Source organism: Ambystoma mexicanum, chromosome 8 (genome assembly GCF_040938575.1).
Source record: "Ambystoma mexicanum isolate Mex_15411 chromosome 8, UKY_AmexF1_1, whole genome shotgun sequence".
In the NCBI taxonomy this organism is placed as follows: Eukaryota; Metazoa; Chordata; class Amphibia; order Caudata; family Ambystomatidae; genus Ambystoma; species Ambystoma mexicanum.
This window is the reverse complement of record NC_090929.1, coordinates 202959697-203031785: the sequence shown is the minus strand read 5'-3', so window position 1 is coordinate 203031785 and position 72089 is coordinate 202959697.

Here is a 72089-nt window from a genome sequence, read left to right as displayed (position 1 = left end):
GTCTTCAGGGAGGACATCAGGGAAGCGATTAAGCGGTACTTTGAGGTGAACACGGGCAGTGTAGATTCGGCTGGTACACTTTGGGAGGCATTCAAGGTCGTGTTGCGGGGTGACGCCATTTCCAAGTCAAGGGGCCTGCAGGGTGGGGTTCTGACAGAGCTAGAGAAGGCAGAGAGACAACTGGAGCGCGAATGCAGCAGGGCAGGAGGGGACGCAGATTTAGTACTCGAGCTGCAGCAGCGGTGCTCGGAGCTTTGGGAGAGGCTCTGTAACCTTAACTACAGAAAATATGTTGAGAGGCAGCATGCGGGTGGAGACAAAACTGGCCGCCTTCTGGCATGGCTATATAAGAGAGAAACCCCCAGGCCCCCGATCAGGATGATAGCTAGAGAGGACGGGGAGGAGGTAGACACCCAAGAAGGAGTTAATGAAGCCTTCTTTGATTATTATAGAGCACTGTATGAGGACAAAGGGGGAGGAAATCAGGCAGAGATCAGAAACACATTGGAAGACATAGAACTACCCAGGATTAGTGATGAAGAGAGGGAGGAGCTGGATACACCTATTACACTGGAGGAACTAGAGGAGGGAGTGAAACGATTGCCCACCTGCAAGACCCCGGGCACAGACGGACTCCCGAGTGAGTTTTATAAAGTGTATAGGGCAGAGATACTCCCCCCAATGCTAGAGATGTTCAACGAATCTTTCGAGAAGGGGCGGTTACCGTAAACGCTCAGAGAAGCGCTGATAGTGCCGCTCCCCAAGCCTAACAAACTGAGACAATGCTGTGGCTCGTATAGGCCGCTGTCGATGCTGAACCAGGACAGCAAGATCCTGACGGCGGTCCTGGCCAATAGGCTACGAAGGGTCATCAGTAAACTGATACACCCGGATCAGACAGGCTATGTCCCCAATAGAAATATAACTCATAATCACAGGCGACTCCACCGGGTGATTGAAGAGGGGAACAGAAGTGATGAAGAGATGGTGGTAGTGTCCCTAGATCCAGTTAAGGCATTTGATTCAGTGAGGTGGCCGTGGTTGCTGGCGGCCCTGGAGGGGTACGGGTTTGGGCCTGGCTACGTGGGGTGGGCGAAACTGCTGTATAGCGAACCACTGGCCAGGGTGCGCACGGGATCAGTGATATCCAAGAGGTGGCGACTCAGTAGAGGCACCAGACATGGATGCCCCTGGTCTCCAATGTTGTACATATTGGCCCTAGAGCCCCTAGCGGTGTACCTCAGATAACAATATGACTTGGTTGGCATCGAGGTGGGGGGAGAGAACCATTTGATATCCCTATATGCTGATGATCTGTTATTGTACCTGAAGTATCTGGAGGAAAACCTCCAGTACATTTTAGAGGTCATGGAAAAGTATGCGGAACTGTCCGGCATAGCGGTTAATCCCGGTAAATCGAGCATGTTTCCACTGGGGAGCTTCGCAGGAGTCCCTCTGGAACGATTGCCGGTGTTGCCCGTGCCTTGGGCAGTTGATTCTTTCCGCTACCTCGGAATTGATATATATCATACTGTGAAGGAAGAACACTTGCACAATACCGAGGTGGCTGTGAAGAAAATCCGTGAGTCTATGCAGTTTTGGGAGAAGCTGCCGCTGGCAATGATGGGCCGGGGGGCGATGCTTAAAATGGTGGTCCTGCCTAGGCTATTGCACTTTTTCAGTAACATACCATACCTGATACCCAGGAAGTTCTTTGTCAAACTTGACAGTGTATGCAGGGACTTCCTGTGGCACGGCATCCGCAACAGGGTGGCCCTATGGAAACTGCAAAATTTCCACGATAGGGGAGGCATCAAGCTGCCGAACTTTGAGGCCTATTATGTGGCCAGCCAATTGCAATACGTGACTAAATGGCTCTCTGATGAGGAAACTCCTGAGTCTAGGCTGGTTGGGCGGGACTGCGCCCCGTTTTACCTAAAAGAGATCGTCTGGGTCCCTAGATCAGACTTGAATGGACGCCCAAGTATGTTGCTGCTGGGGTGGAGAATTTGGCGCAGAGCGTGCCAATTGATAGAGAGCCCGTGCCCGTGTTCCCCTCAGGTGCCACTGGTCGCCTTAACTATGGGGGACAGCCAGCTTAGGAAAATAATCAGGACATACTGGGAATCGGTTGGGCTGGCCACATTGGGAGACATATGGCAGGATGGGGCCATTAGGGAATTTGAAGACCTGGGAGAAGAAACAGTGCTGCACGGGGCCAATATGTTACGTACCTAAGGTTGGTACAGATCATCCGTAAGACTTGGCCGGAGACGGTGCTGGCGGAAGATCCGGACGCACTGATCGGAACGATATATGATATATCAGAGGGCGGACATGAGATCTCTAGATTATATGAGGTGGTGATGACCCGGGTGGGGAAGGACTTGATGGATTTGAGGCTGGACTGGGAAGCGGAGGTGGGGGCGCAGCTGACTGATGGGATGTGGGAACGGGCCATGGGATACCATAAGAAAGTGTCCAGGAATGCTAGATTGCAGCAAATACAGCTATACATTACGCATAGAGCATATATGACCCCGAAGAAAATAGCTAAGTTTGCGAACGCAGGTAGACAAGCATGCCCGAAATGCGATGAAGAAGACGCAGACATGACACATATGTTCTGGTCCTGTCCAGTGATTGAAGGCTTTTGGGGGCAAGTGGCACAGAAATTAGCAGATAAGGGGGTCCTGCTACGCATTGACACGGCCTGGGCCTGCCTCCTGGGAGGGTTCCCCAGACCACGGAACACCAAACATCTCGGGAAACTGAGAGACCTGGCGTATGTACTTGCTAAGAGAAGGATAGCCATGAGTTGGAAGCAATGCCATGGGCCAAGAATAGAGATATGGTGGCGGGACCTGCAGATGTGGGCGGAGGCTGAAACGGTGGTATGGCAGGAAGCGTGTAGCAATTGCGGGGAAGAAGATGTGGGCAACCTAGCGGCTTGGAGGATGTTAATTACGGGACTGTTTGGCACGGAAGTGGACCCTGCTGCTTCGGAAGGAAACGACGCCCAGCCACACCAAGTTTACACAGAACTGTAAGGTTGATAAGCTCTTGGGGGGGGGGTTTGAAGTGCAGTAACATGTGATTAACTGATGTTTACGGTTGTGTTGTATAATGCTGCAAGTTTGGTTTGTATTGTTCTATTTTGAAAATAAAAAAATATTTAAAAAAAAAAAAAGCATGAAGTGCAAAAGCCAGCACGCATTGAGGCAGTGACATTCTGCTCCAACTGAAATGTTCATGTTAGGCACAGCACAAGACTTTCATATTGTACAGAGCAATGGTAACATTTTATGTTTGAATTAGGCATTAGTCTGGTAGCCTACATTCATTTTATTTGGTTTTAGTGACATTAGAATTAGGAAACAAAAGTCAGATTATAGACAAAACATAAAGAAACTTGTTGAGACCGGAGAGAAATATGAGCTCTTTCATGCATTCCATAAAATAAGAATCATGAGGTGCAGGGAGTGCAGGGGAGACCTCTGCGGTACCGTTAAAAGGTGCCAGGTCTAATGCTGGTAATCCAAAACTTGTACAGCCCTCGGCTCCTCTTCAGCTAGGTCTGTGCTTTAAACATTAAATTAATACAAACATACAAATAAGAATAAAAAAATCCTCGGTCAAAAAATGAAGATGGTGTCCACAAGAGGCAATCAGTAGAGTGGACCGACACGGGACACTGCGAGTGAGAATTAAACGATCAATGTAAGGCTATTTGTTGGTTTTCAGAACAAATCCAGTGGATTAAAACATATTTGTCAGTGAAACAGTGCATAGCTCAACATGATGAGCTGGTAATTCATTATTTTTAAAGACACATAGCCATATTGAGAATCTACTTATAGGATAGTAGGAAGATCCCTGTTGAGCTGGTTGCAGTGCTATAGAAACCTATCTCACAATTTTGTTTTTATACTAGTTTGTCTAATGGGCCATTGTGAGTTGCATGGGGCCTCGAGGATCCTGATAACATAATCCAGAGCTTCCCCCTATTCCTATTCTATTGCCCCGATCCCCTTGTGCAAGGGTTATTTAAGATAATATGGAGCCATTGAGTCTGGAAAGGCCCTTGGCAATAATTTAATTTATAGTGGCAATAATTTAATTTACAGCATGTATGATCTCCTGCCCCTTAGCTATAGTTAAGTAATATTTCAGGATATCTGAAAGAGATTGCCATTATGTGAGCTCTGTGGGTTCTAGCTTTAACCTTTGATCATGTCTGCTCTCCAGAGGAATTGCTGGCTTTCAGATCATTGCCCTTTCTGGTTTCTGGGGTATAGAAAAGTGCCTCATCTTTACCTTTTATAATAGGATTATCTTTTCCTGGGGAAATACTTGTATACTTGTGGAACAGCCCACGTACACGGGCCGGAGTGTTAATAGAGGCATTGTGGAGGCGTGATATGCTGAAAATAATTGTATTTACAGAAAGCGCTATGTGGAAAACACAATAATTTATTTTATTGGAGAAATAGCGCTTAATCAAATACATTTCTGTTTATATGTTTTTTTATGTATTTATTTTCTTTGTGTATGCAACTTGAAGTATGCTTTTAAAGCAGTATCCCTGTCTTGGGCTTTTTCTGCAGCTTATTGTATATTAGATGAATTTGAAGTGTTTTATTTGTATGTGTAAGGCAACATCTCCCTCTAGTGGTGAGAAAATGTAAAGCGGGCAGTCTCTTCTGTGCAACTTGAAGTCTTGCTATGCGTAAAGCAATAGCTCCCTTTAGCGGTGGCAACAAGCGAAGCGGGCACATGACGGCTTCTGACAAACATACATCTGGCCTTTAATTATATAGTATGATAAGTAGAACTGGTTGCTTCACAGGATTGCTTGCTTGTTTTTTTATGTAATTGTTTGCAATGATTCAAACTGACCCAATTGGTGGCACCGTAGGATGCTTTCTGGATGTGGAAATATAGGTTTTACAAAGTGAGAATCTATCTAAGACTCAACAGAGCGCTCCATATAGGGTGTTCCCAGGGCCATGGGGGTAGCAGTGGACCTGTGATTGCTAGGGGAGCAGGGAAGTGGGGGTGCTCTAGAGGATGAGAATTTGGGTTGAGAAGAGCAATCAGCGACTTTGAAAAGAAGGATCTTTAAGAAATTCCTTAAGTGTAGGATGAGGAAGCCAGTGTTATCCGCGTTGCTAATTTATTTTAGAGACAGGGTGTATAGCAACAAGAATCTTGTTTCCTGATTTTCTCCCTGTTGTATGTCTTTGTTTCCAGCCTGGCTTTGTTGTTGCTTGCGTTAGCGCACTGGCTCCTTGAGACAGTGACATTTTTAGCCAGATTGAACAGTCTTCTGGTTGTGACTGTATGGCTCGTTGTAGGCGATGCTTGCTTGAGGGAGTAGCCAGTGATGCTTGTTGAGAATCGGGGTAATGTGGTCGAATTTGCTTTCTCTTGTGACGAGGCATGATGTTTTTTGATGAGTGATGGTGGCATTCAGGGGGGTCGGGGACTCTTGCGAGTAGGGCATTGCCACTGTCCATGTGGCTGAGGATAAGGGCTTGGACAACTGTTTTGAAACTCAGGAAAGGGATGAAAGGCACAACTTTGTGCAATAGTGCAAACCGGTAATCAGCCTCTCGGATCTTCTTGGCAATGTGTCTTTTAAGCATGTGGACACTGTCAATTGTATAGCTGAGTGATTTGGCACTGCATGGGAGTTGAGACAATGTTGCCTTGATGCTGTGATGTGAAGCCAATATAGATGTCTGAAGCGAACTCTCTCATCATCAGTGCTTTCCATAGATAGTCAACACATTCTTGGTAATAGCAAAACCCCACCTAAAAAGTGGTTCAACATCTATTGTGGTTTGGTCACTTTGAAAGACTTTGTGATGTTTTGAAGGAGCTTTTCTTTGGTTCTTCATGCCATGTAGTAAGCAAGGGAACATACTCCAAGTAGTCAATGTACTGTCCATCTTGTGGACCACATATTGTTGTAGCTCTTGTGTTTCCTATAGAGTTGCTGCAGCTGGAGCAAATAGCGACCTATTTTCTGCCTTTGATAGAGCTGGAGACAGTCCTTTGGTCCAGCAATTGTATATAATATTCATCACTGTGGAATAACTTTCAGCTTGCCCAGGCAAATTGCCAAATACCGTGTGCCTGAGTTTTTTTTAAGGCTTTCATCGAGAAGGTTCTCTCTAGTTGTGTTTGATTATGGCCTTTGTGCTGGACCAGAACAGGCACATCGGCAGGGTGAGCCATTCAGCTCACTTCACGACAAATGACATTTCTTTTTTTATTATTTTTTTATTGTAAATTGGTTTACACAGGACAAACCTTACACAATTACTGTACATAGCATTTACATTTTTCACATAAAGTATGAAAAAGATCACGTAAACAATTACATTTAAATTTTAATCACTATACAATTCCATCCACATTTAGTTAATTTTTAAAATCGATAGTGTAAAACGAATAGCTGCCAAGGGGACATTTCATCTTTCTCTCCCTATTGGTTGACCCGTTCTTGGCAGGTTCAACCTATCACATTGTGTCTGGTGGCAGGACTTATTTTAACTGCACGTGCCATTGCTGCGGTCCAAGCTCATAGTTCACCTTCTCTGCAGTGAAATAGTGCTTCTAAAGTTACTCACAGAATTGGTAGATGCAGCTTGATGGTCTTTTTGTACATATTTCAAGGTCGGCTCTGAGAATGTTTCTGGTGCCTTTTGCACACCAAATCAAAAGCTTTATTTTGGATCTTGAAGACCCCATAAGAGCAGTTATAAAAGTAATATTTACAAATAGATGTACAGAATCAAAGCAAAATACAACGCACCATGAATACACTTAAGATATAAAAGAATTGTATACACGACAGATGGGCTTAGAATATAAAAGCAAATCTCTTATGAGACAGGAAAATACTCCATTCTAACATAATATGGAGTTTCAAGGTCAGGCATTGATAAAAGATTAAACTAAGCTAAATTACATTGTACATAGCCTTTTCTATGAGGAAATGTTTTAGAAAATGTTGGTCTTGGTCTATGGTACAAAGAACTAAAAAAGCAAAATAGATAATCGACTCCATTAACAATTGGAAGCAGACACAAAACATGACTGCACCCTCCTTATGAGCCCAGTTAATTGTCCATGCTTGTATGGGAAAGTAAATCAATCACAGCTGGTCTAAGAGAGAACTTTTTTTGATGATTAATTGCATTGAAGTACAGATTTATGCTCAATACAGGAGCAAATAGAAAATACAATGTTATTGGGGATGTTAGGTGGTTCGACGGTGTGAAAGCCGGCTTTGAGGTGCTACAGATGAGGGCCATAGCAGGTTTTGTGTGCATCAAGTCACAGTCACAATGGTCAAAGTGGGGGACTGGCGTTGAGTTGGTTTAAAACGGGTACTCAGTGCGGGTCGAAGCCGGCGGTTGAACGATGCAGTTTGCATGGCTCACCATGGTAGGTTCGAAGGTCAAGTCGGTTCAAAATGTTGGTAGTCGCTCTGTGTCGAGGTCTGGTTGTTCGAAGCTGTGATGCTGATGGTACAATGCAATGTCATTCACAGCAGCAAGCTGATTGTTTGAGCGGAACAGGTGACGTGCTCTGCTTGGTATAGTGCAGCAGTTCGCCGGTTCAAATGTGTGACAGCAGTGATTCAAAGGTGAATGAGCGCCAAAGGCAGCACCAGTGGGTCCCGTTGGTTTGAAGGTGTCGAATGTGGTTCAAAGATAGCTTGAATTGGTTCAAACAGAGAAAACTGGGATAATGGCTGTTCTGGATCTCTGGATGCTGCCAGTCCCTCTGCAGTGGGCTCCAGGGTCAAGTCCTTCTCAATCTTTGCTCTCTCAGCCTAGGGAGGATTTCTAGCAGAGCGTTAGGCCTTGGTCTTCACCGATTTCTCCCCTAACTTGCCCTGGGAGAGATAAGGAAGCAGAGTCTGCCTCTGCTTTAGAGCAATCCTCATTCCCCAAATGTGTGAGAGCTTTGAAAAGATCTACTCTCAAAAACAAGTGGTCAAAATTATTTCTTTGTTAACTCCTTGAATGTCCAAAAGTGAATTGAAGAAGGAGTGGAAGACCTCCTCTTTTATAGGCAAATGTTACATGGCATTGGAGGAAAGCAAGCCTGCTTTAAGGGGGCCCAATACCTGTCCTTGTTACTAGGGGCCCTTTCTCGTTCTGTTGTCATTCCCAGTGTGCCTTTTTTCACAGGAAGTGGGGGTTGAGGGAAGACAGGAAGTAGAGAAAAGACCACAGTCCAGTAAGATGGAGGAACCCTTCCTCAGACCCACTGGGCTTTCCCAGACTGTCTTAACTCCACCCCTTTCTCAGCTTCAAAGGCCCTCTGGTGTTCAGTCCTCTAGTGTGAGGCAGGTTTTTGCTTTTAAGCCAGGCTCTCAGGGTATCTGCAGCTGGCCCATCCTGAACCTGGCAAGGGAGGTGTTATATTCCCTCCGGAGCGTTTATAGAGGTATGCATCCTGCCCTTTGTCTCAGTCACTAGAATGCAGACATGCAGGTGCCCGAAATCCACAAAAGCTCCCAGAAGTCTCTGAAGTCACTGGGATGACACTGGCATGCTACACATCAGATGTAGCTTTAAAAATGTGAACTACTTACCACCATACCCAGATAGGTATGGTTAATATTTCAAGATTATCCAGTCACCAGGGGGGGTAGTTTATCATAATTATGATGGTATTGGAACAGAGGTGTAGACTTAAATGCAACCACTACACTGCAGTGGCTTGGCTGTCACAGCAGCTGTCAAACAGGGCACCTGTGACCTCTAAACCTGCACTGTGCCTCGCAAAAGCAAGAGCTGCAGATCAGCATACTTATGAAGTAGAGCACAGGTGTACATTATGCTTTTGGCACATAGGTTAATGAAAGTGGGTCTGCTTATGAGACCACCCTTTCTGAGATGGATTTCCTGCATCATTTGATATTTAATAAAAATATAAAAAGCTGGGGGTTTTACACCCTTGCCAGATGGCAATCCTTCACAAGAATGACTCTTCTCGTTCCTCTCTTGCCAACTTAAACTTGTTTAGCAGCCTCTTCTTGCATTCCAACATAGCTGCTTTGGTCATAGATGCTGGATCTTCTCACCAAGATATATTGCAAATCAAACGCCCATCACGTAGAGGGTGATTCATTTTACCTTGGCTTTTGAGATGTCAGGGGGTTATTCGACTGTTCCAGTCCCCGATTGTCTTAATCAGCCAATGATTTCTTTTGTGTTTGCCTAATTTCTGTAGATGAGGCCTATCAACTGGTAAGCATAGATGAATGATTACACATCTGCCGATGTTAGGAGTTGACTCTTTGATTGTTCTCAGGTATTTCGTCTTAAACACTATCTAATCTGTTGATCGTATGTCAAGATTACACCCAAATAGGATATCAAGATTGTGCAGCTAGGCTGCAGGGAAACTTTTAATGGCAATCACCAATGGAGGCTTACACCCTCCTTGAGCTAAATACAGGTATCTCAGAATGCATGGTCATCACCTCCATCTTATTGGGACGTGGTGTTAGCCCGTTTGTCATCATCCAGATGTGGGCTTCAGTCTACACGTTGTCAGGGATTCAAGGGCATCTCAGGGATGCCTTGGAATTAAACATACATCTGGATGCCATGCGGATGGCATTACAAATCATGCATCCAATTAGTATTTCCCAGTGGTCCGACATAAACATTGAACAACATTAGGGAGAAGGCCAATTCCAGCAGCATCTAATAAGGGATCGGACTCATTGGCAGGAATAATGACCTCATGCTCCTTTGTTTGGTACTGCCCTGCAGAAATAAGATACCCTAGTCAAGAATGGCTGCCTCCAGTTGTTACCAGGTCCTGGAGGAGAGTTAATGACCCAATGAGTTGTCAAAGGCCTTTGATGGGCCCTGGATGATACAGAGTGTTTTACAGCTGGCCATCTGTGAATTATGCACAGCAGGTTTTAGGGTCTAATCCCTTCCATGGTCGTCCTAAAGCAAGAACGCCAGACACTGAAGGAGCCAGACTCTTCAAGGCAATTCTTTTACATCCAGGGAAAGACTCCCCCTCCAAAATGTACCAGAAATGGAGATATTGTTGATTGGTCGATACTCAGTGAAAACATCAATTTCAAGACCGGTCTTTTTCACGGTGGCTGAACCATGTCCTTTTCTCTGGTGCCATGAATACAAGGTCAAAAGGGAAATATTGAACTCTCCGGCAACCAGGGTTTCAGTGTTTCAAAAGTGTCTCTACAAAGCCCTGGTAAACATGGGTTGTATTTTAGGTGCTCCAATGCATGCCAGTAGTCAAATTGAGGAGTTCAGTTATTGAGAGTGGACTAAAGTTTTCCAAGTAAAAGGTTAATTTGAGTTTATGGCTTCGGTTCAAGGTTAACACTAAGATAATGCAGACACGGACACAATCAATCTTCTTTTACAGAGAAAAACAGCAATGCTTCTTAAAGCATCCTCAGACATTCAGACAGAGTACCGCTACTGGATATGCGCTCTGCATTAATCACGTTGTGTGCCACCCTGAATAATTCCATGATATGATATGATTTGAGAAGTCATTTATAATGCGCCTGTAAACAAGTGTTTCTAGGCGCGACAAGACAAGGAAGGGAATACAGAAGGACAAAACAATGATCTTACTAGGACTTGTGTCATTCAGATCAAGCAAGTGCGGGGAGGGGAGTGGTGGGGGAGAAGTGCCAGTGAGGATCGGGGGAGGGGAGAGTGCAAAGGAACTCTTAAGTGCAGAGAATCAGGGGACTGTAGGGTACAGATACAGTCCCTAAGTGGTTGGGAGGCCCAGAGATAGTGCAAGGGCAACTGCTTATGCAGGATCCTGGTCCCGTAAGTTTAGTGGGTGGCCAGGTAAGTAGTATACGCAGCAGACAGGGACATCAGCAAGGGAGAGAGAAAGCTGAAGCAAAAAGGACGGTCTTGAATTGCTTCCAGAACCTTATGTGGTCCTGATCAAGTTTGGCAGGGAGGCTGTCACAGAGGGAGGTCCCAACTGAGGACAGAGATCTACCCCCACTCTCTGCCTGGAGAAGCGTCTGACCCTCAGAGAGTTGGCGGTCAATGCGTGGAGGGCTCGAGAAGGAAGATGCTTACAGGGAAGGAAGATGCTTATGGAGAAAAAGTTGGATGTAGTGTGGTCCATGGCCCCAGAAAGCCTTGTGGACGATGCAGAGGGTCTTGAACCAGTGGAGAGGTTTCAGGGTTGGAGAGATACGATCCCTGGGCTTGAGGCTAAGGACAAGTCATGCAGTCCTGTTCTGGATTAGTTGTAAGTGTGGAAGAATAGAGGCAGGCAGATTTAGAAAGAGCCTGTTGCAGTACTGCAGCCTAGAGAGAACCAGGGCTCTGGAGACAGTGAGCCTCTGGGGGAAAGTGAGAAAATGAAGAATACCTCTGAGGAGGTGCAGCTGATAGTGTGACTTCTTAGAGACATCAGAGATGTGACGAGAGAAAGAGAGGGTGGAGTAGAAGATGACAGCAAGGTTCTTAGCCTCAGGAAAGTGCAGGTAGAGGGGCCAGGGTGGGTGGCCAGAGTGAGACAGGGAAGGCGGGAACAGGTGTCCCAATGAGGAGGATCTCATTCTTACTGGCATTAAAGCAGAGATCGTTGGAGGCACACCGTTCCTGAATTGCTGACAGATAGGTCTGAGAGAAGGAGCAGAAGAGGCTGAGGGGAGCTTGAAGGAGAGCTAGGTGTCATCTGCACAACACTGAAAGTTAAAACATAAAGTAGAGATACGGCAGGGCAGAGGTGCCAGGTAGTGGTTAAAGAGCCAGGGAGCGAGGCTAGACCCCTGGAGGACACCACTTGTAGAGAGAAAGATAGAAGAGAGGAAAGACTCATAGGATGATCTTTCAAGGTCTCAGGTCCCCCGGCATCATAAGATCTCTCCACCCTTACTGGTCACTTGTTGAAAAAGTCACACCAGCTGTGGACCATTTACACACTTTCTGCACTACTCGCACTCAAAGTATTTGTGTGTACGTTTATTGCACAGAGAGGTGCACCAAGACAATTCCCTACACTTTTGCGAATACCCAGCAAATGTATTCACCTCTTGCCCAACCCCTCCCTGGCACTCCCCCGTAAGACATTCACTTAGGCAGACAGGATGGTAAATAGCATGTGTGCAATATATACAAACGTGCACAGGCTGGTACCGACACATCGGAAATACAGCTTTAGTGATTTACGCATTCACAATGTATTCTAGGTGTAAATGGAGCTAATGCTCGATAAAAGCTTTGTATGTGAATGGAGGATAGCACAGGGGCAACGCGCAACACCACGCAGAGCAACAGAGGTTCGAATCTCGGACCTGCGCTTAAAACCCAAACGCAGGTGTTAGGAGCATTATAAAAAAAAAAACATTCAAATAAGTGAGAAAATATGTGTGGGGCCTATATAAGGAGAACGTATTGCACTGCCACCACCGTTTACTCTAAAGTCTAAAAAAAAAGTATGCTGCCCATTGATCCAGTATAACACATTTGGGATTAATGGCCTGGACCAGGGCAATGTCTATTGTTGCATAACTGGGTCAGCATTGATGCTGAGAGGTTCATCCTAGGTAGGTTATCCCACAGAGAGCGACAGGGCTCCTGATAGAAAAAGAAGAAAAATGAGAACCGCTTCTGCATTTTGAAGGACTCGATGCCCTTTATAGACCCTGAACCAGGAGAGAAAGCGGCAGTTTTAATGATTTATTAGCCCAAGATATCAGAGTCAGCCTCCTTCTTGCAGATGAAGATCATGAATATGCAAATTGTGACATTTATAACAAAGTGCTGCTCTTTATGAAAGTGCGCAGGAATGCATTTGCTTACATCTGTATGGAATGCAAGGCTCACGCGGGAAGAAGGAGGCGCCTATGTGCCGCACAGGCACATTGCAGCGGGACCCCCGGCCTTCCAAGCTGCAGCAGCAGCAGCAGCCTGGGGAATGCAGCTATAATGGTCCAGGTGCGAAAGGAGAAAAAGCCATTGCACTGTCTATTGCAGGGAGATCTCAGATCAAGAAGTGGTGTATTATTTAGAACTTTGCTTGGAGCTAGTATCTATCAATTTAGGAAGGATGTCCTGCGAAGTGTGGTTACATACTTCTGAGTCATGTGATCACAGACACATCACTGTACATCCATCTGCTCCAAATGCTGAAACTGTGAGTCTGACTCATGTATAATGTGAAATTCTCTACCCTTTTCAAACTGTGTTTGTATCCAGGAGGGAATGATTCTCCTGGCCCTGTGACACCTATTGGTAGTTTTAGTATGGTAGCAATTATGGAACAACACCAACATATTTCGGGAGTACGAGTGGCTCATTTTTTATTTGAGACTGTCATTAAGCCTTTACAATTGTGGTGCACATGGCAGAGTGCCAAGGAGATGGCTTCACTAAGCACGGGCACATGCTATGCGATGTGTATCCTTCAGCTTGCAAAGTAGTGCATTGCAAATGGCTACCCACAGCAAATCATTCCATGGAGGTCATTCTCCCCAATGTGAGAGGAAGCAGTGGCACCCTACAGCGCAATGAGTGTATGTGCTTTGACATTATGAAGGCAATGTTTCACTTCCCGCCCCAGCTTCAATATATATGGCCAACGGCGACAACAGTGGAACCATGATGAATTCCTTGTTTTTGGTTTAACTGAGGAAGATTTGGGATGGGAGAAGATGGCTCCCTTCGCCTAACCTAACAGCAAAGAAGTGGTTCTATAGATTACGGTTTCCTGTAGTGTGGCTACCTAAGACTTCTTAAAACAAAAAAGAGTTGGCTCATGTACTGGATAAGGCTCCCTAAACACACGATAAGTAAATGTTTGTTTATATGATGGAGACGACTCACATTAGTAGATGCGTTCCTCTGATGCAGGGAGCAGTCTTTCAAATAAAAGGCATGGTGACCATATCCAAGAAAGGAACTTTATCTTATAGTGCAGCAAGTGGGCTGACAATATCTTCGCATTCACATCTTGGTCTTGTATAATTGTATGTGCGCTGTGTGTTACAGCAGTGTTGCAGGGAGAAACTCTGGTGGATTTGCCTACAGTCTGTCTACACTTTCAACTTGTCTCGTTTGAGCTTGTCTTTAAAACCTTACACCGGCGCGGCGTGCTCTGTGTGTACAGCAGTGTTGCAGGGAGAAACTGGTGGATTTGCCTACAGTCTGTCTACATTTCCAACTTGCCTCATTTGAACTTGCCTTTAAAACCTTACACCGGTGCGGAGCGCGCGGTGTGCGCTGTGTGTTACTGTGTTACAGCGGACAGTAGGAAGTCACTATCAACCCCACGAGGATACAACAGTGAGTTTCATTACATTTTACTGCCGAATTATCTTGCACTATATAAAATGGTGAACTCCATGTCTGCCTAGAACTCTGCATAGACCTTTTACAGCTTTCAGGTCAACGTGTATAATACAGGCAGGGGACTGCAGGCATTGAGCCTTTGACACTCCCTGTGAAAAAGTGGATTTCTACCGACACCCACTGAGCTGTCTTAAGGAGGTTACATCAAATGCTCATCTACCCACACCAGTCAAAGTTACGACCAAGAGTGGTCAAGCATTAATAAAATAAATAAACATGAGGTCTCTCTCCCGCCCTAATCAGCACACAAGCACTATGAATTGCTTTTAAGTAATTAACAAAGGTGCTGCAAAGGCGTCAGTGAAACCAACAGGAAGTGTGAGGCCGTTATCTTCTGCTACCTGCTGTTACCCGTATCTGGGACCTGCATATGGCGGCACATACGGTTTTAAGGAGTTAGGTGAGCCAGGGTACCCCCAGGAACATGCAGAGTAACACAAGATTGTTTACCGGGGAGGGAGCAGTCTTGCAAATGGGTAAGATTAACTCAGGGAGTTGCGTGTCACACCAAGAGGATGCGATTGTTGCCCACAACTGGCACAGCCACGAATTAATGTGTTTCATAGAAAGAAAGCAGAGCTGATTTTGGATCATTCCTTGCTGCCTATTATCCATTGAAATCGTCTAAGGAACAACAAAGGCTCCCCAAAGGGTTATCCAATAAGAGACCAAATGATTACTGACTTTTTCAAAATATCTCTATCAAGTACTGAAGCAAGAACCGGGGTAGGGTTGAAAGGAATGGCAGAAGTCAATCACTCTCATATGAACGATTTGCGTATGATTGACTTTGCAAATTCAGTAGCACGCAAGATGGGTCAAGCTCCTGCATTTGAGAGTGTGATAAGTGTGTTGCAGAAATTATGCGCCACTTCGGTATTTGGCTCTTCCACAGACCTGACAAATATATTGGACAAGTCCACAAGTAACCACTTCCATTGGGGACAAAAATCAGCATTCGCTCAAAGAACATCCAAAGCTGCACCATATATTGCTGGAAGCAGATGAACACATCCAATTAACTTCTACAATTTCAGCATTAAATATGATGCTAAGTTCTTTTGTGGCCCTGTATGACAAGGTGTGTGAGGAAGTAAAGGGACACTCAAATTATCGGGACGCTATTGTACGGAAATTGGACATTATGGGAGAATTGATGTGTCCGGTACAGGCAGTAACACCTCCAATGCCTCTGGGTCTGGCGCAACATTCACAAGAACCCATTACTATCGATTCATCAGAGGATGAAGCAAGGCACAGGGTCAAGGTCCTGGGCAATTCATGAGGGCAATTTAGAAAAAACATTTTTTGAATCCGTAACACAATCAGAAATAAAGGACTCCATGGGCGGAACAGAAAATGACATCAAGAGCGCCCAACAAAAAGGTTTATGTTTCATTTGTAAGGCAAAAAGAAACCAAAGAATCAAAAGCATGTACTGTGGAACAGGGCATCCTCATGGAGGTTCCTGCGTAACCTGCTGATTGGGGATCAATTTCTTGGATCTTCGTGCAAAACAAAGCACAAAACAATGACGTAGGTAGATGGGAATGACCAATTGAGGGAGGGTATAGGCTGTTTGACTGGTCCATATGTCAAAGAGGTTAAAAAAACTCGTAAGGTAAATGCCACTCAAATAGGGCCAGTACAAGGAAACGTGACCAAAAGATATATCATTGTTCAATCGGACATGGTATTCACACCCAGCACGAAGATTAAAATGCCCATTAGTGACCAATTCAGTGGAAAACCATTCGACCAAAGAGGAGTAATCCAGATGATAGTACCATACAGAGGGGCCGAGAGGGAGGGGAGGGCCAAATGGGTGGCTCCGCGGGTCCGGTGACCCCTGCCCGCCTGACCTTGGGTACGGTCAATGAACCAATGGAAATATCAGGAGGCGGCTTAGTTACAGAGTCATTAGGAAGTATGGAAACAAAGAAAAGAGAAGAGCCGAACACAAGTTTAAGACCAGAGGAAGGCACAGCCAATCCCACAGTAACATCCTCAAAATCCAAAGCCAATGTTGACTTGGATGATTTGCTGGGCAAACTCTATTGGCCTGGGCGGCATGGAGGTGTGGTGAGCAATGCCCCTAACATGGAGAAACACTGGCACGAGAATATGGCATGGTCAACTATGAAAGAAAAATTGACCAGTAGGACAAATGGCTCCATTCAAGTAAATACAGGGCCCCAAACGATCGTTTGGTGTGGTCCCTGGGGCGCAGTTAGCATGCAATACATGAGGACTCCATTGTCCGATCAAGTAGAATGGAGAAGCGACAATGAAAAATTATCTTTGGAGGCCAATGGGCCCTTATCAAGTTACTTCCAGACTTCTAGAACCTTTCGAAAGTCCTTCAGGCATGTTGTAGAGTGCTCTATGTTTGGAGAGGAGGAGGGAGCAATGATGATCATCACCTTTCCTACATGCAGCAGGAGAACTGTACCCATAGTCGACAATGCACTCAACCTACTCCATATATGCAGTTAGATGACAAAAAGTTCTCATGTCTTGTACTCTGGACTATTGGGTAAATGCTTATCTAAACAGACTGAATGTATTGACTTTTTTCTCCTATATTCCAACATTAAGAACAATTTCCTCTCGGGTATAGAGAGGATCCATTTCTCAAGTTACTTACAATCCAATATATGTGTCATTTATTTTCTTTCCTGCATGGTCATGAGATTGGTATTAGCAGAAAGTGTGAAATTGAATGCTTTAGGATTTAAGCTTGAGAGAATGGCTGTGTCGAAATCCCCTATGACTGCGACGAACATGGAACATGGGAAATGCACTGAAAGATGAGTAAAGGTTGGCCCAAGGATTTGTGTGGAGAGGGTGAACAGGTTTTCTGCCCTGATTTCGTTGAAAGGGTGTTTTGCAGGGTACATGGTCAGTGTTGTGAGGCTGATACCACTGCACCAACAGAGTGAAATAGGTGACGTAATCAATGGAGTAGGGCCCACTATAACAGGGTTACAACTCGCCTCATGTAATTCCTGAGGCTTTGTTCATTTGAAAGGGAATACAGAGGCATGGGAACGACTGTTAGCAAATATGTGCATATTTCTTCAAGAAACCTGGTTGACTCTGAGTCCAGTGTTGGATGGTTACAAGATGTTTTTTCAGGGAGCAAAGGTTGGCAAATTGGGCAGGCCCTCAGGTGGATTAATAGCTGAAATCCGCACAGGTCAGGGATTGTCGGTAGAGCCCATACCTAATATGCTCTTTGGGATTCTGGGGTTGAACGGAAGAGCAAAAACCCACACATAACAATACTTCTATTGAACATATATTGGCACAGAGGGGTGTTAGATGTGGATATTTTCCTGGGTCACATTGAAGAGTGTATAATGGCATGGAAGGAGTTAAACGAGGGAGGATTAGTATTCGCGGTGAGGGACTTTAATGCAGATTGTCCGGATTCCTTTCATGGGAGGATGTATGCAATGTAACTCTTGATTCGGTTCCCCTCCTTTTTAAGTCTCTTTCAAGGCTTAAATGGACGGCTTCCATGATGACGTTGGGCATGAATATGATTAATCATATAAATGGAGATTCAGGAAAGGCCAATGTACACAAAGAGGAAACAGCAATTCAGTACTCGACTATGTTTTCGTGAACAGTGTGCTATTTGATGTTTGTGCTGAATTTACAGTCATACAGAATAATTGGAGTGACAACAGTATATAGTCTTTGCGAAATTTGATATATACTATACATGTGCGGGTCACAGTACCCTAAAATATCTTACTGTAAACAATGGTGAGAATAGACTGAAATGGGCAATGGGTAATGTGACTAATTTAATCAAGACCTGTCATGTATGAGGCTAGTTACCTCCTACGAAATGAAAAGGGACTGCTTTGGAGTGCAACATATTCAGAAACCTTAGTCAAATGTCTGGATAAAATATCCACCTACAGGCCTAAACAGGGGAAGGAAGAAAAAACCACCCATGCCCACAAATTTAATGAGGACTTGGTTCTAATGAGACAGGAACTGAGAAAGGGTATGAGACACGTAGAGACTAGTTCAGCTGACCAAGTTGAGAAAAATAGCAAAGTATGGGTCCTGAAATAAAAGCACAAACATTTCTGTAAATATCATAGAGTGATTATTTTACAGGGTGATGCTGAGCATACGCTCAGAATTTTGATGAAAAAAGAAAAAGATACTCCTTTTGGGCTACTGTTAACGCTCTGGATCAATGTCAGACACCTGGTCAGCTGAATGCGAGAATGTGTGGGTTAAATACTTCGAATCCTTGTGTCCTTTGAATTCTGCTCAGTCGGAAGATTTAAAGTACGAACAAACGTTAACAGTTCTCTTTGAGTACAATCTGGAAGTGGACCCTGACTCAATTAGTATGCTGATAAGGAAGACAAAGGCCTCTGTGGGGCTCCCGGAACAAGGGATCCCACAAATGACCTCCTCAAGAGCAACCCAAATACATGGTCAGTGGTTCTTTCTTTTTTGTACTCTAGTATAATGGAAAGCGGCGTGTTTCCAGAGTCATGGAAGTCATCTTATATAGCACCTATTTACAAAAAGGGAGATAAACAGGACACAAGAAATTAAAGGCCCATCTCTCTGTTGAATATAGAGAATAACATCTTTGCAGCCCTCATATTACAGCATCTTCAGGAATGGGCTGCTGCAACGGGAAGATTGGAAAGATTTCAGACGGGGTTAACCTTCAGAAATGAATCCCAGCTTTGAATAATTCTGAACGAGTCCCAGTTGGAGCATGTGAAAGGGGCTTGTAGCATCTGTGGATGCTCCCGTTTCACTTTATGAATCATTTAGGGGGACGGCTGCAGGTGAGTGTAAGGCGTGGGTAAACTACCAAATACTCCACAGTTATAGAATGCTAGTATAACAAATACATTCACACTGTGCACAAATGAGTAAAGTCCATGCATTATAATTTAATCAACTGCAGATCAGCCTGACACGTGTTTCGAACTGACGCTCTTGTTCCAAGGCTGTATGCTCTTGGTGCCGAGATATATCACAAATAGCGTTTGCCGATAAGATAGCACTTGTTGGGTAGCTAACTATATAGTTCCGCAGTTCTGTAGTTGCGTCCATCCATTTACACTAACAGTGTGGAAGTCACTGAAAGGCATGACAAGCACTATTAGTTGATATATTTCATGACTAAGAGCATACAAACCTCTTTGGGATATTTTGACCCACTCAGCTGTGCTATGCTACATCACTTTGCTGCATTGGTGCAAGAAACAGCAAAATGACGCCCTGACTCCTGTGTGTGCCAAGATCTCTAAACTGCATTTTGTAACAACCAGAAAATGGCTGCACCACCCTGCCACACATATTTCTGGTGGGGTGGAACAGAGTACTCACTGCAGGAATGTGCCAGTGTGCTCTGCAACATTTAACATGGAGTGAAGTGAAGGAGGCAGCTTTTTTTGCTGAAAACCCAAAATGCCTCTTGAAAATGACATCTTTCAACCTTAAAAGTGCTGCTTGGCGCTAAATTCATTAATTTCCCATGCACCACTGTGATTAAAAAGGCCCTGCAATGCCCAGGATCATTCATTGGGTTTCAGAGGAACAACAGGGCCTCATTTGAATGACAGCCCCTGTCAAGTGTATCCTTGAAAAATCAACAAGGGGCTTTGTTTTCATTTTACACGGGTAACGCATCTATTTTCTTTGCAACAGTATCAAGAATCAGCTGTCCAGAGAAAGAATCTAAATAGATGCCTGTAACTGTATCCATGCTGCAAAACAACTCGAGCACTCAAGAAAAGAACTATAGCTGCAGAAAGTGTATATTTACCGAATTTAAAGAAATAGTAAAATGTGCTTTTCCTGAGTGAAGGGGGAAAATCACCTATTTAAAGTGTATTGTTGTGTAAAGGCTTGATTACTTAGAAATGTAAAAGGATTTGTTATTGGTAGGCATACACCTATAAACTGTTTTAGTTCCATAGGTTTAAAGTCAACATTTAAAAGGAGAAAATCAAAGCTAAAACCCAGGCAGAGTTGGCAAACTATATTTTTTTAAAAATTGTTCAGCCAGTTGCTAGCCCTGAGAAAGGGTGATACCTCATAAACCTCTGGCATAGGAAAGGCTAATTGCTAACATGGAGGCTTTGAATACCCAGGAAAAAAGGACTTCCCAAGTCGCATCAGACATTCGTCTTTGCTCCAGGCTGGAACAAACCAGGCTGAGACTCTCACCTGTCAAGTGTGAGGGGCAGTAAACTTCAATCAAGAGAGAGACCCTTCATCCTGCTTCAAAGGAATTGACATTTGCTTGCAGTGGAAGAAAGGAAAAAAAAAGTATCAAGTGACATCTGGTTTTAAAAAGCCTATTTTGTAACTGATCTTCAAGACATTTAACTTTGCAGCAAGATTGAGGAAAAATATGAAAAGTTTGTAGTTTTATATCTAATTGTATGCCCTTTCTTTGAAAACTTGGTAGGACTCATTACTGCATAAGGAACAGAAGTTGTAAAGAATACCAGATTGTGGGGAAAGTATTTATATTGTGAGCATAACATTTTGTACACACATCCCAGGGGTAAATGCACATCTGTGTACAAAGTTGGGAAATTTTAGGCCAAATCTTTCATGGTTAAAATTGCCAAAATATAGCAGAAAGGCAAAAGCAGGTCCAACAGACTTGGGGGTTGAATTGAAATGTGACCCACAAAATTTGTAACCTGTGTATATGATTTTCTCAGAGGTTATGACTTTATAAATATGTATTTGTGGTAAAATTAGATTTTGGTTCCAGTAGCTGGGGGAGGTTTCTAGTCATTGTAAAAATCCTCCCATAAACATGACATCCCTTTCTGTGATCCAATCAGCGAAGAGCAAGGCAGAAACTATGCTCTGGGCCAATCCTAGCATTATTGGTGTGGGTAAGCCTGCCTCTGCCATATACTGTAGTGATGTCATTTGGCATGATAAATAAGGGAACCTGGCAACACACAACACACACTGATTCCTGACTTTCTTCTTGATTTCCTGTGTGGCACCCTGTTCCTGATTTCTTCATCCTGCTTGATTTTTATTCCAGATTGTCATTGCAAAGCCAAGGCCTATACATTGCTGACCCTTTTCAGCTAGGCCTCAAATTCTAAAATCCCAAAAACCCAAGGGAAGCATCCTGATCCAGTCTGGCTTGCTACTACTAGATGCATGCTTGCAAACTTGCCATCCCACTGATCCCCAGTCTCCAGTAACTAGAAGGGCCAGTCCAAAGCAGTCTGGTGACCAGAACAGCACAGATGATCCTGTCCCACCAGATTTGCCCAGCTGTCCTTGGTTAGACCCGATCCGTGTGATGACCAGATGTTACGCTCACCTGGCTGCCACAGAGGCGTCGATCGGAACTGGACAGCTGCGGTCTCCACCAATGTGACGCGTAGGGCCGAGATGACGGACTGGACTGGCCCACCTAGCTTCGTTTGCTTGGCCCGTAGGAATATTCTTCTGCAAATGGAGAAAGGGAATTAACCAGTTGAGTTGAGCGTAAATCCCCCCACCCCTGCCTTTCTCCCCACAGATCGCCTTTGATGTCCCCTCTTATAGTCTCACCTGATGATTTGAAAAGATGAGCTCTCCATCCTGCATTGAGCGCAGGGGTGCGTTGATAACCAGTTGCTTCACTGGCTCGAAGGAATCAGTGAGTTCCAGAACAATATTGACTCAGAGATTCCCGGCAAGACGCCGTAAGTATAAAGTTCGTAAGAGTTCAAATTCCTGACTTTCACTCTTGTCCGATTCCTTGCAGGTTGCAGCTTGACCCTAATGAAGAGTTCCTCGTGGCAACCGGTAGTATTCTGGTAAGGATTTGTATTTTCCAACACAGTTCGATAAATAAAGTCAATATGTAACCTGTTGCTTTCTCCCTTATTCTAGGAGCTCCACACTCGAGGCGGGCGTGGCAGAAGGCTGGATGCAGACTTGCAGGCATGGTGAGCATTACGCTGCTGGATGCAGAATAACGCAAAGCGTGTGCTGCTCTTCGGGCGTGGTTTAAATAGCACCAAAGTAATCCCAGGTAAGTATTCCTCCCCAGCCCCGCCCAAGTAAAAAATAGTCCCTAAGTAAAGTAGTCCCTTCCAAGCCTCTTTTGGCTTCGAGCTCTTGCAGCATGGTCTGCATCAGGTAGGTTTGCAGCATGGTCTGCATCAGGTAAGTTTTAATCTATGAGCCTGGCGCCTGTGGCGCCAGGACTGACTCTCCATATGAGCCTGGCACCATAGGCACCAGGACTGGACCCAAATAGCCCCTAGCAGGGGTTGTTGGGCTTGCTTAGGATAACTTGATGCCTGCTTCCGGGGTTGCTGGATGTGGTCTGGGTCCCCGGGGGTAGGCATCATGACACCAGAATCCTTGATGGTCTAAAATCCTAAATTAAAGTGGACTGTAAGTATTCATAGGAATCATAGAAAACCATAGCATACCTTGCCTTGTCTCATCCCAATCTCTAAACCATCCTATCCTTACCTTAATAACTTGTAACATTGTCAGAATCCTTATTGCAATCCTGTTTTGATTTATCTTGCTAAGCGCCATTTCTTTAGTCATTTTTACTTGTGTAAATCTTAAACGATCAATCCTACTTCGAGTTCTGTGCTGTGGATCTGGTGTTGAAGTCATGAATCAACTCTAGAGCTTACTGTGTCCCTCCTTGGTATTCTGGCGGCATGCTCTAGCATAGAGTAAAACTATAGTAACATTTTCTTGTCCAAAAGTGAGTTTCTTTTCTGTTTTCACTACCTGATTTTTCTAAAAATGCCTCTCATTCAATCTTGCATATCTCCTTCAGTTTAATAGCTAGAGACTTAATTTCAACTCTGGATTATACCTAAAACCTATAGCTACATCCCAACCCAAAAACCGTTTGGTTAATTTGAGGCAGGAATCCACAATTTTGCAAAGTTTTACATGTGTGATTTTTATTCTAAATTATTTTCAACCTTCCATTCAGATTCAAAGTGTTTACTTTTGCTCAAACTATAGCTCATGATTCTTAGGGGCTGATTCATGGAATTTGTGCACCGAAAAAAACGTGGATTTGTGTGCCATTCTGCCCACAAATCCCTGTTTAACAAATGGGGATTTGTGTGTAGAATGGTGCACAAATCCCTGTTTTTCCACGCACAAATTCCATGAATCAGCCCCTTCGTATCTTTCCAATGTTGCTCCCATAGAGATTTGTTTCGATTTAAGGATTGTTGCACACATTAATTATTTTACCAAGCCATTTCCGAATGTCATTTTAAAGTGTGAGCGTTACAATATGTTTTTCTCTCTTGTTTGGGGAGGGAAGGCTGGATTCAAATTCTGTTTTATATTCCTTATTCCTGATTACCTGCTGCTTCCTTATATCTAGTTAGAATTGTTTATTTTTGGGTTGAGGAATATTGCAGGGGGAAATCCTAACTTAAGTGTTATCTTTCTAAACAAGCCAAACGTGTTATTTTCTATGATGTCTTATATTTTGTGTTGCTAAAGAGTGAATTTAAGTGCCTTACATACCTTCTTATCTGTTACTGTCACCACATGGGTGATTGCTGCTCCCTATTAAAACTATATGTTGATTTGAATTTTAAATAAATAAATAAATATTACCGTTACCAACCAACCTGATTCCTGGTCCATCGTGACATGGGGTATTTGAGAAGGGGTATGATATGAGTGGTATATCACTCAAAATATTGAACCTATAGATATAATAAAATAAGCATTCCAGATGTGCGCTGCATACTATGCTGAGACCAGGGGGTATCGCCTGATTGAAATACTTAACACCTCAGAAGAAGAGCGTCAGCTCGAAACACTTGTCAGGCTGATCTGCAATTGATTAAATTATATGCAACTAATGCATGGACTTTACTCATTTGTGTGCAGTGTGAATGTATGTGTTGTACTAGAATGTGAAGGAGGCCTGTGTTCTCCATGGGATGGTTAAATCTGTTAGTAGGGAGAGATTTGAGCTGGTGGCCGCGTAGTGTCATTACTGCCAATAAACCTCTCTTCAACACGACCATGCCTATGAGTGATCCCATTACCAAGCAAATGTTAAAATGATTCAAAATGTACAGCACAAAGATATGGCACTATGAAATCAATTAAATATAAAATTAATTAAAATAAACGGGCAGGCTTAGCATGTTAGTATCAGTACAGGTATCATTAGAGACCTGCATCCTAATCCTTCTTCTTCATAGTCTTTCCTCATAGTCCTTCACCCTAGTCCTTCTCATTTATCATATTTGTTCATCCTATGCTGTTCCCTTCATTCTCATAGTCCTTTGTCCTAGTTTTTCTCCTCGTCATAGGTCTTTTTCATAGACCAACATCATTTTCTGTTTTCATAGTCTGTGTCATAGTCATTCTCATGATCTTTCCTTCTAGTACTTCTCTTTCATCATAGTCCTTCTTCTTTGATTTCATCCTTCATCCTATACCTTCTCCTTCATAATAGTCCTACATCACAGTCCTTCCTCGTTATCATAGTTGTTCATTCTAGTGCTTCTTCTCCGTACTCATAGTCACATCGTCCTTCATAATTATCCTTCATCAGAGTCCATCACCTTCGTTATCATCCTTTATTTATAATTATAATTGTTCTTTTATATAGCTTAATACCGCACAGGATCAGTTTTCAAACCCGTGTTGCGCTACATTGTCTTGCTCCCAAGACAAACGTGTTGCCCTTGAGCTATCCTTCCTTCTCTGAGCTATCCTTCCTATTCTTCATCATAACCCTTTGTCATAGTCTTTCTACTTAATCAAAGTCCTTCTCCCTAGTTCATTTTCATAATATGTCTTTGTCCTAGTCCTACACCTTCATCATAGTCATTCATCATCTGAATATTTGAAAGAAGTCCTCATTCATCATACTCCTTCATCATAATCCTTCATTTCAGCCCTTCTCCTTCATCATAGACATTTTGATGGTCTTTCTTTCTCTTCCTCCTCCTTTTTCTTAGTCCATCGTTGTCGTTCTCCCTCATCCTAGTCCTTACCCTTCTTTTTTGTCCTTGTCTTTTCCCCTTTATCTAAGCCCTTCTTCTTTATTTAGTCCTTCTCCTTTACCCTTCATCATAGTACTTTGCCCATCATATATTCCATCATCCTTCAACCCAGCCCTCCTGACTTGCCCTGGCTCCTATTAATATTAGTTATTGGTCCTATTCCTTCTTCTTCATAACAGTCCTTCATCATAGTGCTATGTCCAAGTCCTTCTAATTTGTCATAGTCCTTCATTAAAGTCTTGCTCATTTATCATATCCCTTTGTCCTAGTCCTGTTTCAAATTGATGTTCTCCCTAGCCTTTCTCGTTTCGCATTGTGCTTCATCCTTATCCCTCTTCTTTATCATAGTCCTTTGTCATTGTCCTTCATCATAGCCATTCTCCTTCATCAATGATTTTTGTCCTAACCCTTCTCCTTCATTATAGGCCTTCATCATAGTCCTTTGACATTGTCTGTCATCATAGTCCTTCCCCTTAATCATAACTCTTTTTCGTTGCTTCTCCTAATACATGATCCTCATCATCTTCTTTTGTTCTAGAACTTCTGTTATAATCCTTCATCATTGTCCTAGTTTGTCATTGTCCTTCATCATAGTCCTTCTCCATTGACATAGTCCTTCTTCATAGTCCAACTCCTTCATCCTTGTCCTTCATTCTCCTTAGACATAGTTCTTCTTCCTAGCCCATCATCACAGTCCATGATCCTGGTCCTTGGACCTCGTACTAGTCCTTAGTCTCTTTCTGTATCCTTAGTCCATCACCTGAGTCCTTCTACCTATCCCTTCTCCCTGTCCTTCATTATCCCAGTCCTTTTCTTGACCCACGTCCTTGATCCTCCACCCATAATTTTTATCCTAATCCTTCTCCTTTGTCCTTGTCATTTTTTTTTTCATCCTATATCTTCGTCCAGGGCCTTCTACTCACGCAAGTCCTATTCCTACATCCTTGTCAGAGTATCTCTCTGGCACAGACCCTGTAATTCACAGCAATAGTTGTCCTCTCTCTGACATAATTTATAGTCCTGGTGAACTGGGCCTCTAGGTGTTGTAGGAAGGTATGATATCACAAGTATTGACACTGACACAATGGATACAATTTGTAAAATCATTATTGAAAATGTTGGGATTCAAGAAAGTCCTACTTTGCCCTATTACTAAGATGGGAGTAGTCTCGACCATCAAACAATAAATAAAACAGTCCTAGTGGAGTCAGTCAAATGAAAATGGACTATGCTAGCAAAACCTAATGCCTGCCCTATCTCTTGTGCAAAAAGTGTAAAAAGGAGAAATGTATGCAAAAGAAAAAATCAGTGTTCAAATGATAATGTGGCTGAACAAGTTCTCCTCCCCAAGTTAGACCACACGGAGTACGGCAATCCTTGCAGGCAGGATGACACACTCTGGCTCAGCTTCCAACAAAATATACAGTTCAAATCCATGGATCGAAGCCCACCTAGCCTTCCACTTCCTCTGACTTCCAAAATAGTGTTTTAATCAAAACGTTCACAAAGATCCCCCTATGTTGGGCTCAGACCTCTCACGATACAGTTCTTGTAGGTCCTCCTCTGTCAGGCTTAGACCTCTCAACATCAAGTTAAACACAAAGTTGCCAGGGGGCTCCCTTCCCCAAAGTTATGATATGATAGGTTATTTATAACGCACTTAATACCCAGAGGTTTTTAAGCGCGGACCTGGGGATCGAACCTGTGTTGCTTTGTGTCATCTTGCTTCCAAGGTGAGCATGTTGCCCCTGAGCTACCCTCCTGAGACAATTATACTACTATACTTCAAGTACAGACCACCGCAGGACCACTTCAACTTAAAGTTCACTGTTTTGCTTTCACTCTTCTTGCTTTAAACAAAATACCATTCACAGAGACTTTCGAGAGGGCTCCTTCCTTTCACCGGACCACTCCGTTACTCATTATCGGATCTTTCATCTGCATTTCACTTTAAAGTTCATTCACAGGTCTGCCTTTCTTTACGTCTCATCCACACGTGTGCACCTTTCACTTGTGATATAATGTTGCTACTTCATTCGCTTTAACACACATTGGTCTCTCATGTGGCTTGCCAACTCACCGGCTATGTGCGCTTCTTACTTGGTTTGCTATTTTCCATTTACGAGTCAAGGTTAGAACCACAGGCTTACCCTCGTCTTCCCAACTCTGCCGTTCACCCGGGATGGTCACTGGCGTCCTTGAAACACAATGCAATCTTCACTTTTGGGATCTGGCCTTCTCCACGTATCGTTTGCGGTCTGTCTGTGGCAACACCATCCAGTAGAGAAGCCATTGGGGTTTTCGGCCTTCTGCTCTCGTCCCGTGGTCCGTTGCTCTGCTCAAGTAGGTGTGCCTTCATCTCAGAAGTTCTGCTCATACTCGTGTTTCGCCTTGCTCAGAGTGTGTCATTAGGTGTTGTCTTTCATTCATGTTAGGAGAGCTAACTGGTATCATGTGTATGCCCTTGGTGTAAAGTGTCTGAATTTGCCTGGCCCGATTAATGGGACATGTCCAGTGTGATGTGAAAGAGTTAGTCTGGTTACTCTCAGTCACCCTCTCCTTTGGCCCAGTGTTTGTGTGAAAAGGGGGTAAGTTGGATTCTTGGAGTATCCTAAAAAATAAGATGGGTTGGATGAACATAAAAGGGGGGAACACCGTGTGTCACCATCGGCTGTCTCACCCCCACTCCCTGAAGACCCCTCACCCAGGTGATCCTGCCGCACTGGGACACCCCCAGGAACTTGATAAGGATTTTAAAGATGTAACACACTTCAGATTAGGACTCTTTCTACTGGCCAGGGATGCAGCGCACAATTAAAATGATTTTAAGTTTATTACCTTCAGATTCAATTTTTGAGAAAGCAGCCAACCTATCTCACACCCCCCTCAACGTACACCCCATGTCGCAATGGTCCATGAACCAGGCCGTTGTGTAATAATAAAATATTTATATAATATAGGACAGCAATCACCAGTGATAATTACACAGTAAAATGATAGGATACACTTATTTTAACCTTCTACCATAAAACATACAATGCACGATTGAATGAAAGCAAGATTACTTCTTGAATAGTGCTTTTAAATGGCACCACAGTTAGCCATTCTCCCTGCAACACTCCATCAAACCCGTGTTAACCAAATTTTGTGTGGGTGGAGAGGAATAGCAAGGAGTCAGGTATGCTAGGTAACAATCAGCATGAAAATCTGACCTACCACTCCTGAATGGGAGGCCCAAATCGGATTAAGCTCCCTTGAAAAATTAACCAAATGCACTCGGAATTACTGAATGGTGATTTCACATGTGCGGTTGAATGGATCAGACAAGAATTGGTGTGGCTGTACTATAAAGGGGAGAAAACTTACAAGCTACAAGGCAATGTACTAACAACGTGCATACAGTTTAGAAAATTGACTTTGGAAGGAAAAAACAGTCCAGCAAGAATCACACATGGCGAAATTGCAATTGCTCCATTTAACGGGTTTAAAAAAGGAAACAACTTCAGAAATGGGCTAACAGACAGAATCCGAAATCGGTTTTGCTGATGAAGGACAAAGGCACATCATAACAGGTATGATACTACATTGAAAGGGTGACTCTGGATGGGGATAGTATGGGATTCGTTGTAGGAAAAGTAATTCAGTTTTTATAATGAAAGCAGTTACACGGGCAAAATCTGTTTTAAGCGGGAAATGACAAGTACTACAGAGACTATTTTTTAGTGCCTAGATTATTAAAGAAGGACACTGCCCGCGAGAAGGTTAATTTACAATCTTAACCCATTCATGCTGTGTACCTCGTTATATAGGAATTAAATAATTTATTCCAAATAGTACTAAGGATTTATACAACGGGCTGCAATGATTTGGAAAGAATTGCGCTAACACATGAAGACTAAATCAGATTTTTCTAAGGACAGGATACACAGAGGATTCTGACAATTTAAGAATTTACTGCGGTATTTCTAGGATTTCTATGGGATTGGACATAATACAAGGTAACAAAGCAATGGATGCAGCTTGTTGGTTACTGGGGAAGGGTGATATTCACAAAGAAATCTTGAATGGGGTAGTTGGATAGCTAGCCGGGTCTCTGGACAACAGGACAGGGGTCTGGTCATTGCGCATCGACGGCTCTCCTCTAGGCACTCAGCAAGGCATCCGGGGTCTGGTCTCCGTACAGTGGGGTGCATCAGCTGGGCAAAGCAGGTCTGGTCACTGGATAATCCCAAAACGAGGTTGGCAGCCTGTCCCCCTTTTCCCCTGAATTATTGGGATTTGTATAGGGTGTAGTTCTGGATGGTGGTTTTGCCTGGATAGGAGGTACTGCATGGATCTGGATCAGCTACCCCTGGCCTGGCACTGGGATCTGGAATCTTGCAGAGTGAATGTGGAATGTCTGGATCTCTGGATGTTGTGGGTTGGATTTTTTTTAATGCCCTGACTTTTGAATGTATCCTCCTTATATAGGCCAGATGATGTCAGAGGATTTTTACTATGTGGGCAGAACTAAGCTAGACCTACCTCTAAGAAGGGTTAGGTCAGGCTTTAAATGTCACTGCCTCCCTGTAAGCAGATTGGACTGAAGGATGTGACTCAGTTTTAGTGTGGGTGTTTTATGAGGTGCTTTGTTATACCACAGTTACTTTTGCCAAAACCAGTTGTGAAACAAAACCCTTATATTTATCAACGTCACCCATATCAAAATTAGATAGTCAAACACCATATGTCACATGGAGCATACTATTCCAAACCCCAAGTTTGTACAATGCTGTTTAGTCCTTCTGACAATATTTCGTAATTTCTATGGCATATATTTCCCCTAAAAATCTACAAATGGGTACACAGAAGCTTATCAATGTCAGACGCAATTAAGTTTCATAACTGTACCATGTATGCTTCCCCAGGAAATGTCACTTAAATGCCGTTTGCGTCCCCCCACATGCTAGAAAGATCCACATCGTCTTATTTTCTTGGTGCAAAAATTACATTCAAGCTGTTAAAATGTTACATTACTGCTTCTGTAGATTACTGAAATAAATGTCTTTGTATGAGATGTCTTTTCAATCATATGGGGTGGCTTTGTTCCCAAAAGTGGGCAGTCTTCCCAACCCCCCAACCAAATGTCATTCTATGGTTAGCTTTGCCCAGAGGTTGGTATGACTCCCCTTTGATCCTAGGAAGTTGAAGCTGAGGAGAGGTGTCAAAGGAATCCACACTTCAGTGACAGGGCTTTCCATTGTCCAATGCTGCAGCAATGCCACTCAGTCTGATGAAGGCACCACTTCCTACTCCTCTGGGCCTTTCATGTGGTAAAGGAACTCCCTTTCCCATGGGGATGACACATTAGAAGGGCCTGCATTGCAAGAACTGGTTTGACAGCAATATCTGGGCCTAGACAGATGTTGAAGTTCTTTTTGTGTGGAAAAATAAACTACACAGAGTACAATTTACCTACATTTTGCAGATTTTCTTCCCCACATATATAGTTTTGTTTCTGGGCATGTTACAGTATTATTTTCATTTAGCGTGTACAATATCAACTCACCGCTTCGCAGAGCAGTGCAACACAAGTTCATTTTACTTTCCCTGGTCATTTACAAATGCGGTTTTCCTCGCATCTTCAATCTGAATATTTCCATAGCTCAGGTCAATTTCTCATACACAGGGATCTGTTTAAGAAAAGGGTTCTTTGAAACTGACATAAGCAAAGCGTGAGAGAGCTTCTTGTGAAGAGATTTGCCTGTGTTAATTTGTTGCAAAAGTAAACACTTGCTGTACCGTCTGAAACAAATTTCGCTGTTCTTTCACAGATTAAACTTGACACAAAATGCCTTTCAGGGAGGAATGGCCCTCCTTTGATGGTGTTCATCCTGAAGATAGATGGGATGGATGTGTTTTACTGGAACCAAACTGTGTAATGTTGAAAAGATGGAAATAACACCAGTGCAAAGTCATTTTAAACACAGAACATTTTCTCATTCAGTTGGAAGTCTTGAGCTGGCAGCATAGCAGCGCTGAGCCAGGCTGCCTTTGAATTCTTTTCTTTGGTGCACATGCAAACAATAAATGCAGCCTTTCCCAGGGTGTTCTAGGTTCCATCCCGCCCCATATGTGCTCAGCAGAGCCAGCACAGCCATTATTTTGCAACTGCTAAAACACAGTTTGATGGTGCAGGAGAGTTCTGCTGGGCTGGTAGATGTACCTCACAGAATCCCCCCTGCTTTCCCAGGACTTCTTGTCAAGGGAGAGTAGCACAAAGTGGGGTTCATTGGGTGGAGTACTTCTTTCATGAGGGAACATTACGCCAAGATCCTCCCTTCGTCTTTTGTTAGAGAGTGTGGAGCCATGCCCCCTTTCCTTCCTTCCTTTTCCAGTTCCCCGGGGAGGTCCTCATCGGTCTAAGAGGGAATGGAATTAGTACTCTAATAGGAGATAGATAAAAACAGGTTTTAAAATCTTTCGCTGATTGTCTTCCCGGAAGGTTGACATCAGTGGAACAAGGCATACATGTATACTTATCAGAGATCTTTGAATACTATCAGAAAACAAATAACGTAACAATACAAAGACATGATTGAACTTCCACACAATAGTTTCATTAGATATTTTTGCAATCACACTCAAGAAACATACTCCCTGTTAGATAGATATGCCTATGGACCTACCTATTCCTTTTTGCTTTTTCTTTCTCTTTTTCTCATTCTCCAGATGTCTCCTCTATTTGCCTTTCCTTTGGCTTCTCAATCAGCTGCAAAGTGTGTCTGGGGGGACAACTTTTTAACTGATTATTGTGGACCCATTTCTCTTCTGACAGCTCTCCTTTAGGGATGCGGATTCTGTAAGCGGCAGGTAAAATGTTGTCTGCAATTTCAAAGGGACCGCGCCAGGAGGGGAAACATTTCAGCTCCTTAGTCTGGTTCCTCTGAAAATTGTACAAGTAGACCCTGTCTCCTACTTGGTATTCCTTTTTGGTTGTTTTTAAATCATGTTGAGTTTTCATCCCCTCTGCCGATTTCTCCACATTCCGCTGAGCGTACGCAAAAGCATGCTGAAGGTGTTTTCTTAAATTCTCACCATATTCATGTGTTGTGGAGGCGTTTATCAGTGTCTGCTCGTGTGTTCTATAGTGCAGATGCTGAGGTAACCCCATCCTTTGTCCAGTCATTAGCTCAAATGGAGACATTTTGGTCACAGAAGATGGTATAGATCTGATGGCCATCAGGACAAGCGGTAATCGGATGTCCCGACGTGGCCCAGAACCTGCCACCATTTTTTTTAGAATGCTCACAAAGGTTTTATTGTACCTCTCAACTCCCCCACTAGAGGACTGCCCATATGCAATATGAAGTTTCCTTTTCACCCCAAGTATCTCCCACATCTTTGTCATCACTTCACTGGTGAAGTGACCTTCTTGGTCTGACTCAATCCTTTGGGGAAGGCCAAAATGCGAGAAGATGTGGTTGATCACCAGGGCAGCTGCTGTTTCTGCCTTGCAATTCGGGGCCGGGGGACATTCAAACCATTTGGTGCACAAGCACGTTCCTGTTAACATGTACTTGTTCCGCCTTGAGGAGTGAATCTACTTGTAAATCTGACCAAGGCAGTGTCATCCCCCTCTTCTGGAGGGGAGCTTGGTGTGTGAGTGAACTTGGCTGAAATGTTGCATAGACAAGACACCTCTTCAAGTATTGGTTGATGTCCTGCCCCATGTGTGGCCAGTAAGCAACCACCTGCAAGATTTCTAGAGTAGTATGAAACCCTTGATGACTGGCTGTGGCCCTGTCATGGGCCTGACTTAGCATCAGGCTTCAGAATGCAGTAGGTTCCACCCACTGGTCACATCCAGAGATGTATCTCCTTACCAACAGACCTTCTTGCATTCAGATCATTTTGGGACACTTCATCAACACTCTGAGGTCCTCCTTCCCAATGTAATCGATTTCCGGCAACGGAAAGTTCTCAGGGTCCTCAATGTGTTGGTCAAATTTCCCAATAACCGGATCCCCTTTTTGTGCCGTGATTAAATCAACATCTGGGGTCTCCTTACTCCACTGGGAAGTTGAGAGTTCATGTGAGCATTTGTCTGGGACCTGGTGACAGCAGTGACCTGGATTTCCCCCAACAGGGACTCGATTTCAAGGAGATCCCCCTGGATGGCTCCGGCTTTGGCCAACTGATCAGCCAGGTCGTTTCCAGTTTTGTCTGGCCTCTATATTCTGAAATGACCCTTAATCTTTTTCCAATAGATTGTCATCCCATTAGAGGTGACCAGTTCATCAATATTTTGTATGAGCTTGCCATGTTTAAGTGGTTTGTTACACAGAATGCCTCTGGTTCTCCAATTCATCAGGTGCTCCACAAACCCGTTCCATACATAATCTGAATCAGTGATTAGGACCAGTTCGTGGAGTCAGTGTTGCACGACAGTGAGGATGGCCTGATGAACTGTCATCAACTCTGCTACCTGACTACTGCATCATTCACCCAGGCATTCCCAATGCTGGCCACCAGTTCCTTTTCCCCATTGTTGTCAACATGGTAGGAGCACCTGTCCACATAAACTGTGGGCATCGCCTCGCACTTGTCTTCCTCATAGACTTTGTGCAGGGAATTCAGGTACACCTCCATCTTGACTTGAGTTTTGAGACTCTGGCACAATCATGCAAGTCAGCCAGACTTTGCGCGAGGGGACCCTTCTTGTTTTGGCCATATCTGACCTCCACAGGAAAGCTTTGCACGGACAGAATCCAGGAGGTAATTCTGGAATTACTTACATTTCCTGCCCGGATTCAGTCACTTTGGAGGTATTACAAAGACTGGTGTGGGGTCTCCACTATGATGTGCACCCCCTGGATGAACAGGCGGTAATTTTTCAATGCCCACACCGTTGCCAGGAGTGCCTTCTCACAATTGTTGCATTTTTCTTCCACAGAGGATAAAGTATTGCTTGCATAGGAGATGACTTTATTGACCTTGTCATGCTTTTGGTACAATACTGCTGTCAAGCATGAATTCGAGAACCCTGTCTCCAAGAAGAACTTGTTTTTGACACCAACCTACTCACTGTACCCAGGGTAAAAAAAGCAAGAGCAGGGGGTGCCAGTTTCCCCTACCTTGCGGCCCTACACTGGAATGCCCTCCCCACTGCCCTGCAAGCTGAACCTTCACTGACCACCTTCCACAAAACCTTGAAAACCACCCTATTTGCTTGATTCTCTACTGTCTCTCATGTACACCCGCCATATGTATACCTGACCTGTGTACGCCTCTATGCATATTATGTGTTACGCCTATGTACCCAATCTGTAACTTCTGCATAATGTAACTAAGTTGTCTGCAAGTAACAGCGCCACAATGCCCTTGGGCTGCCTGCGCGCTATACAAATGTAAAAAATAAAAAAATAATTAAAAAATATAACTTTGCCTTCTGGAATGACAGTTTTGCTCCGGCAACCCTCAACTGGGTCAGAACATAGCTGATTTCCACTATGTGTTCCTCCACAGTTGAGCTTTTGATCAGGACATCATCCACATAGGGCAGGTTACACCTCTCACCCAAGTCGGGCATGGCCTTGTATAGGAAGATGTTGAATTTGTTGCCAGAGTTTATGTATCCGAAGAGAGTCCGGGTCCTGCGCCCAAAGATAAAGGCCAGCTTGTACTGGTCCTCCATTCTGACGGGCACAATCCAGTATCCATTTGTCAGGTCAATGGCGGTGTACAACTTTGACCCCTGGATCTCAGTCAGCCCTTGGTCAATGTAGGAAAGAGGCCATCTGGACACATGGACCTGTTTGTTCAGCTTCGTAAGGTCTGCACAGCGTCTCCATTGGCCATTTGGTTTTCAAATTCCCAGCACCGGTTTATTAAAGGTGCTGTGGACTGGATTAATTATCCCACGGGACTGTAGGTTTTTGATAATTTCTGTCAGGAATTCCATAGACGCGAGAGGCAAGCGATATTGCTTCATGAATACAGGAGTCATCCAAGGGTGAGCAGGAATTGAGATAGTATGTATCTCAGTGCGACCACAGTCGTACAAGTCCACAGCAAAGATATCTTGGAAATCTAAGAACACCTGTTTCAACTTTTGCTTTTGTTCCTCAGTTTCACAGGCATCAGCGTGGTTGACCTGCTCTTCAACCATCTGCCTGAAGCCTGGAAAGACTTCGGGTTTTGCGATCTCAGTGGCCTCCTCCAGCAGTGTGGAGAGGTCTCTGGTTATGGTGTTGACCTGGACAGAGGGTTCAGGTAGGGGAGGCTGTCATTGTGGACCATTGTGGACCTGGAAGATCACTTCTGGTGTCACAAGTCACCTCTTTCCCCGGTTAGGGCAGGAAGAGAACAACAGGAATTTCCCCCCTTGCTGGATGAAGATCCAATATGGGGGTATGTCATTGTCATTGTTATAGCAGTCTTTGGGAATTGGTTCCATCAGTTAATTTCCTAAATCCATGCAAAAATACTGATCATCAACCGCCATTCCAATAATGGTGCCTGCGCCCAGAATGATACTCCTAAGGTCGCTGGTATCCAACACTATTGGTATGGTACGGTATTCTACATTGACCAATGGTGTTGGGTTTAATCCCAACCCCTGTTGTTGAAGATGGGCATTGAGGTTTACATATGTGTCTGGATTTTGCAGTTTCTGTCCTCCTTTAATTTTTAATTCAAGTGGGGATTGTCGGGTCCATCTGGGATGGTGACCTCCTCTCCAGTTTGAACTTCAACCACATACGGCATCAATTGAGCTGACTGAAATGCCTTTTCAGAATCATCAAAGCTCATTGGATTGCCCCCCAGGTTGGGACCAGGCCTTGTAATTTATAAGGTCCAAATTGATTGCAAACCGATTGAGTATGTCACTGCCTAAATAGAATGCAGCAGTGACATCTCGCATGACCCAACAATTGTGCTCTATGCTTTTGTCACCTATGGAAATTCTGAGCATACACCTGGTAGGCAGGAGATGTTTGGAATTGGGAGTTTCCAGGCCCATTTCCCACTTATCAATTAATTTAAATATGGGAATGGTTGGATCTTTTGGGAGCTTCCTGAACATGGCTTCGACATGAAGCTCTTTCCGTTGTTCATGCACACTCTGGCGAGAACAGGCTCCTTCCCCTCATTTAACTGAATACGGAGGAACAGCTGTTCTTTAATTTTCTGAATGTCAGCTAATTTTGAGCTGGCTTTTCATCACTTTTGACTATAGGATTTGGATTTCCAGATTGGGAATTGGTATAATATTTCAAAGTATTTCCTTGCAGTATGGAATGCCACTTGAAACTGGAAGGAAGGTTCATTTTCAGGAATGGAGAGGAGTTCCCATCACCAGTTTGTTGTCCTACAGCAATTACTGTGATGACAGGTATTTGATTTTTTTGGAAATTAAACTCAATTTGATCAGATTTATATTCAACCATGTGGCATGTGCCATTTAAACTGACATGGTTGACACTTTGTTTTCATTTTATTGGCTGGTTAATCTGAGTCCAGAGGACCTTATTTAGACAGACTATCAGGGGCGACAACCTGAGCAGGATGTCATTCCCTAATCGACATGGGGTCAACTCTGGAGTCACGACTATGACAGGGTGCTTCACCTTATGTCGCCCAATTTTAATTTAAAGATCTGAAGTCCTCTCGACAGGAATTTCATTCCTGTCAAAGTTCTGGAGTTGTCCAGGAAGAGGGCTGAGAGGGATCTGGTGTCTCTCCCCCTTTCCTGAATTTAGCTGCTCAAATGCCGTTTTGGACAAAAGATTAGCTTTGGAGCCAGTGTCCACCAGTGCTTAAAATGCACATTTCCCTTGCACTCAGACGGGGGCTTAGAATTTACCTTCTTTCTCCTCCAATGGGCGATGGTAATGGGCATTTTGGGCAAGCTGGGCTGTCAATTTCTTTTGGACTCTGACACTGTGGAGTTTTGGACAGTTTTCTGTGCCGGAGTCTGGGAATCTGTAACACAAATTTGGCATCCTGAAATATATGGGATTTTCAAAATACCCTTTTTCCCTTATCTCTGTGCTGCCCCCTTTTTCCTGGTGGCAGTCACTAGAACCAGTTTGTGGGGAGGATCCCACAATCAATATTTTGTTCTCTGGATGGCAATTCTGGTGTTCAGGGATGAGTGATTCTGAATCAGTCCCCACACCTACCCAGTCTGAATTCTGGTTTCTTGGGACCCATTTTTCTTTGGGAGAAATTCCCCCGTCCCAGAAGGAGAAGATTTTATTCCTAGAATGCTCAAAGTATTCTTCCCCTTCATACTGGAGGACACTGACCTCCTCCAGAAAATGCATCTTTTTGATTTCTTTGTGTTTGTGTCTCCTACCCACTCTCTGTTCCCTGGGTTGCAGATTTTCGGGGGCAAGAGATTCCGGTTCTGGGGTGTCGAAGGGCTTTTCACGGTTGAGGAAGGAAGCTTCCTCTAGGGCTTTGCACCCCCCTTCCTCCTGTGCTTCCTCCTATGGAACAGGTGGGTTGTTGGGGTTCTCTCCCCGTCATTGTTCCAGTTCTAGGTTCTGAGCCACCATGCTCATCTGAGGGTTCTCAACATGCGACTCAGATCCTGAGTGAGGTTCTGGACCTGGCGCTCCAGTTGGGACACCCGCTCCAGGTGGTACGGGGGTCTTTGCTCCAACCTAGATGTTTCTCGGGAAGGGTTACTATCCCTTCTCCCGGGCTACCCTGGGTACTGGAGATTCCCTTGGTAACCCTCCACCCTTGGCTTCCCATCTCCCGGATTGGGCGGAATGGACTCCTGAAATGGGGAGAGAATGGAAGGTTGTCCTGCAGGTTGGGATTTGGAAGATACTGGGTAAGAAACTTAACCCAGGATTTGGAGGATTACTGACCTCCTGAGGGACGTTGGGAGGGATGTTTCCTGGGGCAGTACTCACCTGGTTGGACCCCCTCCTTCAGCCGGCAGAGTCCATACATACCCCAAGATTGGTCGATTGCCCTTATGCACAGTTAGAGGTCACATTGGTGGGTTACCCACCTGACTACCACCTGCTGCTGATTGATCAGAAGGCCTTCTTTACATCTGATTTGGCTGGTTTTAAGAAGGTGTATTTTTAGGCCTCCCATTTTGAGGTCCAAAATGGGTGCAGCCTTCACCTCTGTCACCTTAGCAGCAGCGGGGGTGTTGGTTGGTTTGGGGTTTTTTGTTTGGTTTTTGATTTCTGCAGGTTTTTGGACCTGCTCTATTATCCAGTCCAGGGTCCTATGGTCATGAAAATTCCTTACCAGCTGGGTCATTATATATTTCGGGAGCGCATGAAAATAGTTGCTTATAAATTCTCTACTATTTGTGCTCACCCGCCTGGTAGTTTGCGCAAAGGCATGTTTTAGCTCCTGCACAAATTCTCTTGGGGCCTGATCCTCTACGCACTGCAGATTGTAGACTTTGTGAAGCTCTTGGGGGTTTCTGTGGGCAGAAAAATGCTTCATGATGGACCACCTTGAATGGTTCTGGTCTTCCAGCCCCTCAAAGAAGCTGGAATACTCCAGAGAGAATGTGAATTTGGCATAGTCTTGGCAGTCTGGCTATTTTTGATGTGAAAATAGTCCATAATCTGTTCATATAGCTTCAGGTACTCCAAGATAGAATTTATTTTGCATTTTTGTGATATAGGGTCATGAAGTTCCTAATGGCCTTAATCTGCCTTAATTTCACCAGAGCTCTCTATTGTTTATTTCCCTTCTTTTGCTGCTTCACCTGTGTCCATTCAACCTCAGACTCAGAGCTGCTACTCTTTGAGGTCCCCTCATTATCTTCTAGGCACTCTCTGATTCTTTCAGCTTATGAGTTGCTCTCAGAATGGTGGGGCCCAGTTCCTTCTCCCCTGTTGTACCTCGGGCTCTTTGAGTCACTCCCCTTGGACCCCCTCTTTCTCACAGGAGAGTGGTCTTCTGACTCCTCCCTACTTCCAGGGTTGGTGGAGAATCCCTCACACTGCCCTGATTGGGTGGAGGTTTTTAGAATGTTCTTTTGGGGCCTCAATTCACACTCTTTTTGTTCTGCAAAGCGAACCAAATGGTCCCTTTGCAGATGATGCTTCTGCAGGTCTAGCTCCCTGATTCTCTCCTGATGGGAGCTTTGGTTGTTAGATATATATCGGCCCTAACATTTTGGAATCTGTACAGGGATGCCCGTCCATCAATCTCTGGACCTACTAGAGTCTGACGGCCCTATGATTCCCGGTTCATTCGAGCCGGTGAACATGAGGTTAGCAGTACCAGGTGTATACAAGGGGGTAAATGGCTTGGATGCCCCTAGTACAGAGGGCATCACACTGTGGTCAGAGGTGGCCCTGTCCCTCTCTACTTTTCCGGGTCCCTCAAGTTGAGATTCAGCCTAACATACTCTTTTTCTAACAGCTCAAGTTTCTCCCTCTCAGTCCCTCTTTCCTGACAATAGGATAAGGCCTGAGCCTTTTGCTCTGCTATCAGGGATTGACATACCTCTATTACCTGCTCTTGAGCTGCCACCTGGTTCTGGAGTCCACTGTTCTCATCACAGAGGGCCTCATTTTCTTTTTGTGCTGCCTGTATGGCTGGGAACACTGAGACAGTTTTTGTTGCAGAAGATTAATCTCCTGATTTTGCACATGTTTAGTTTGGGGTTTCTCTTCTAGAGCATCTTCTACTCGTCTTGTGTGCCCCAATAATTGTTCATGTTCTACTTTTAGTTTGTTCAGTTCCTGGAGGTCTAACTCTCTTTTCTGTAGGTCTGTTTTTGTTACGTTCACCTAGTCTCTGTGGAGGCGTTGGGGAACAGTTGCAGCCCTTCCTGAACTTGAATCACCCCCTTCAGGCCTCTCCCTCAGTAGAAAAGCTGTGAGCGGTGGTCCGTGGTGATACTGCTCCTGCGTGGGGATAAGAGTGTGTGAGTGTGCCAATCTGCGATTGTTGTACCTCCCGAACCCTTCTCCCCAAGTACGGTTTCTGTGAGCATACGCCGGCCCATAAAGCTCACCTGTGAATTATGGAAGATAATCTCTCCATCCTGCTGCTTCTGGCAGGGGCGTGTCGAATGGGATCTAGTTCCATCACTTATCCCTGATAAGGATTAGTCCATTCCAGCTGCGACTATACTTCTCCTTATGATTGGTAAGTCTTTCTTGAGCTCTTGTGATTCTGTTAGTTCTGTTTAATGTCTTTATATGTTACTCCTATTTATGCCCGCAATAATATCTCTCTTCTGTTTTCTTCCCTTAGATGGAAATGCGGCCTCAATGCAGCTGTGAGACGCGAGGCGCGCCTGGATAGAAGATGGATGCTACCGCAATGTTCGACAGCAGGTAAGTGATGGTTTAAGGAAAAGCACGAAGTATGGTGAAGCGCAACCTTAAACTTTCTGATTTTTAGATGTCTAACCTTACCTTCTGTTTTTCCTTGCAGGCGCTTCTGTCGACGATGGAGCGTGCCATGCTGCGGTGCCAAGATGAAGATTTTGGCCTTACAGAAAGTGTAAAGATGAATATGCGGTTTGCCGAAGAGATGCACAGGTAAGAACAGCTTCCCCCAGTTGGTAAGTATGCTGGCAGGAAGCAGGATGTCCAGGAAGCAGGATCTTCAAAAGTAAGTCTGACCTCAGGCGACGGTGAGCGTTACGCTGCTTGAAAGAGCAGAATAACATGAAGCGTTTGTCTTGAGGATCGGGGCAGCTTATATAGCTGTGATTGTGGGCATGCCCATTAGGGCCGGCTTACCAGCCACACCCTGCCACTCCTAGAGAGTGAGCACGTGCAAAGGCAATCCAAAGGCAGCCACAAGAATGGACTTGGGGATGCTTAATGGATGGAATGTTCAAGGTTAATGCACCTGAAGTGATATAGCCATAATAAAAGCTTTCTGGTGTTAAATGGATGTTCTTCTTTACTTTTGTTCATGTGCCTGGCGACAAAAGCGGCAGCACAGTGTCCACGCAGGTCTCCTGTGTATGCGACCCCTGCGTGCCTGTGCCCCTGACTTCATCACCATGACAGTTTTTAAGTTGCACACTTTCTGAAATAGTGTCAGAAGCTGAAGTTACCTCCCCCTGTATCTCCTCACCTGAGTCCTTAGAGAAGCTCTTCGAACCAGACATCTTCCTCCTTCTCCTTCTATCTTTCTTGGTTTCTTCTTCCTTGTTCTTAGTCTTTGAAACCTTCTTCCCTTTGCGTTCGAAGAGATAGGGACTGCTCCACTCGAGGCCACCCTGACTGTGAATTGTACAAGCAGCCAGGGGACTCCAGGGGAGCCAGTCCCTTACAACAGGAAAAAAGCCTATTGAGGCAGAAAAAACCCTGGTAAGTCGAAGATCCGGTTGCAGATTGAAGCCGGAAGTGGAAGAGGCTGATTGTCTGACGGCGCTGTGGACCCGGTTGGCAGTCCAATGGAAGAGTGCAAACATCTGCAGTGAACCTGTGGAAGGAGCTGAAGTCTCTTCAGGTGAGTGAGAAAAGGGAAGAAAAATAGCCTGAAATCCTACGGGGGAAGTTAGGAGCCTGTATACCAGAGAAGCTCCTACAGATTATCAAGGAGGAAAAAGGCCAGACGGGAAACTGAAGAAAGGCAGATTCTGTAGAAAAGAGCAAGAGTGGAAGGGATAGACGTAGGGCAGCGAGCGAGTGGGAGTGAGCGAGTAAAGGAAGGGTAAGACGAGCCGGAGGAGACTGAAGAGAGGTAATGAAATGGAACAAGAGGAGACAGAGAGATAGAGAGGGAGCAAGCAGAGAAAAAGGTACTGAAATGGTACAATACTGGAGAGAGGAGGGGAGAGACACTACGCAAGAGAGGGAAAGAGAAAGGAACTATCCAAACCAGGTAGAAGGGCAAGAAGAAATATAGTACAGAACCGAAATACAAGCTCAAAAGTAAAGATTACCGACACCGGAACTGCGCCTACAGAAGGCAAAGCTGGAGAGCGGAAACACACCGGAGAAGGCTACAACAGGAGGAGGAATAACGGGGCAAACAAAGGTGGAAAATATCCAAGGAATACACACGAGAGCGGCACAGCGACGCGGTTCAAAGTTTAAGAAAACAAACAAAGTGTGTTGCAACACGCTAGGGGCGTGGCCTCCGTAAAAAGGACCCGCAGTCAGAAAGACTTGTGCGGAAGACTAACTCAAGAACGACCTAAGAGAGCCTCTATCTTTATATAGCTTCCATGGCCATATCATGACACATAGGGCATCTTTTTCCTGACGCAGGGTCCCCCTCTGTTCAGCCAGGTCATCCCACTGTTGTTTGATAGCCCTTAATGTCTGGCGTTCTTGGTCAAATTCTGTTTGGAAATGGAGTTCCTTAAGGATTAATTTATTATTCTCCTATTACAACTTTTTGATCTGATTTTGTAAAGTTTTTATCTGCTCTGAGCAGGCGCTATTATATGTCACTTGTTGTTTTAATTTTAGTTGACTCTATTTCAGTGAATCAATCGTTTCCTGACATTCCACTTTTAATGTATCTAAATGGGCCTCTTGCTCTGAATTATTTTGTTGTTGTAGAGCCAAGTCCTCTTTTAGCTGTTTGATGTAGTTTTCCAATTCTACCTCAGTAGCTTGGCTCTTTTGCAATTTCTCTTCTTTTAGTTTCAGCTCACTCTGGATTTGAGTTAAGAGCTCAGATTGGTTTTGTGTAAGAGATCTCTATTTTCTTCATATTTTTCCTCCATAATCCACATGTGGAAATATATGTAGGCTATGAGTCAGACCATTTTACTCTGTTCCTCTTTAGTGCTTGGAGTCGTATACAGTTCGCTCAAGGCTTGATGTAACAGGTTACCGTCTTGCCACACATCCATGTTCATGGCGGTGAGCTGTTGCATCATTTTATCTAGCCAGGCCTCCTCATCTTGCTCTGCCCATTCCCCTCTGACAAATAATTTGTGCAGAAGGTGCTGCCTAGCCATTTTTATCACCACTGTGTTCATTATGAAGAGTGTTCTTCCTTTATTAAATTATTTATATACGGGTAAACCTGTATTCTGTTGCTTTCTGTCTAATTCAGGGTTGATTTTACTTTATTTGTACACACAGGCCTGAAACTTAAGGTTTCAGTTTTGGGAAGGTGTTTTTACAGTGTAACACAGCTTTCTAACCCCAAAAAGTATCACTACCTTTCCTGGGTTAGCCTGCTGTGTTAAGCTGCCACTGGTGGAAACACTATATCAATCCTGGAATACGAGCCCCGACTGTGTTAAGGATTTTAAAGATGTGGCACACTTCAGACCAGGACTCTTTCTACTGGCCAGGGATGCAGCGCACAATTAATACACTTTTAAGTTTATTACCTTCAGATTAAATTTTTGAGAAGGGAGCCAACCCATCTCACACGCCCCTTGCCGCAATGGACCATGAACCAGGCCGGTGTGTAATAATGAAATATTAATTTATTTTTAATTTTGAATAAAAATAAAACACATTCAATATAGGGCAGCAATCACCAGTGTGGTGATAATTACACTGTAAAATTATAGGATACACCTAGTTTAACCTTCTACCAAATGACACACAATGCACAATTGAATTAAAGCTAGATTACTTTTTGAGTAGTGCTTTTAAATGACACCACAGCTAGGCATTCCCCTCTGCAACACTCTCTCAAACCCCTGTTAACCAAATTTTGTGTGGGTGGAGAGGAGTAGCAAGGAGTCAGGTATACTAGGCAACAATCAGCATGAAAATCTGACCTACCACCCATGAATGGTAGGCCAAAATTAAGCTCCCTTGAAAAATGAACAAAATGGCACTCTGAATTACTGAATGGTGATTTTACATGTGCGGTGAACGGATCAGACAAGAATTGGTCTGGCTGTACTATAGAGGCACGAAAACATAAAAGCTACAAGGCAATGTACTAACAACAGGCATACCGTTAAGAAAATCGACTTTGGAAGGAAAAACAGTACAGCAAGAATCAGACATCAGTTTTGCTGATGAAGGACAAAGGCACATAACAGGTATGATACTACAGTGAAAGTGTGACTCTGGATGGGGACAGTATGGGATTCTTTGTAGGAAAAGTAAATCGGATTTTAGAATGAAAGCAGTTACACAGACGAAATCGGTTTTAAGAGGAAAAAGACAAGTTCTACTGAGACTATTTCTTGGTGGCTAGATCATTAAAGAAGGACACTGCCTGCGAGAAGGTTATTTGAAATGTTAACCCATTCACGCCGTGTGCCTCTTTATATGGGAATTAATTAATGTATTGCAAATAATACTAAGAACTCATACAACAGGCTGAAATGATTTGGACAGAATTGAAGACTAACTCTGATTTTTCTAAGGACAGGATACACATAGGATTCTGACAATTTAAGAATTTACTAGAGTATTTATAGGATTTCTATGGGATTGAACATAATACAAGGTAACAAAGCAATGGATGCAGCTTGTTGGTTACTGGGGAAGGATGATACTCACAAAGAACACTTGAATGGGGTAGTTAGGACAGCTAGCCGGGTCTCTGGACAGTGGGACAGGGGTCTGGTCAATGCGCAGCAGCGGCTCTCCTTTAGGGACACATCGAGTTAACCAGGGTCTGGTCTCCATGGACAGTGGCGTGCATCAGCTGGGCAAAGCAGGTCTGATCACTGGATAATCCCAAAAGGAGGTTGGTAGCCTGTCCCCCTTTTTCCCTGAATTATTGGGATTTTTATAGGGTTTAGTTCTGGATGGCGGTTCTGCCTGGATAGGAGGTACTGCATGGGTCTGGATCAGCTACCACTGGCCTGGCACTGGTATCTGGAATCTTGCAGGGTGAATGTGGAATGTCTTGATCTCTCGATGTTTTCGGTTGGATTTTTGTTAATGTCCTGACTTTTGAATGTCTCCTTATATACGCCAGATGATGTCAGAGGACTTTTACTATGTGGGCAGAACTAAGCTAGACCTAAGAAGGGATAGGTCATGCTGTAAATGTCGCTGCCTCCCTGTGAGCAGATTGGACTGAAGGAAGTGACTCAGTTTTAGTGTGGGTGTTTTTATGAGGTGCTTTGTTATACCACAGTTACTTTTGCCAAAACCATTTATTAAACAAAACCCTTATATTTATGGATGTCACCCGTATCAAAATTAGATTGGCAAATACCATATTTCACATGGAGCATACTATTCCAAACCCCAAGTTATACCATGCTGTTTAGTCCTTCTGACAATCTTTTGCGATTTCTATGGCAAATATTTCCCCTAAAAATCTACAAATGGGTACACAGAAGCTTATCAATGTCGAACATATCTGCATTTAAGTTTCATAACTGTACCATGTACACTTCCCCCAGAAATGTAATTTAATTGCCATTTGCATCCCCCATGTGCTAGGAAGATCCATATCATCTTATTTTGATGGCACAAAAGTGACATTCAAGCTGTCAAAATTATACATTACTGCTTCTTAAGATTACTGAAATAAATGCCTTCATATGAAATGTCTTTTCAATCATATGGGCTGGCTTTGTTCCCAAAGGTGGGCAGTCTTCCCAACCCCCCAGCCAAATGTTATTCTCTGGTCAGCTTTGCCAAGAGGTTGCTGTGACTCCCCTTTGATCCTTGGAAGGTGAAGCTGAGGAGAGATGTCAAAGGAATTACAGGGCTGTCCACTTTCCCATGCTGCAGCAATGCCACTCAGTCTGACAAAGTCGCCACTTCCCACACCTCTGGACCTTTCATGTGGTAAAGGAACTTCCTTTCCGATGGGGCTGGCACATTAGAACGGCCTGCCTTGCAAGAACTGGTTTGACAACAATTTCTGGGCCTAGCCAGGATGTTGAAGTTCTTTTTGTGTGGAAAACTAAACTACAAAGAGTACAATTTACCTATATTTTGGCAGCTTTTCTTCCCAACATATTTAGTTTTGTTTTTGGGCATGTTACAGTATTATTTCCATTCAGCTTGTACAATATCAACTCACTGCTTTGCAGAGCAGTACAACACGGGTTCATTTTACTTTCCCTGGTCATTTACAAATGCAATTTTCCTCGCATCTTCATTCTGAACGTTTCCATAGCTCTGGTCAATTTCTCATACACATGGATCTGTTCAAGAGTTTTGTCTGTATTAATTTGTTGCAAAAGTAAATGCTTGCCGTACGGCCTGAAACAAATTTCTCTGCTCTTTCGCAGATTTTATTTGACACACAATGCCTTTCAGTGAGGAATGGCCCTCCTTTGATGGTGTTCAACCTGAAGATAAATGGCATCAATGTGTTTTACTGGAACCAAACTATGTAATGTTGAAAAGATGGGTATAATGCCAGTGCAAAGTCATTTGAAACACAGAACATTTTCTCATTCAGTCAGAAGTCTTGAGTTGGCAGCATAGCAGCACTGAGCCAGGCTGCCTTTGAATTATTTTCTTTGGTACCCATGCAGACAATAAATGCAGCCATTCTCGGGTGTTCTATGTTCCATCTCTCCCCATATGTGCTTAGCAGAGCCAGAGCAGCCATTATTTTTGCAACTGCTAAAAGGCAGTTTGAGGGTGCATGGGAGTTCTGCTGGGCTGGTAAATGTACCCCACAAACTGGACCCAAAAGCCATGGCTGTGTCCTGGTCACTTGGATGAGACTAGCGGCTGAGACACCCTTTGGTTTCTCACAGTGTGTTTTAACATTATTCATGCTGCCATGCTGGATGGTACATGGATAAAAACATTTTGTGTATCCCTGCAACAGACAGTTTAAGGTTTATGCTTTGTGCTTTGGCTGATGATGTAAAGTGTTATAATTTAACCAGCCAGCAAAGGATAATAGCTCCTATAATAAAAGCCAGGTGATGACCAACACTTTGGCTTGCATTTTCTTTTGTACTAGGCCTTCCCTTAGTCGGGAGTCAGCACACATTCAGGCCAATAAAATGTAAAATGAAGTGAATAGTTACAAAATCAAAACTGGGGGATTTTCCCATGTTGTTGTTTCACTGAAATGCCATCTTGGGACCTCTAAAACCCTCAGCATTCTGCAGCACCACTCACCACAGGAATAAGAAAATTCAACCACATTAACCCCATCCTCAAGGAGATGCACCGACTACTCTTTCAAGCACACATCATGTTCAAGCCAGCCTGCATAAACACAAAGTAGTCAACACAAAAATGCCACCCTACCAATCAAGAAATTTCCAGAGGCCAGCGCACCACCGGAGGCTGCGACATCGCTGCACTGGAAACAAAGAACTGCAGCAAGGAAAATGCCAGGAAACAAGACTTTTCTTGCTACACACTCTCACGCCAGTGTCAGGGATGAAATGACTAGACAACAAATTCAAGGTTGCAGTGATTTATCAAAGGCCATTTACAGTGTTAGATAAAATAATAAATGGGGTTGGAGTTAAGTACACCTAAAATGTCAGGATTGGTCCGAGGGTGATTACAACTAACTGAGAGTTTAGGAATAACCTTTCTGCAAAAGGTGTTGCAACGCAGCCTCAAAATAAAGTCTATGGGTTTTCACTGCATCCAGGTCTTGTCTCCTTCCTGGGCTCTTTGGAGACCACAATATAGAACATGTTTAAGGGGACATCTCCCCTTCATTTCCCTTTCAACTTTGGGACTTGCCCTTTGTCAAATCCCCTTTTATGGACTGCAATAGTCTTCTCCTTGTGGTTGTTTGACCCTGTAAATAGTTTGTATTCCCTGGAAAAGGAAGGAGGACACAGTGTAGAGCCAGGGCCTTTGGCAGGAAAAGAGGGTGGCCAACCATTGTGGCTCTTGCTCCAAGTTGAAAGGTCCTTGCCCCTAGGTCCTACAAGTTGTTGCCTCTCGTTGATCTGGGGAACTTTTCCGAAATCAACACTCCTCCAATTTCTAGTTCATTGTCTCTGCTCTTTTTTTCCAATCATATCTCAGTTCTCCACTCCTCCATCTCTCTCTTTGGCTCCTCCTCCTCCAGTTACTTCTTTTTCTCATGTTGGAACCTTGGCTCGCCACTCTTACACTTCTATTTTCAGTTCCTACACAAACCCCTTGCTTCCTTTTGCAGCTACTCCCATTGTATAAGCCCTCCAACTGTCTATTCTCTTGCTTACATCCTCTCCCCATCCGACATCAGCCTTCTTCCAATTATTCACCTCATAAACTGCACTGCCTCACCTACCTTTGTCCCTCTCTTAGGTGCCACTTTCCTCTCTCCAAGACTCTGCTATTTCAAACACCTTCTTTACCCATTTCGGGCACATGTCCCTTTCAGGCTACTTTCCACTTCCTAACCATCAGGCACCTCTTTCCTCCTGGCTACACTTTCTCTAAACTTTGTCAACCCTTTCAGAATGGCCTATTCATTCAGTGATCTTCTCTGACTCCTTATTATATCACCTTTTTCTTTCCCAATCTCGGCACCACCTGTCTTCTTTATCATTTTCACCTCTCCACTCTATAGGTCTCTTTAAAGTCCATTAGTCTGGTGGCCACCCTCTTAGCCCCTTTGAGCATCACACTCCTCTCTATTATCCCAATAAGGTGCCTCTAGATCTCTCACACATCCTTCAACCCTCTGGATACCTTTTTCACCTCTTGGAGCACTAGTGCTTTCTCTCTAATCTTACAGTCTTTGGCCACCACTCTCCCCTTCCTTACCTCTTGCTCCAGTTCTGTTGGCCTCTAACCCTGGTCTGCAGTATTTACCCAACCCCTGGATATCCCTAGTCTCCTGGATCTTGCTCTAACATCATGTCTTCTTGCTCTCTCCTCCAACCTTCTCCAAATGCACTCTTGGCTCTTACCTCCTATCTCCATCTCCATCTTCATCTCCTACTATAAAACCCAACACTGACTGAGGCTTTGGGATTTCTCACCCTCCTGGGATGGGCTCCCTGTCAGGGTCTGCCCCTGTGGGCTCAACCAAGCCTTTAAAGGGTGGATCCACTACTTAAGATGTGACATCCTTCCCATGCCATGTCCCGTGCCCTTCGTAGTGTGTCCTTGAGGTATTAGGACTTTGGACGTGTGTTCACCCTCTGCAGGTTTTCTTTCAATTTCATGCTATTTTCCTGCCTATGTTGTTTAAGCTTGCTGTGCCAGGAAACACATGTGGCACCCGCAATTGAAATGTTTGAGTGAGCAGCACAGAAAAGAGTGTGTTTCTGAAGTCTGGGCAGGCTGACCAAGCTGCGCCGTATGGAATTGGTGAGTGGCACCATGGTCTACAAGAACTCGCCAGCAGAGAGCCATGACACATTTGCATATGTCTGCATGATCTACATGGGTTCTACCATTGTGTGTCGTGAGAAATCTATATGTATCTCTGCTTCCTAAATGGACTCACTGAGCGAGAGCGATACTAATTTGTACTGAGTTTCTACTGCTTAAGAGGGTATTCACTACTGGTGTTGCGGACACTCAGTGTCCCTGTTACATAAGTCTCTTGGCTCACAGAGATAGAATCTCTTAATGGGCAGTGTTTACAATGCCCCCTGGTTTGGTAACATCTCAAGCATGATTCTATGGGGCTAGGGATACTCTATTTTCACTGATCCAATAGAGTTCTGGCTCCCCAGGTGAAAGGTCGGCCTCCCTAAAGTGTTCCTGTCCTGAACAAGCCTCATGGGAGTGTCTCTTGACCTGACACAGGTACTAAATTGAAAGCGACCAGGGGATCCTCCCCAGGGCACCCCCAACCCCTTTGTACACAAATTAGTTGAGGTTCCCAACCCCTTTGGCAAACCAACAAGATATTTTCTAGAGCTATGCAAGTGACTTCAGCACAGCACCAAATTTCTGAAACAAGTTACCAACACAGATAAGACTTCCCCCTCAACCCTACATTTCAGGAAGGACATGATGACCCTATGCTTCAAAGAACCTCAGGTCAATTGCTGATCCCTCCACTGAACCCTACTCCACTTCCGCCAGAGCTCTCTCCTCCTCTGATCCTTCTACCCATCTTCGTTCATCTGATTTTGCACTGCCCCTTCCCCCTTTTCCCTGCACTTTTCCCTTTCCCCCTCCCCTGCACTTGTTTTTCACGAAAATCATAAGGGCAATGAAAATAATAAGAGCAATGTAAATCATGAGGGTAATGAAAGTGCCATCACATTTCCGTTGCTCCCCACCCCCGTAACATCGCAGGAGGGGATGTCACAAGATCGTTGACACCAAGGACAGATTGTTGAGAGTTATGTTTGAGCAATCCGTTATGAAAACACAAGTCTGAAGCATGTTAATAATTAGTAATTGATAACAGGCACACATAACTAGCACTATAAGTTGCAGAACCCGAAAGCATGCTTACTTTTAATAGATCAGTGGCTAGGTGCATTGGCGACACCGGGGAGTTGCAACGGAGTTAGCAGGCATTGCACACAGCAACATTTTCTTACTGATTGCTACCCCAAATTGGCACCAGTGGGCTACCAGGACGCACCCTTGGCTGAAAGGAGATCACAGCAGTCTGTCATAACCCCAACGCTTGTTTGCACTTCACACACTGGGCCTCATTACAAGGTTGGTGGTCCGGTAATAACAATACCGGTAGGTAATATCAGCATCGCTTACCAGACCGGGCAATCACGAGCCACAAAGCCGGTCCTACCGGCATCGACAGGGACCCACTGTGACCGTGCACCACCATACCGGACTGTGCATGGTCACGCGTCCGGCTTGCCAGTAACACCGGCATACCGCAAGGAAGAGGACATTACGAGTCACATGGACATGAACTTACCGGCATACAGATGCCGGTAAGAAGGGCAACCACGATGCTGTTAACACCGGCATTGCAAGGCAGGCGTTAATGGCAATCTGCTGTGCTCAGACCTGCCATAGGTGCACACAATCACCACATGTGTAGGCAATGGAGTCTGGCCCAGCACAAAAGGTGCACACCCACACACCACACCCCTTCCAAGACCAAAATGATTCCACTAACTGTTGCCATACAGGGACTGGAGGACATGCCTGCACTGATACTCATTGTGCAGGCAGTACACCAGGGACTACAGAGGAGATGCAGGAGGAGGAGGGTGAGACTGGCCCAACAAATACAACCAGTGCAGGCAGTGGTTCCCCACAGGCAGCCACCAATCCCTGGCATAAGGGCCAGTCCATTCGACTTAACCCCTGCAAAGATCCAACCCCTGTACCGCTTGGACAGGGATACCATCACCACCATTGTGGATCTCCTTCATGATGACCTGGTCAGCCTGATCAGCGCACCACCATCCCATCACTACTGAAGGTAGTGTGTTTGCTCCACTTCCTGGCCACATGCAGCTACCAGCACACAGTGGGGCAGCTGCATGGCATCTCGCAGCATTGTTTCTCCAGTGTGCTGAACCAGGTGCTGGATACACTCCTAAAGGATGCAAGTGCCTACATATCCCTACCATGAACTGCACAGGAGGTGAATGACACCGAAAGTGCATTCCATGCACTGGCAGACATGCCTAAAGTCATTGGTGCCCTCGACTGCACCCACATGGAGTTGGTAGTCTGGCATACCGTGGAGGTGGTGTACTGCAATCGGAAGCAATACCACTCCATCAATGTCCAGATGGTGTGCAATGCAAGCAAGATGATGACACATTGCTGTGCCAGATACCCAGGATCCACACATGATTCTATGGTGCTGCAGAACTCTATGCGCCCCCGCTTCATGGAACAAAATGCTGCACAGTGTGCCTGGCTGTTGGGTAAGTCTGACACAGGGCCATGGTGCTCATTTGGGGGGGGGCACATGCATATTCAACCTGTCTGCTTCCTAGCCCATGGGGTAGATTGGAGGGGGGAGTACCAGCATGCCAGTTGACACCCTGCATCAGTGAAGGGACGAATCCCTACACTGGTGGACCATACCACCAACCACATCGTGCCATGGTCACATGAGTGAAGGTGTCGAGGGACATGTTCATGGTATCATTGACTCATTGAAAGCATGATGGTCAAACCCATCTGTCTCACGTAGGACATCAGCCAAATGCATCATACAGTGCAGAACATGCATTTGGTTTAATCACCTGCCTCACACCCCTCACATGTGAGTGCATCATGGTCCTTCAAACTTCATCTGGGTGAGTGGTGTATCTCATGTCAATGTCCCTAAGTTGTGTACGTCACCCATGCCCCTCCACCACGGCTTGCCGAGTAGTACACAGGCCTGATATTTGCATAGATGTGATGGCAAAAGCTGAAATTGGAAATGTTTTGCATATGGACATGAACAATGTACAGGCAGTGCACACATGGAATGGCATAAATACTCACAATCACATTTAATTTGCCCCCATTCAGGTGACGCAGGATATCCCCTGAAGCTGTGGCTCCTCACCCCTGTCAGGCATCCACTGAACCGGCATGAAAAGCACTACATTCGCGCACATACACACACTTGTGGGTTGATAGAGCAGACCGTTGGTCTGTTGAAGGCACAGTTTTGCTGCCTCAGCAGGTCGGGTGGGGTACTCATTTATGGGCCCGAGAAGGTTGGGAAGATTGTATTGGCATGTGCCATGCTGCACAACATGTGCATCCTGCGCAATGTACCTCTGCCACCTGACATGGACCAGACACCACCGGGTGAAGATGATGATGATGAAGAAGATGCTGCACATCGGCCATGTCGTGATGCGCGTGAGGGGCATACTGTATGCCAAACACTGATAGCACAATATTTTTGAGGCACTGGGTCACAGAAGGTGCGGGTAATGTCTGACACTAGGCAATAGAATTGGGGGACTCTGGGCACTGGTCACTGTTGAACATTAAATTTACAAACACACAAGAAGCAATGTCCAGTCATGTAATTGTTTTTCACACAACAGGTGTATTAATGAAATGGCACTGTGTACATGGATTAACCCTCCACCTGCATTACTCCACAGTCTACTCACCCCCACCACCCCAATATCCGCACACAACCATGCCCCCACCTCCCAACACCGCCACACACCCACCTCCCCACCCCCCAAAACCCACACATACCCACACGCCTCAGCCCCCCAACACCCCCACACACCCATGCACCCACCCCCCAAAACTCCCACACACCCAGGCCCCACATCCACCCAACATCCCCACACACCCATGCCCCCCAAGCCCAATTGTGTCCAATAGGACTGCACATTGCATGTCCCTGTGTCCCTGGCTATTGTCTGCCCCTCTTGGATGGAGGAGTATGTGGTTCCGGCTGGCGCAGACTACACAGAAACCTATGGACAGGGCTTGTCTGCGTCAAGCTTGCAGGTGTAGTGCTTGTCAATGGTGGTTGTGGCTTAGCTGGGGCAGGACGTTGTTGGGTCATGTAGGTCGACAGTCTGTACCCGCCTTGCCAAACGGTTCACTGCACATATTATTGCCTGTGTGTTCTCCCTGTTTGCCCTGCGTGTTGCCTCCCCTTCGGCCAGGTGCTCTTTGACCATGTCATGCATGGCTTGCTGGCTGGCATCCATTCGGCTCAGCTGTCCCTCGATGTCCTGTATGGCTTTGCTCCCAGATGGTTGTACGGGAGGTGGTACGGGAGGCGGTGATACCATACGGCTGAAGCCATGTTCAGCCATCTCCTCTTCAGTGCTGTGGGCACCAGCCAGATGGACAGGGGAACACTGTGGTGTGTCATGTTCACTTGGGATGTGTTGGCCATCCCCCAAAATCGTAGGTCCTGCAGTGTTTTCCGAATTTAGGCCCATCGACCTCCTCAGCACTTTGTTGTGCTGAGGCTGCCACCTCTCCCATGGAACTAGTGGCCGTGGACTGTGTACCCTCCACATCACTGGCCACTGTAGTTGGGTCATCGTCAGCAGGAGGTGCCGGCTGGGGTGCGAGTTTCCCCATTGCTGCAATCTTTCTGGATGCTGGATCTTGTTGTAAGTTAGCCTTGATGGCACAAATGTCTCTAGCATGCTGCTCCTGAGTGCCTGCCGCAGGTGCCTGCTCCTCCTGGTCTTGGGGGTGTGCACCCTGTTGGGCACTGTTGCGTGATTTTGGTGTCCCTGTCTTGCGTCTTGCAGCCCTAGAGGTTGATGGCCTGATGGCATCATTCTCACCCCGGCCCATGTGTGCAGGTGTCTTCCCTGTTGATGTGTCATGTTCGGCGTCGCTGTCTGGATCCGTGCCTGTGGGGGATGGAGAGGCAGGGCATCAGTCATGGGAGTACTTACTTCCTGCATGCATCATTGTTGGTACAATTTGGGTCATGTGCATCGTTGTGTGCGTGCTTGCAGGATTGGGGGGAATTGTATTGGCATCCTTCTGGTACTGCCATGATGTCCATCGTGTCTGTTGTGTGGCCTTAAGGGGTGTTGGCACTTCTGTGCTGTGGCCATGGCTCAGGGGCTGTGTGCCATGTGCTATTTGGTTGTGTATCAAGTGTGAGTTCGGCAGTGGAGAGGCATGCAGCATGCAATTTAATGGGACGGTGGTGATGTCAGCATCGCAACAGGGTTTTGTGTGTGTGCATGCATGCATGTGTTGTTTGTGTGTGCAATTGTGTGGTCATTTTGTTTGTGACATTGGAATTGCTTGTGTGTTATCATGGCCGTGATGCAGTGTTTAGTCTTGGGACGTGTTTAGGTGGGGCTGATGGGCCATGTATTTCCTCCCATCCACCTTCCATTTGGAGTTCAACTGTGTACTTGAGACATCAGGTGTGTGTGTTGATATCTGTATAGCGCAAAGGGTCACTCACCATCATGGTCTGATGATGGGACTCCTGTCTCTGCATGGCTTACCCCTTCAATTGCCTCCATATCCATGACAGAGCTGCACTTCTGCTCCCACCTTGCCAACTTCATGGGTGAGGCAGGTCCGCCACCTGTGGCCTGCCTCTGGCTGCGGTTAGCGGACAGGATGTTTCTCACTCACAGCCGCAGGTCATCCCATCTCTTCCTACAATCCTTCACGCTGCGTGGGGTTGTCCCCAGGGCAGACACCTTCCTGGCCACCTCCTCCCATATGTTTTTTTTCTTGATCTGCGCTGCACGGCGCAGGTCACCCCAAAACACTACGTCAGAAAGCTTGACGAGTATATCTGCAAGCATGTTCAGTTCATCAATACTGATCCTGGGTTTTCGCAGGCAAGGGGTGCCTTTTCTGGTAGCCTTAGGCATGATCTGGCAGGCAGGTTAGTGTGTTCTCTGGAACAGGATCTGTGTGCAGTGGACGGCAATGGGTTGTGTTTTCAAAAATGGTCGCTGGTGCATTTCCTGTTCGAGCGCGATGACGTTACTTCCGGTTGCGGTAATGCCAGCACCGGTATTAGCGATGCCGGTATAAACGGTGCCGTTCATAGCAGATTCTACGATGCTGGTGGAGGTCTCTGCACATTCAATGAAGTCGCAATCGGGGGTGGTATGGACCTTACATGCATGGCGGTGCTGCTGTTACTGGCTTGCCGGTATGCATGTGCACGCGGAATCGTGATCTCCCGTTCATTACGGGCACAATGCAACATGGACACGCTAGTACCGGCATGCCAGTAATTGCTGTTTCTTACTGCCAGACTCGTAATGAGGCCCACTGTCTCTGTTGCACAGATGGAGAACCTGCTGAAATACCTTACTTCATTTTTGCAATGCAGTCTTCTACCTCTGGTTGGGGAAGGTGCCCCTGACCTTCTCGGCATTGCTTGCACCGTCTGCAGGTAGGCCTGTGAGTCCAGTAGGGCGGGCACTGTGCCTGGCTGCTGATATATTCTCGCATTTCCCCAGGAATTGAAGGCCATATTTCTTTGTTTGCCGCGCTCTCAGAGTCCCCATTTCCAGCGTTGAGTTATTCTGAAACCATCAGCTTGCGTCTTAAGTACGACTAAATAAAAGCCATGCATCATTCTCTTAATTACCCCCGATCGTGGTTTGCCTTCAAACTGCCTTTATCTGCACTTGCTATTGTGGGATATGCTGCCAGACCTCAGAAAAGCCTATTTCACTGATTTCCGCTTTGTTTGTGAAAGGTTCTCAGCTGCAGACAAAGCATTCATTAGAGAGCCTCTAATATGGAAGAAATGGCTGCCTCGCCAGCCACTCTATGAGTGACACTGAAATCTTCGTTTTTATGTATCTATCCAATAGGAATACACCCACCCAGACAAGGAGAGGGTCAAGAGAAAGGGTGAGAATAGTGGCTGATCCAGTGCTGATGCCTTCCTGGGTAGAAGAAGCAAAGCAGGTGCAGGGAGCGAAATAAAGATGGATGAAGAGGAGTTAAAAGCAGCACCAAGGTGTCAGGGATTAAACGGGGTTGGGGGCATGGGGAGAAATTTGGTGGATATCAGTGTGTGGCGAGGACCTAGTAGCATGCTCCAAGTCTAACTGCTTCATGAGATACAAACTACGGGCAAGATTCTCAAAACTCTTTTGCCAAAAGAGGGGGCATTTCTGTGCATGCCAATGCGCACCCCAAATTCACAAATGGGATGCGCTTTAAAATGCACAGAAATGAGGCACATTCCCCTGCGCCTGTGAGGACAGGCACAGGGGTGTTTGCAAATAATGACATGGTCATTTCTGAGTACAACATTATTACAACGCCAGCATGTTTTTCGCTGAGATTTTTGCTGAATATTTTTGCCAGAAAAAAACTCATAGAAAAATATGGCGAGGGATGGGTAAGGAAATATAAATGTTAGGGTTATGTGAGGAATAGGGACTAGATAATAGGTAAAAGGGTTTTGAGGGGACCCCAAATATTTTTTTTTAAAAACATTCAAGAATTTTTTTGATCGAAAATATTCGGCCAAAAACTCAGCGAAAAGAAATCTGGGGATATAAGAACATAGAATCCATTTCTGACCCTGTCTTTCATTTTTGTTTAAGGGTAACAGCCGCAGTTTATGCTGCGACTATCACTCTTGCATTTCTATCCCCAAACAGGGATAGAAATGCTTTTATTTTGTTGACATTCAGTGACAAGCCTTTCAAGGGCCTGTCACTGTGAAATGCGCTCTGCGTACCTAAGTGGGTGATGGAAGCCAGTCATATATGTATGCAAGAGGGCTGGCCAGCACATCTTTTGTGCTGCTACACACAGTCCCCACGAAATGTGCAGGTCTCCTTTGTGAAGAGGATGACTTTGCATTTCAAATTAAATGAGCGCATCCTCTCCACTCTTTTCATTTGCATTACTTTCTGTGAATCGGGCCCCATAAATTCATGTAAATCCTGATTTAATTATCTTATAAAATGTCATGTTGCTCCTTTAGCCATATTCCGAATCAGAGATAGGCGAAAATGCAAAGCTGGTGCCGTGGGTTCCCTTTATCTTTTCTTTTTCTTTTTTTCTTTATTTTACCCCACTTCCAATGTCATGGAAGCGGGGGATTACCCCACAGCCCCCGAAGCCCATTATGCCGAACACAGGGAGCGAAGGACACCCCTGCAATCCATGCTCCCCACGTTCACCATTATTCTCAGATTTTTCTTTTCCCAGCCGAATGCACAGTGAAAGCGCTTTTGGCATTCTTTTTCTCAATTATTTCGACCAATACCATCTGTTGGTATAGCAAAGTTTGGCTTGGGGAATTGTAAAGTAGCTCCCGATACTAGTTGTTGCCACCTAACTAGGCTGTTCCAGGGACGTCATTTCACCAAAATGCCTGGGGTAGCGGAAGTGACATCACAGCGCCACACCCCCAAGAGTGACATCACAGGAAGTGATGTCATTTGACTACACCTCCAAAGGAAGTGATGTCATTTGACCACGCCCCCACCATGATATCACAGAAGTGGCCTCATAAAGCATTATCCCTCAGTGCACTAAGAAAATGGTTATTGTGACATTTCATACAAGAATGGATCATCATATGTAGCAGTGTCAAGGTCCATGTTGCCACGTGAAGTGTATGAACCCCAATCCCCTCTTTATGTGGATCTGCCCTGTTATTTCAACAGGACTACAGAGCGAAATCACATTCTGGGGGGACAGGGAAGGATAGGCGGGCATGGGGATAGGGGAAAGCCAGGATAAAAGGGGAGAGGGAGAATATTTCACCAGAAAACATGTATAGCATCCTCAGTTTTTAATGATTCTTATTCTTGTGTTATTTTGGCTGCCAAAATATTAGTTCAAAATGTGTTCAAGGCATACAGTGCGTTACTGAGTGATACAAACTTCAGTACCAAAAGCCTCATCAGTCCTGTCCCCATATTTTATGGGGGAAAAAATCCTGGCTACATTTTGCATTACTCCCACACTCACCAACACTCTTTATATGTCTAGGTTTCTGTTCCTACATGTTCATTGTCCTCCACACCCCGCACCTCTCCACAATGGTACACATTCCAACAATTAGTACCATTATATAGATTTTGGGATAATGCCCAACAGTTGCTCTTCCTTCACTCTGATCATAAGACTTAAAATGTAGTTTCTTACCAGATTGAGCAGAACAGTGGCTTGACAGACGGGCCGGTGCTGCTGTTTCAATGGCATGTGAGGTGAAGATTCTGACTCGAAGGCAGGTTGTTGCTTAGGTGACCAGAAACCAGAGGAGAGATCTGTGAGTGTTCATTGGCAACAGATCAAGAACACAGAACTCTGGTAGTGGAGCTGCAGGTGTTTGGCAGAGAAGAGGCTGCAAGTATGGCAGGTGTTGTTTTGCGGTCACAGAATACTGGCTGTGATGCCGATGGTGCCGGGCTGGTTTTAACAGAGGACACTGACTGGGTGTGTCTCATCATTGCTTGGTTGACTACAAATCAAGGATACGGTGCTGGCATTGTGAAGACAGAACTGTAGCTGTGGGGCAGCTGGTGACTGGCTTAAAGGAAATTGCTGCGTAGATGGCTCATCATTGCTTCATTGACTGGAAATGAAGAAGAGCCAGGCGGGAATTGGATAGCAAATGTTTTCATAACCCAAAACTCCAGCTGTGCTACAGCTTCTGGCTGACTTGTCAAGAAGATGCTGATGGAGGCTACTCAAATTCTAAGAGACTGGCGGTTGACAGATGCTTGTGGCTGTGCTACTAGTAGTGCCTGTCTGGCTTCACAGGAAAATGCTAATTGAATGTCTTGCTGTTGCTTAGACTGAAAATGTGTAGGATGCCGGCAGTGTGGCAGATGCTGCCATTTTAAAGACACACATGATGTTTCTGACATAATGGTCCATTGTTGCATAGCTCACTGGTAAATAATAGGATGTTGACAAAATTCAACAGTATACCATGCAGTGTTTTGAAGATAAGACAAACTGGTTGTAATGCATGAGCGATGCATCATGGCTAACTTCATGAGGAGAAGAGGCTGGTAGTGTAGGAGAGTAGCAGATGGTTTTGAAGACTATGTGGTGCTGATTAGGTCTGCGTGACTTGAAAAGAAAGACCTAACTGGAAAATTGAGCTATAATCTAACAGTGTCAAAGAATACATTGGTTCATCTTTTCAGAGGATACCTCCTGTGTTGCATGTCAGCAAATCTGTCAATGGCATCACTTAAATTTACCTCGTCAACCTCCATAGGTTCCCATGCCATTACCAACAAATCACTAAGTCTGTTGTCTCCACATCTATTTCGCAAATAGTTTTTAACTCTTTTCAAACAGGAGACGAACCTCTCATTTGTTGCGGTTGTAATCGGCAATGCAAGAACCAGATCCAACAGGTTTAGGACCTCAGAAAAGCCTGTTGAATATTCATTGAGATAGTACCTGACAGAGTGAATACCTGCTAAAGTCTTGTCAGATAAATAGCTCCTTGCAATGTCAAGGCCTGAATGCAATCCAGCATAATTTGCTTGGGGCCCTAGGTAGTGCCGAGCAAGAACATCTGCAGATGAGTCCTCCAAGAAATTTTTAGCCCTTGGATTGAACATGCCGGCAGCCTTGATAAGCCCAATGTTATCTATAAAACGAGCATCCAACTCTCTTACAAACCTATCCAAGGTGGAGAAAAACACCTCTTGCTTTATCCGTTCAGTCTGTGGCATTCGATCATCAGAGTGCTCATAATGTCCAGGCCTCTTCCCTACAGTAGTACCGACAAGGTATTCTTTTAGTTTGCTGCTCAGTTGGTGCTGCCTTACTGGTAAAGCTCTGCATCGTGGTCTTCAACTGTTTCAATACCAAATTTGTTCTGCCAATTCCGTTGCGTCATTGATGATTTTCACCCAATGGCATTCTTGTCGAAGGTTGAGAAGGGCAGTTCTTGTCACCTGAATTAGGTTACTCGCATCTGGCAAATCAAGATTCTTTCTCTGAACTTCATCAGATAACACACTAATCTTTTTCAGAATTGGTTCCATACTTTACAAAGTTAGCAAAAACTCAAAGCACTGCATATTTTGGAGACGTCCTCTGGCTTCTGAACAAGCCTGCTTGTCACGTTGTTGCGATGATTCTATTACACTGAGAAACACTATAATGGTTTCAAATCGATCCTGTATTTTTTTAACACAAGCGTACCAATAAAACCACCTAGTGCCACAAAGTCTTTCTAATTCTTGTGCTGCCAGACCGCTTTCTGTTCGAGCTTTTACAAAGAGTTTGTGTCGAGGAGAACTTTGTGAAAGGAACACATACACAGCCTGCAAAGTTGAGAAAAAATCTTTCACTGTTTGTATGTTAGTGATAGTTTGCACTAACGCTAGGTTTAGACGATGTGCATGACTGTGAATGTAAACTGCCTGTGGAGCAATTTCTTTTATTTTCGCTTGCACTCCATTGAAACAGCCACTCATAACTGATGCCCCATCATAGCATGGTGCCACACAGTTCTTCCAGTCAAGGCCAGCATTGCGTACAGATTTGTCAATGGCTGCAGCTAAACTGGAGGCATCCAACTTCTCCATGTGGTAACATTCCATGGCTTTTTCCTGAATGTTCCCATCTTGATCTACAAACCGGATCACACAGCTCATCTGTTCTTTATGTGAAATGTCTTTGGTTTCATCAACCAACACTGCAAAGTACTTTGTCACTTTCCTAACGATATTCTGACATATAAGATTTGCCACAACTGAGATCATGTAATTCTGATACTCAGGAGATGTGTAGTGCCCATATCTTCTACCCATTTTTACTTTAAGAAGTTCAATATTATCAGACAGCAAACGCAGTATTGCTATGAAGTTTCCCTTATTGTGGGAGTCTTGCGATTCGTCTGTGGCTCGGAAAGCAAGTCCTTGACGACCCAAAAGACATACAACCTTTAGTAACTGCAGCACATGTTGACGATTCTCTTCAATCCCTTGGTCCCCAACCTTTTCTAGCATTAAAACAATTGAGTGTTGAGGGCCTGAAGTCTGTTATACACGCTTAAAGTCTGCCCAAGCTACAACCAAAGACTTATGCTTATCAGACTCTGAGTGCATCTTTAGAGAACGACGTGTCTTTTCCCATTTAGCGAAGCCAATGTCAACAAATGGAACATTGCCAAGTGCACGCCCCCCTCCTCCAGAATTAGAACCAAAATGTCTGCATGCAAAGCAGTATATTTTATCTTTCAGAATTGAATACTCCTACCAAGGATATGTTTGGTAGTCTCCATTAAACTTACGGGAACCAGTTACAGGGTATGTAGGAAGTTTAGGCTGTACCGGGTCACTGCATAGATTTGGTGACAGATCAGTCACCACACTGTCATCTAAATTGGGAGCTAGAGATCTTCTTGGAATGTCCTGCTCAGCTAGACACATCTGCATATTGTTATCACTCTGCAACCAAGAGCTGCCTGTGCTCTCCCCGAGGAGTGAAATGTCGGGAGAGCACGCAACAGTGGGGGGATCATCAAACATGGCAATACGGGAAGAACAATCCTCAACATCAGGGTTGAAAGAGCACTCAGCGCTATTCAGGAAAGTTGAAGTGTTGCTTAGGTTATCAGCATTACGTGAAACCATCACAGCAATGTCTGCACGTGAACAAGAGCCTTCAGTGGCCACCACAAATGAAGGAGATGCTATGTCAGCCAAGGAAGGTGGAGCTGTAGACAAAGAGTCAGCATGTGAAGATAGTGAAACAATGTCAGCACATGTAGATGCACTGTCTGCACCTGAAGAAGCAGCTTCGCTGCCAGCAAGAGTTGATGTGCTGGCCGATGGTTGGACAACATGTGCAGCTATGTTTGAACTGCCACTTGAGGTATCATCAGACCTCTTGCGCTTGCTTGAATCAGAGCCTGGAGTAGGGCCAGCTCCTCTTGCTTTTGGAGAAAACATATCAACGATTGACCTCTGTTTTGGATCCTTGGGTTTTCCTGTAGGTGTAGACATATTTGTTCTTTTAGTACTGCTAAATCAGAAGCTATTATTCAACCAAATGATGGATTCCTCAGTGTCCTCCCGACTTCTTTTGTGCTTCACACTTCTTTGGAGGACCACTTCCGCTGAATACCAAAGAGGAGATAAATCTGAAATGTATTGCTTTGGCTTACAAGTTTATCACTGTACTCCCTGAAAATAAGCGAGTACTCCCCAAAAAGAAAAACAGATTACAAATACTCCCAACAAAAAATAGGAAACAAACACTGTGGACCCTGAGCCTCTGCTTTCACGCACACAGCTCCATGGATGTTTGGAGAGGTAGCGCACGTAGCTCCAAAGGAAGAAAGTACTATTATTACTGCTCGATCGGTAGACATGCACATGATCTTTTAATGTGTATGAGTAACTAGGTGCAACATAATTATTAGAAAAACCTTTCTGTTTTTCAGTTAAAGCATTTTTACTTGCTTACAAAATACTGCCATGGGGAACTGGATTTACATTTTTACTCCCGAAAAATCATTTTACTTTCAAGTTTACAAAATAGGAAATACAATAGTCCCACTTCAAAATCTTAGCTGGAGCACTGAGTACATACCTAAGCAGTGATTTCAAGTATTTATTTTCATAGCTTACTTTTAGGTCAGTCCTATCTGTCAGGGTTATACTTTACATTTGAGAGATTAACAGTTGCAACCTGTTCAAACTCTGCCCCTAAAGAAAAGAAAAAGGAAACCTGTGGGTCCCGAAAAACGGAAGTGAAGCATGCGTTCAGTGTCATACAGTTGGAAGTTAATTTTGTGGTGTTCTCTGATTAAATGGAAGAGAAACAGCCATCTTTAGTATTGGAACAACTAGGAAAAGGCTGCAATGCATAAATAGATATGGACTAACATATCAGATCATTAACATATGCTGTACATTTTCAATATGTTGCTTCATGTTCATTTACCTCCCACAGCGGTCACAGATAAGGCTGGATGTCAACTGCTCAATGGTGGTACTGTTTGCTGGCGTTGAGAACACAGAAAGGAAGGAACTCCCACACGAAGATGCAGGTCTGAAAATAATAACAAAATATCAGAAAGATTCATTTGTGCAACACAAGACCATATTCATTTCTAATAGAATTTTAGAGTTCTGGGGTGCACGCATCATGCAAAGACAAACTGGACCACAGAGGCTTTGCACAGTACAGCCATAGAGACTGACATAAGGCCCGGAAAAGATTTATCATTAACCTTCTGTGACTCGGAGAGATGCATGTTATGCGCCATTGCCCTAGGATCTCTAGGAACTAGCTCTGTAGGTTGCAGCAGGCCCAGGCTAAGTGTGTGGCTCGGGCAAGGAGCAGTTTACATAATATTGTGTCACAATGTAAAATCCTAGTTAAATGCATTGCAAAATGTATAGGCTGCAGGCCACAAATGACTTGGATTTCATCTGCCTGTGGTTCATTTAAGCAGTTTAATTTACATAAGCTGTTGCTGCAAGCTGGGGCCAGGGGGGCACTTGGACACACTGGCGAGGGCAAGGGCCACATGGACACACTGGTGAGGGGCAGGAGGGCACATGGATACAGTGGTGAGGGGCAGGAGGGCACATGACCCGGTGATGATTTATCTTACAGCGGGAAGTAAAAATGCCTTCAATCCCTCCCCCACATGGTCTATCAAAGACAGGGTAGTGTTGGTCATTTCCTATTAAAATATAGCAACCCTATTGAGAAGTGTCATTAAAAGTGAAGCTGTTCAGTATGCTGGATCAGTGCTGCCCCATAAAAGGTGTAGCAGCCTCAGTGTTGAGTTATTCTGATGATGATGTTAGACTTGCTCAATAGTTCTGGTTCTGTATCATTAAATGTACTTCAGATCTTCAGAGTCTCTGGAGGATAGCTCAGGGGCAACATGCTTGCCTTGGAAGCAAGACGAGATAGAGCAACACAGGTTTGATCCCTCGGTCTGTGCTTAGAAACCTCTGGGTATTAAGCTTGTAATAAATAACCTATCATATCATATCAAACAGTCTCATTTGCCCTCTCCCTGCCACCTCATTTCGCAGATGCAATGCAAGAGGGCCGCCAACAGTTTTTTTAGAAATTGAGGGACAGACTTGCTTTGCATCTGTGCCTCCATTTCTAAAAATCATTAGATCCCAACCATCGGCAGTACCCGTCTCACCTCACCTGACCCACATCCTCGCCAGCCCCCTCTCACCTGATCCCCACCCTCGCCGCCCCTATGAGATAATAGTAAAGCTACACAACTTTAAGAATAAAGAAACTATGCTTAATGAGGCTAGAAAGAAAGGTAAAATAGAATTCATGGTCAGCACTGTAAACATCTATCAAGATTCGGTCCAGGCTGTCCTAGTTGGGCGCCAAGCATTGAAGCCATTAATGGAGAAATTACAGAAGCAGGCCATTCGCTATGAATGTACATACCCATTCGCCTGCTATTCAAATTAAATGGAAGGTTCCATGCCATCTTTTCTCTTGAGAGTGGCCCAGAACCTCTTAATGTTGATGTGGCATAAAGCATGTGCTCATTTTAACCACAAGGAAACAAGCAGAGTCACATGCAGGAGGCCAAGAATGAATGCTAGGAAAAGAGCCCAGGATAATTGTCTGGAATCTTCACTCCTAAGGTGAAGTCTGGCGATCTGTGTGACTCTGTGAGCAACATCTAGGATCTGGATGGGGCTTCTCCTTTTCCATGATTACACATGCATCTAGGGAGTTAGTTTGAGCAGGATGCGTAGTACCGGGAAGGGTGGCGTGAGTGATTCCCTATTGGAGGAAAGTTGTTTTCAGTTTTGATTCATCTCTGTGGTAGTTGAATCTTAGAGGAAACTGAACCATATTTTGAAATGGAGTCCCGACGAGGTGACAAAGAGTCCATTTGTGAGTTAAGTTGATGTCATCAGAGGAGGTTTTTAGGGTTATAGACACAGATTGTACTGCTATGCCAGGGTTATACTCATGAGGAGCTGATTACACATGAGCCCCTTTCTTTAACTTATGGTAAATGACTGGCAGCCATAATATTTTTTTAAATATTATGGAATGGGTTATGATGGCTGATGTTTTTTGGGTGTTTGAATAATCATGGGTTTCAACAAAGAAAAGGACTCAATTTCTCAGCGAACGTAAGAGATTGTGAAATAGGGTTGCAGCACTGCAAGAGGCTTTCTTGAGGAAAGGTAATCAGGGCAGACTTAAATACAGTGGTTTCCCCCCGCGTGCGGTGCGCGCTGCTGCAATGCTGGGTGGTTCGTTTGGTTTTTCCTGAAAGCCTGCCTGTCGCACAGCCCGAGGACCCAGCAGCGATGCCACAGGCCAGAGATACCCAGAAAATATGTTTGCAATTGGGGCTATTATCAGAATTGTAAATAATGCATTTCAAGTCTCGACGCCCAGTGCCATGAGTTTTACAATGCTGAAAAGAGCTGGGTCCTTAAAAGCTGAACATATGCACTCTTGCTCAATTTGAATTTGCGTATTTATAAATACATGTATTTTATACGAGGGCATTTGATGCAAAACAGTGTATTAACCTTAAAAGAAACAGCGAAACAGCTCTGTGCTGCACCGGAATGTATAAGTATCTGGTATCTGAGCGCTGCTTATTATTACCCACGGTGTGTGGTTATTTATTGACCTCGGAAGGATACGTCAGCAGGCTCTGCATGTCAAAGCGAACGCTCAACTCGCTGTGCTATCGGACCGGCTGAATCATCATCAGGTTCATAGCTTAGTATTGGTGGGGAGCTCTCAGTCAGATATTTCCTAATAAAACATGCAGTATACCCAGGAACTAGTGGTATTCTGACTGCATCCATCATGCATGGGTCGAGGTAACTGGGCATGGCATGGAGTGGGACTGTGGGACAGGCAGAGTCTGGGCCCGGAAGATGGAACGGAGGCCAGGGACTGGGTGGGTTGGGTACAGGTAGGTTCCGCTGGCCCTGATGTGGGATGGGGGCATAAAAGAGGGGGCTGGGCATGAAACAGTGGTGCTGCCACTTGGCAGGGGGACCATTTATGGGTAGTGCCACATACAGTGCGAATGGAACCTGGATACTGGCCCTGGGCCAAAGGCTCAGCATGTGCAGGCATCAGAAAGCATGAGGTCGCCGCGTGATCATAGGCAAGGGTGGCAGCAGGTAATCTAACTCATGGACAGTGCCCTCTACAATTACTAACCACGAAACTAACCACGGCCCACCCCCTAACCCCCCACCCCACACACACACACACACACAACGACACCGGGCACCCGAAGTTTGGTGCAACAGTGTTTAATGCCATAACGACAGTAATAGTATAATACAGCGCCTTTGCTTCCAATCTATGTTCACAGCACATAAAACTGCAAACATGAATACAAAATAAGCATCCCAGCAAAGGGCACAGAGAGCTAATTGTGCTTGAGTTACAAAGACATGCAGAGGAAAGAAAGCTCATGAATGCTTTAGAAAAGAAAGCTCACCCCTCTCTGCATGTCTCTGTGACTCTGCCGTGCTGGTGGTCGTGTGCCCTCGCCTGCGGCATCGCCGCCGTGTCCTTGCGGCAGGAACGCTTTAAAAACAAAACCAGCAAGCTGGCTAGAAACTGCCCTCATCCTGTCATGTGCAGCAACGCTTGTGTTAAGCTCGCGGTGGAAATGATCGTACTGCGTGTGCTACTTTTTAGCGCTGCGAAGTAAGTCTCTAGGCCATGTGGGGTCATTTAGCGAGATGAGGATTTGCACACAGAACTCATGCCCCACGACTTGAAGCGGCTACACAGGCCAGCGATGGGTCATCAGGTTCAGTCCGCCAAAGCAGACACAGACGGACGCTGATGATAACAGGGAACATGAAGTGGCAGCTGAACCATGTATGCTAGGCTGCGGTCCTAGCGATGAAGGGAGGGGTAGGGGTTACTGATATGTTTATGTTATGGATCCAGGCAGCGCCAACCGCAAGCCATCGCCGACGGCGGCAGTGCTGCACCCGGCGGCAGAGGCCCGGCCCGGTCCACCCCCTACCCCACACACACACACACACAATGACACCGGGCACCCAATACTCACCAGACTTAGTCACGGCACGGCAGCTGGCCTAGCCTGGTCTTCAGGCACGCCGGCACGGGTCACTGGAGCAGCAGCCTGAGCTGATCAGGGAGCGGAGGAGCACGCGCAAGTTAACCTGCAACTAAATCAAAATGGAGGACCAGGACCACAAGCGTCGCAGCATGCTGTGGCCTCGCCCCTCCTTCTCTGATTGGTCAACAGCCAGAGGTCGCAAGAGATTGACAGGGGTCGCTGGCCAATCGCCAGCGGTCGCTCTTGCGACCTCTGGCGACCCTCAAATGAGGTCCCTGGGCTGTTCAGGAGCTAAATAACAAGCAGTTCCCAGAAATTGAGATTTGGGAAGTGGTGTGGATGGGAAACAACATTTGTCTACCACAGCAGAGACATGAACAGAAGGTGAGAGGCAGTATTGACCTAAACGGAGCCTTGCGATATGTTCATGATAAGCAAGTACATACACAGCCAACACATGGTTCAACTAGTCTGCACATCTAGGCCATGACAGGCAGGCAACATGTGGAGACGAGGATGGAATGGGTTTGCAATAATGGAAAGATAGGCCATATTGGCAACATTTTGCCACCTTCAGATACATTTGGGGCCCTGTGTCCCCCGCAGCAATAAGTAATTAGCATTAGCATGCTGAAATAGCATTGCTGTTATCCTAATTGTGTAATGTAGCCATATCTTGCATTTAGTCTAATTATGTAAGGTGGGCAGATTTTGCATTTTGCCTAGTTTTATTTAAAATGTATTTTATTTTTCATTTATAATGCGCTTCATAACAACAAGTGGTTTCTAAGCGTGGAATCAGTATGTGAACCTGTATTGCCCTGCGTTGCCTTACTTCGAAGACGAGCACGTTGCCCCTGAGCTATCCTTGTGTGGGATAGCCATGTTTTGCATTTGGCCTAATTGTGTAAGGTAGCCATATTTTGCATTTAGCCCAATTGTGTAAGGAAGCCATATTTTACAGTTACTCTAACTTTGTAAGGCCATACCTTGCTTTTAGTCCAACTGCTGGGGATGAAAAATGCATGGCACTAAGAGGGATGGACTGGGGATGTAAACGGTGCAGCACTAGGATTGAGTGCTGGGGACAGGGAATGTGTATCGCCTTGATGAATTGCTGGGGGTGGCAAATGCATCGACCTGGAATGAACAGTTGGGGGTGGGAGATGTATCGCACTTAGATGGAATGTTGGATGTAGGAAAAGTATTGGCACTAACTAACATACTAAAACCACTGCCTTTCTGCATACACACCCTGAAACTCTGAACTAAACACAACCATAAATCTATTGCACCACAAATCACACGCACGTCACAACACCCGACATGAAAACAAACCATACATAATCGCACATCAACACCACATGATGCTACCAACTGGAGAATGTACCAACACTCAGTGACAGGTTTCTCTGAACTAAAGTTGCCAACAGAACATCAAAGTCATCTTGCTCTTCTCCCTCTCAGCCTCACTAACAAACCTCCAACCCTCCTCCTATTGAAGATTTGCCAGAGTGCCACGAGACCACGCAAGTGGAGACAGTGCTCGGTGCAAGACCCAGTAAAATTAACATTTGCATTTATCTGGGCAATGGTAGTGATGGGATGCAGCGGCACGTTCATACCTTTATCACCACCCAATCCAATTAAAAATGTTGGTAACATGCAGACTTCCCTTGCTACCAGACGACCCATTTAGGAGCCATATCTGCACTCCTGTCGTCGAGTTTTATATTCACTTAATTTCACCTTTTTCTGGAATTCAGTATTTGAAACCCAAAGTAATAAACTCTTGTGTCTAGAGCCGGGTGCTAACTCAGCATGGACCAGGCAATACTGTACCTGCAAGTCGGTGCATGTATTTGAAGGGTATGGTTCCAGGCACAGCGACGAGCTATACCCACAGTGAAAGTTTGGCGGAAAAGTGTTAAGAGAGGCAAAGCCAACAGTTATTCTCAGCACATTTTAATCTTCATAATTCACGGTGAGGAATATGGAGTCTATTCATGTGACCCGCCTTTGTGTGAGATGTTCCTCTCCCCCATGTCTGTGCAGTCAAAGCTATGGGAGAGAGAAACACCTCCCTGCTTCCCTTCCTCCATGGACTTTCTACTGAAAGGTAACAGAGACAGTGGTAATTTGGTTTCAGAGACAACACTGATTACAATTTGATAATTGGGAAATTAAGCTATCAGATAGTAAATTGGGCTCTATTAAAAAGTCTACCAGATGCCCTCTTTGCCCACCCCTTGTCCATCTCATGTGCTATTTTGTTATGCACTTTTGAGTGGGTAGTTAGCCCTTCATTGACACGAGAGGAAATGCCAATACTGCAAAACTATGGTAAAGGTGGGTTTACGGAACTGTTGGGTCAACTGGGCAGGAGTGGGTGCCCTTTCCTCACAGGGGAAGTAATGGGCTGGGAGAAGAGCGCACTTCAGGAGGATCTTCTGTCATCATGTTTTTAGAGCAGCAAATAAACTTATAGATTCAGGGGCCGATTCATGGAATAATTGTGCGCTGAAATCAGTGGTGCAAGCAAGAAAAATCCAGCGCACGCGTGCGAATCGCAAGCAAGCAATTCATAGAAGTCTGTGCGCGTGCTTTGCCTGGGAGCTTTGCCGAAACCATGTGTGGCGCACACGTCACTGTGACATCCCGAACGCTGTGCGCCATGCGCATAGCGAAAGTGCACGACGTGTAGCGCACACACCAAAAAGGGGGCGGAACACACGGAATGGGGAACACCGCGTTAAAATGAGGGCGTAACTGGGGAAGTACTGCTGGGAAATACATGGAATGTCCACACAACCGCGAACAACACGTATTCATGGAATCGAATAGGGGAAACCCACGCACACCAAAAGACATGCACAGGCGTAAACACGTCCGCCACACTAAGGCAGGCGGAAGCGGGCCCATGCAGTATAAAAGTGCACGCAAACAACAAACACGCATATACAGCTATGAGGAATGTCCCATTTCTCGCAGCAGTGATCGTGGGACACTACGGGAGGAGGAGAATAGCCAGGCCCTGCATTTTTGGGATGCCTGATGACAAGGTCTATGGCAGGTATAGGTTTCCACCTCATATCATCCTAGACCTGGTCACTGAGTGGGAGGATGACCTCATATCACCCACCTTGTGCTCCCAAGCACTGAACCCCTTTGAAAAGGTACTCAATGTACTGCATTTCTGGGCCACTGGGTAATTTCAGCGGACAACTGCCATAGTTGGGGGTGTCCCACAGCCCATGCCGTCACGCTGCCTACAACAGGTGTTGGCAATCATGACTGCGCGCCCCTCAGTCCGCAGGCACATATACATGCCCAGAACACCCGCAGAAAGGCAGGCCGTGGTCCAGGACTTTTACAGGGTGGCACACTTCCCCAAAGTGCTTGGTGCAATAGATTACACCCATGTGGCCCTGCGTCCACCTAAGGCCACTGAGAACATCTAACACGACCGCAAGCACTGGCATTCCATCAACGTACAGGTTGCATGCGATGCCCATGGAATCATCACCTCTGTCTATGCAAACTATCCTGGGTCTACCCATGATAGTTTCATATATAGAATGCCTGCCCTGAGCCAGGACCTGGAAGCTGGGAAGCATGGCAACACATGGCTCATTGGTGAGTAGAAATGTCTGTGCAAATGCATGCATGTCACACACAAATACACAAACCCAACTAATGACAACCATCATCACCTCCCCAGGGGACAGTCCCTACCCTCTGAGCACCCACATGATGACGCCAATACGGAACCCCACCACACCACCCCAGGTAAGATACAACGCAGCCCATATAGCAACCAGGTACCTGCTCACCCTGCCATCCTTCTGCACAGCCTCCGGGCCATCCTTTGCACTGGTGCCTGTATCTGTACCCATACAGTTCCCCACCCACTTTTCTTCTGCACTTATCTGATACACACTATCGGACTAACCCAGCACCTTTGCCTCTCACAGGCTGCACTAACACGCTATTTAATTATGTATTTACTTCTATTTATTTTGTTCTCTCCTATGCTCTGCACTTTCTCCCTTTTGCCCTTCCCCATGCACTTGCGCGTTCTCAATGTCACTGGGCCTAGTAAGATCGTTGTTTTTGCATCTCCCCTGTTCCCCTCCCTTCGCCTGGTCACGCTCTGAAATACCTGTGTACGAGCGTGATATAAATAAAATATCATATAATATCATATCATAACCAGGGCCATAGTGAAGCGCACATTTGGAGTGCTCGAGTCACGCTTCCGCTCCCTTGACCGCTCTGGCGGGCAGCTACTATATGCACCCCCAGTAGTGTGCAGGATCATTGTGGCAGCATGTGTCCTGCACAATGTTGCAACACAGCGGGGTGTACCATTGGACATGGTGGTGCCCCCACATCCCCAACCATACGCACAGGCGATGCTCATGGGAGGGGA